Consider the following 72089-nt stretch of genomic DNA (forward strand, 5'->3'; position numbering starts at 1 on the left):
TAAATATCATTGTATGTACACTGTTATGAGTAGGACCTAGGTAATAGATGTGATACGGTATACTGCCTGGTTTTTATGTCCTGTTCCTTTGTTAGTGCTTTACATCCGGTCTAGAAAGAGGACCCCGCTTCAGTAGCTAGTGCTTTTACGACGAGAAGTCGCCTTAAAAACACAGCATTACACCGTGATTAGAAATCTGGACAGAATAAGGTTGAGACTGAATGGCTTTGTTATGCTGGGTGTTTTTAGATCGACTTCCCGTCCTAAGAACACCAGCGACTGAGCGGGGTCCTCTTTCTGGACCGGAAGTAAAGCACCCACAAAGGAACAGGACATAAAAACCAGGCAGTATACCTTAACACATCTATTGCCTTAATTTCTACACCGTTACAGTATAACACAGAGTGGTATTGAATATACAGTAGACAGGGACACAGAGTTAGCCTTTAACACCAAGATTCACAGTTACATTTGAGACACAGTATTATACATGTACACTTATGTTATTAGTTATAATATTGCGATACCCGTGTTTCGTCTTTAGGCAGAATATATATTTAGTTAGATGCACTGGGAATGAACAACGCCAAGAGTCAGTGGGGTGAATACTGTACTACTATAAGTAGACAGGGTGCGGATCGTGACACTTGATGTAGTCACTTAGTCGCGACGGCACTTATACACAGACTTTTGATTTTTCCGCGCACCCTAGTCTCTGCTCACAGTTACTGTAAGTTCTCTTATTTAGGACTCAGGCTATTTTCTATTCTGGCAGGTATCAGGCTCTTATAGATTAATGGTAACTTTCACTGGTATTACACTGGCCCTCACTTTGTCACTGATCACTGTTATCTTCCCCCTGGGTTGTTCTCGGCGTCACTATTTACCAGTGTGTCCAGGGTATGAATCACTCTGGAGTACGGGCGTGAGGGGAAGGCCCTAGGGGAAGCCTTCCTGTAGAGGGCAATACACTGCCTGCAGGGGAGTCACTGCCCGGGTCCTGGTCGTCGGTGGAGTACAGGGAGGCCTTCCTGTCTGGGAGCCTCGACCTGAGAGGAGGCCCTGGTACTGGAGCCTCGTTGGTGGGGTGCAGGGAGGCCCTCCGGTCTGGGGGCCTCGACCTGAGAGGTGGCCCTCGGGACTGGGGCCAAACAGCTGTAGGAGGTGGGCCTGTCGCCTCTGGCTCCGTGGGGAGAGTGAGCCTGGGTTGCCCTCGCCTGGAGGCTGCTGGTCGGGCCTGGGGGTTCTAGGACTGCAGTCGCCTGTAGGGGAAGGCGCCGACAGGGGTGAGCTGCGGCATCATCTACTTCGGGTGTCCGGCAGGAGCAGGGATCTCCCAGGGGTAGGAGGTAGGGCCTGGATCAGGCCTTGCCACCACTCTGGCAACACCTCCGGGGCAACACTCCCGGATGGTGACAAAGGGCGTCCCACGCAGCCGAGAGGGAAGGGGTCGGCCGCACAAAGGACTTCCTACGTTGGGAGTGCTCTCAGAGCCACGAATGAAGGGCGTACAGTGGCCCCTCCTTCCCCGTCACGTACAGTGGCCGTGAACGCAGTTCCGTGACTCCTGGGGCACACAGCTGAAGGGCGTACAGTGGCCGCTCCTTCCCCTGCACGTACAGTGGCTGTGCTGGCGGTGCTGCTCCCACAGGAGGAAAAGGCAGGAGAAGGGCACACGGAGTCCGTGTCCTCTCCGGTACGTACTGAGGCCGTAGCCTTGGGTCTGCTTACCCTGGTATGTACTTTGGCCGTAGCCGGTAGCTTATCTACCCTTAGAGAAGCAACTAAAGGGTGTACAGTGGCCGCTCCTTCCCCATCATGTACAGTGGCCGTCAACGCGGTGTTGCTCTCGTAGGAGAGAAAAGCAGGAGAGGGGTGCACAGAAGCCGCGCCCTCTCCAGTACACACTGAGGCCGTAGCCAAGGGTCTGCTCACCTTGGTGTGTACTTCGGCCGTACCCGTGAACCTGCCTGCCCTTTGGGAAGCAACTGAAGGGCGTACAATGGCCGTCAACGCGGTGTTGCTCCCATAGGAGAGAACAGCAGGAGAGGGGTGCACAGAGGCAGCACCCTCTCCGGTACACACCGAGGCCGTAGCCGAGGGGTCCCCCTACCCTGGTGTGTACTTCTGGCCTCCTGTCCTTGGGCCTCCTGCCCTTGGGGTGGTAACTGAAGGGCGTACAGTGGCCGCTCCTTCCCCGTCACGTACAGTGGCCGTCGACGCGGTGTTACCTGGGACTGAATCTTGTTCAGTCCCACTCCGATTCTGGTGACGGCTGTCCTGCTCGCAGGGTCGTTGTCTCTTCCCGCTTACCTGGTGCTGGGATAGTTGCGGGGAAGAGGGACTCAGGACAGTAGTGTCCCGGTGACCCTCTTGTTGCGGGTCACTAGCCCCACCGTGGTGTCCTCCTGGGGTGGTGGTGTGGTAGTGGCTCGGTGGTGGGGTGGGGGGTGCCGGGGTGGGCGGTCCGGCGGCGGCGGGTATTTTAGGCTTGTTCTTTGTTAAAACGATAAATATAAACAAACAAGTTTGTTTAAATAACTGACGACCTACCAAACAGTCTATCATTCTATCAGTATATATATATATATATATATATATATATATATATAGAGAGAGAGAGAGAGAGAGAGAGAGAGATAGATGGATAGATAGATAGTATATATATAGATAGATGGATAGATAGATAGTATATATATAGATAGTTGGATAGATAGAGAGCATATATATATATATATTTATATATATATATATATATATATATATATATATATATATACAACTTAGAACTATAAAACTTATTTGTAAACTTCAGGAAACTGGCAAATGCCCCCGCCCCCTTAGAAAATTCCTGGGTGCGCCCCTGTAAGTATTAAGTACTCTGTACACCGTTACAAACTAATCTGACTACTACTCGTACACACAGTGATATTGTCAATAGATGTCAGCTCATTCAAGATACCTGTTTATATTACTGACGCCTTTACGTTCCTAAACAGTGATGCCAGAGTACACCATAAGCTTATGTCCTATCCAGCCTGGCGTTGCATTGATAGATTTCTTGTAAATGATAATTTAACGAGGATCAATTGAACTGCAATAGTAGGCCATGTTGAATCCGAAAGAGGATCTACAGACATGTGCAATTACATATATTGTCGAACTACTTTTGCATGTGGCTGCAGTGGCAGTGGTTTGTTGACGTGTGTGTGTAGTTGGCAGTACCTGTGACACCTGCTGCTGGGGCTGACAAGTGGACCTTTACTGGTACAGACGTCTTTCAGAGCCGGCGAAAACAACACTGGTGGGTTTAGCAGTAAAACTGTAGTCTAACGTCTCGCTATTTTTCGTATTGTTACGTCCCCAGCCCACGCTGCCATGGCTCCAACGGCAGAAATTCAGTACAGGAAGGGGTTGCCCAGGGAGTTGTTCTTATGGTCAGCCTTTCGGTGTACAGCACACAAGATCAGCTGAGGCGAAAATAAACACTGGCTTCTTAAAGTTCACTGTCTTTATTTTCCAAATCATTCCATTTAATGCTTTCCAACTTCACTGTTCTCAGAAGCACTGGAGCAATACAAATATTACCAACTGCTATTACACTTAATGCTTGACAACACTTCACTTATTACAAGTACCAAATATATAGGCTACAAACTGACACAGCACTACACTCAAACTGAACTGAATGGGGAACTTTCAGCTCATCGTCTCCTACCTAATTCGGTCCTACGGCAGCTCTTTCTCAGTTACCATGAATGTAATATGGAATATTTTTACTCCCTTGTCGAACTGTGAGATATAGTAATGGCATATATCATTGAGAATAATAAAATACCTTTTAGAAAACTCATAACCAATATGGTTGATCATTTTAATTTGTGAAATGAGTTACGATGGCAGACTCGCTTGTTAAATGTTAGTACTTCACCAATTCTCTTTGCATAAATGCTGTTTTGATTGTTGGATATTGTAGCTGATCCCATACATATAGGAGGTCCCGATCATAATTCATTCTTACTGATTTTCGACATGACAGTCATTGTCTTACCTGTAATTTATTAGTTTGTAAATTTTACCTCTCAACATTTCTCCAATACACTCGTGCATGCGCACCAGGGGGACAGTCCCGGATTTGAGAGAAGGCCACCAAGAGTGTTTACATAAACAGACGAAGGCTTAACATGGTTGGAGAAGAAGAATGTGGTTGGCAAAGGGTCAGGTTCTTAATGTTCTGCTACCTAAGGTGTACAGGAAACCATTTGGCTTTTCACTCGGCGTAAAGTCGCCCATAGACAGAAGGAAGAGGAAAGAATGAAGGAAAGATAGATAGAAGAGGGAGTGTAGTCACCCATAGACAAAAGGACGAGGAAGAAATGAAGTAAAGAATGACAGAAGAGGAGGGAAAGAAAGAAGGAAGGAGGAAAGGAAAAGACAGACACCCGAGAGCAGCACTACATGCTGTTACCTAATGTATGTTGAATGTTGTTTTCTGTGATAAAAGTGTATTCTTATCCATTTCTTTTTTCATAAACTCTTACCATTGTAATTATTTTGCAGTTTCTACATTTCTTATTCCTAGCTACCTGTTACCCTGTAAGAGCATACTCCCAAGAAAATACACATTCAGACCAGAACAAATTGCCTTCCCGTGGCATGTGTAAGCAGAAGTCGTACCAAGCCCCCAGTGCCATTTAGAATCATGTATGTTCCTACAATTGTTGGAAGGGATGGTAAAATAAATCATAAAACATGTACCGAATGATGATCATGCAAGCCTCTGAGCCTCCGAAAGATTGATGTCAGAAGCCTAACTTTTTCAGTCCGATGATATACAGTTTTATTCTTGCTGCCAAACGATTTTACCATTTAGAATACTCATACTGAAAGGGGTTAATGAAGCTGTATCATCCAGTTCAGTCTCTCCTGAGCTGAACAAAGTTGCCGGAATAAAGAATAAAATGATTTACGTCCTCATAGTGAAGGAAGTAATCACGCTCTTGTAGCAGCACTACGCTAACTTGTAATTGTCTTTTTTGTATCCTCATTGTATATGAGGGAGGGGGGGGTAAGTTGGGGGGAGGGTAGTCAAATGGTGGGTGACAGAGCGACTTGGAGGCGTTTTGTCTGCGGCCACCCTTTGCGGGATTAGGGCGTTGGGCTATAGATAGATAGATCATTGTATAAATCAAGGTACATCATACAAATCATGCAAATATTGGACTTCGAAACCTTGGTTAATCGCCATAATGGTCTAGTAAATGAACCGTATACACATCCGCCTTCACTGAGAGCTAGCGAAAAGTGAGCTATGTTTTATCCCGCCATGGGTACGGTCGCCTATGGCATATGGAAACAGATGTCAAGTGGCGGTATTTGGCAAATATTAAATTTCAGGAAACTGAGGCAATGCCAAGCTTCAAGAAAGCACTATTCTTACTCAAAAAGATTATACGAATGTTGATGTGAAAGCCAATTGCACTGAACTCGTCAGTAACACAACGAAATGACTGTGTGTAAGGGATTGCTGGATGAAAGCCCAATATAAGCATATGCATAATAGCCAGTCAAAGGTATTCATTCATGGGCATGATATTTTTTATCAACGAGTATTTTAGTGACTTTAATGGTCTATAATGTTGCTAACTCTTGTAAGTTTATCCAGACATATAGAATAGTCACAATAGTTATGTTACTTCTCTAGGTCTGGACCGAAATAGGGCTCACCAACTAGGTAGCAGACGATAGTCACAATAGTTATGTTCTTCTCTAGGTCTGGACCGAAATAGGGCTCACCAACTAGGTAGCAGACGACTCCTGAAAGTCCCTCATTGAAAACCGACTGAACTTGAAATAGTCCTTTCCTCATCTTTATATAAGCTTGCATTGTTTGAGAAACTTCTACTTCTCCACAGTTGTGGTGTAATCCAAAGAGAGAGCACAGTAACCAACTCAGAGACAACCAAAACATGCCAGTTTTCTTGCTGTACATAACACTATAAATTATTTGCCATACAAACTTAAATTGAATTGCACAAGTTATCAAACAATCATATAAATAAAACATCATAGAGAAAAACGAGCACAAAAATTAATGCATAACTTACGAAACAATTACGCTTACAAACAGCAGGCAAACTGTCAACTCTGACACATTCCAAAACCAGCTACCGTAAACATCGAGAAATGTCAAGAAGCTATGAGACTACCTGAAAATCAAATCTTGCTTCTTAACAGTATTGTGTGTTTTTAACTTCTGACAGTTGGCTACTGGTGTGGAAGTAGTTTGGAAATTTTTCCTTCTTTTTTTTTTTTTTTTTTTTTTTTGACATTGTAATTTTTGTCACAAATAAGCCCCACACCTTCATGGGGAAGAAATCAGATACCAGTATGATTTAATTAAATTGTTGAAATTAAAAACCTACCAGAATTGAACCTAACTAAACTAAATGTGGCCTAACGTGGGGGAGGGTAAAATAAGACTTTATACTTAACCCGCTAACTGCTCTATACAGCCTGGGCTGTTCCGAGTGCGACTGCTCAATACAGCCCTGGCTCCGCAGGTGAATTTCGAATATAGTGCCATGGTGACCAAGGCCAACCCATGCAAGCATGTTTGAGCCTTGAAAACCGAAACTGAAACTGAAAAAGAATATGAAAATCATACATTCCAATAGGGAATCAGACACTTCGATGTTTATCCATGGCTTTACAAATATTGAGCTAATACTTCGTTATTATATACTTTGGTATATGTTCTCTCAATTCCTAAGACAAAATTTGGCCTTTGGGAAATTTCATTTTTACCCCTATGTCTGCGCACTATGGACACCTCCAAAAAACCGTCATGCGCAGTTAACGGGTTAACCTGCCCTAACCAAACTAAACCTAACCTGGCCTTAATGGGGGAATGGTACAACAAGACAACAGTTATACAGTGATTCTAGCTGTTTTCTTATAAACCCACTTTCTGATAGAAAATTATCTGGTAAATGTTTACAAATCCGTAACACCAGATTCCAACGGAATAACATGAATCAATATGTTGTACAGTTCTAACTCAACTTTCTTCTAAGATGTTTCTTTTGCAGAATACAAACAGGCAAGGTACTGGTGGGTCTATAATGTGGTGTTAAGACTGTAAACATGCTAACCCTAAGCTAGCTTTTTTTTTTTTTTTTTTTTTTTTTTTAATGGTAAAAAAAAAGTGAATGAATTTCAAACAGTTTTAGTTATTAACCTACCTAAATGCCACTTAACCTAACCTAGGTCTGTTTCATTTGACCCTAATCAAGCCCAATTTCTGTTCGTAACTGAAGTCATCAGCATACTGTAGTCCATCATGGCTGATTTCAAATATGAAAACACACGACTGGACCACTTCCAGCCCTCTGAGTGGCTGTATCAGAACCATACTGCACCAACAAAAACAAAAGCATATCACATATGACCATAATGCACCACCAAGAAACAGAAGAAATTTTGTCATTTATTACTTTTTTTTTTTTTTTTTTCCCCCCCACCAGAAATGATCCTTAACCTTTGCATGGGTTGAAGTCAAATACGAAATCAAATCCTCAAAGTCGAACTTTTTTTTTTTTTTCACTAGGGGATGGATTTGCCCATATTTCGAATGATTTTGAGACTACTGTAATTCCCACCACAAATGATCCCTAACCTAACATAACCTCTGTAAGAGGTTGAAGTCAAATAAGATATAAAAACAAATCAAACGAAAAATTTTTTCATTTTTATTAACAGTAGGTGGGGGCACTCATCATCCATCCACTTAGTGTAGTGATACTCTGTTTTTAAGGTAGCACTACATTGACTGGCAAGCCAAATGATTTCCTGTAAACCAGGAAAGCATTTACAGTGCTGGGTGGTAACCTTAGAACCAACCAATACGAGTTCCCTACGTGACAGCAAGGAGGTTGACGGAGGGTTAGTGCCCATCCCTGGAAAACAACTAACTAGAAAATGAACAAGAAGGACTCGTACCAGGACTGACCAAAAGGTGACAACTAGTGACCGAACTGAGGACTTGGTATGGATAGCTATGTTCTTACCTTACCTAATTGTATCTTTACAGGAATGAGTCAAGCTCGTATTGTCCCGTGTCTTAGACCATATTTATCGTACATATCCTTAAATTTGTGAATTGTTTTGGCACACACTATTTCATTCGGTAGTGCATTCCATTGATCAACTGCTTTGTTTGGGAAACTGAATTTCCTTACGTCTTTATCACCTCTCTTCTTATACAGTTTTTTGCAGTGTCCTCCTGCTGATGCTTCTCCATATGTTAAGTAATCATTTATGTCTATTTTCTTCTTTCCTGATATGCACTTATATAGCATTATCATGTCACCTCTTTTCCTTCTCTCCTGTAGTGTTGGTAGATTCAGTTTATTTAGTCTTTCTTCGTAGCGTAGGTCCCTTAAGCTTGGTATCCATCTTGTAGCGGCCCTTTGAACTTTTTCAATCTTGTCTATATGCTTTTTGAGATGAGGACTCCAGACTACTGATGCATATTCCAGGGTTGGTCTAATGAATGATGTTATTATCCTTCTTAGTATGTCTTCATTTATGTATGTGAATGCTATTCTCATATTTGCAAGCAGTGTATACATGTTCCGTACCTTCTCGCTGATGTGGTCAGCCGGAGATAGTCTGTTATTGATAATCACACCTAGGTCTTTCTCTCTTTCTGATGTGTATAGGGTTTTATTTCCTAACTTATAATCCCAATCAGGTCTTTTTCCACTTTTACCAAACTTGATTACATGACACTTGTCCACATTGAATTCCATTTGCCATGTACTACTCCATTCATGAAGTTTATTTAATTCATCTTGTAGCTCCCTACAAGAGTCTTTGCTAGTAATTCTCCTTTGTATTTTTGCATCATCTGCAAACATATTCAGATAGCTCTCATTTCCAGTGTTACTGTTTATATCATTTATGTACACTAGAAACATGATTGGTGCCAGCACCAAACCCTGTGGTACTCCACTAGTCACTTCTTTCCATGATGAGTAGTTTCCTCTTAGTACTGTCCTCAGTTCTCTTTTTATGAGAAAGTCTTGCATCCAACAAAACAGTTTGCCTACAATTCCTCCTTGATGGTACAGCTTCCATAAAAGTCTTTGGTGTGGTACTGTGTCAAAAGCTTTCTTGAAATCTAAATAGATACTGTCCACCCATCCTTCCCTTTCCTGTATTGTGTTTGTTACTCTGTCATAGTAGCTCAACAGATTAGTAACACATGATTTTCCTTTTCTGAAACCAAACTGTCTTTCTGTTATCATACTGTGTTCTTCTAGATGATTTACCCAAGCTTTTCTTATAAGTTTTTCTAATACCTTGCTGACAACACTGGTCAGTGATACTGGTCGGTAGTTGAGAGGATTTTGTCTATTTCCTTTCTTGAATAAGGGGACTATATTTGCTTTTTTCCAAATAGCAGGTAGTTTCCCTTGACTCAAGGATTTCTTGAAAATTAAAAATAATGGTTTACTTAACTCCTTTGCACATTCTCGTAACACCCAACATGAAATTTCATCAGGACCACTTGCTTTTCCTCTGTCTAATCTACTTAACTCCTCTTGTATTACTTTTTCTGCTATTTGTATATCTGGTAGTATGTGTGGACATGTGTGTTCCACATATTCCCTCACAAAATTTTTTTCTTCTGTAAAAACTAATTGGAAATTCTTATTTAGTGCTTCACAAATATCTTTATCTTGTGTATAAGTGATTCCCTCGTCCGTGATGGATTGTATTATATCTTTTACTTTGGTTTTGCTTCTGATATAACTGTAAAACAGCTTTGGTTGATCACTACTTTTATTTATTATATCCTCCTCAAACTGTTTTTGGGCTTCCCTCCTTATTCTTGTATAGTCGTTTCTTGCCTGTTTGTAATTATTATACACCCTTTCACTATTGCGTCTTCTGTATCTATTCCACAACAAATCTCTTCTTTCTTTTGATTTTTTACGTTCTGTATTGAACCATTTCTGTATTTTCTTATCTGCTTCTTTGTGCTGTGGGATGTACTTCTGGACTCCTATTTCATAAAATTCACAAAATTTTTTATATACAGCATTTAAATCTTGTCCTCTAAGCTCATTTTCCCAATCAACTTCTAAGAAATACTTCTTTAGGTCTTGATAATTTCCCTTTTTATAGTTAAGTCTCTTTTTGTAACTGTCATTGCTGTTTACTATGTCATATGCTATCCTGAAGTTATAATTTAGTACTGCATGATCGCTTTTGCCGAGTGGAGGGTGATATATTAAACAATGTCATTTTCTTGCCTAGTAAATATTAGATCTAGCACTGAAGGTACATCAAGTCCTCTTTTTCTAGTGGTTTCCCTCACATGTTGCGTTAAGAAAAACTCTTGTACGAGATCCAGGAGCTTTTGGTCCCAACAGCTTTCTTGGCTATTTATATCTAGAGTATTCCAATTTATATTTGTATTGAAATCCCCAGTTAGTATAATTCTTTCTGATTTCTCTTCCATTTTATGTAGCAAGGATCTTATACTCTGAATTGTACTCTCTGCCAGGTCCTCATATTCGTCTCTTTCCCATGTGTTTGATCTGGGTGGCATATACAAATTGGCTACAATTACTTTACCTTCAGATGTGTCGATCCCTACTGCAATCAGTTCTACTTGTGATGGTATATCTAGGTTTATTTCCTTGACTTTTAGATTTTTCTTAGTTAATATTATAATTCCTCCTCCTTTTTTTAAATTTCTGTCTCTTCTCCATATATTGCATTCCTCTAAGTTTAGTATGTCATTGGATATCCTTGGTGTTAATTTTGTCTCAGTTAGGCATATTATTTGTGGTTCATTTTCTCTGACATAATCATTCATCTCTAGTAATTTAGATACCATTCCATCCACATTTGAGTACATCAACTTTATCATCTTGTTTATATACTTGTCATGACATGGTTCTACCAACTTCCTCCTTTTTCTTCCATCCTGTTTGTGTACCACTTTCGTACCTGCAATCCTATTACTTTGTAAAAAATTTCTTCTTGTCCTCTTCTGATCTTCCCTCATTTTTTGTTTTTGCTTCCTCCCTTTTCTCTTTCAGTAATTCCAGTTCCTCTTGTGTTAGACATCTTTTTATCCATACATTTTTGAACTCCTCTTTTTCCATAAGATTCTTTGCATTTTTTAGTATCTCTTCCACAGTGTTTACACTCTGGAAAGTCACCTTTAGAGGTCTTGTCTTGCTTTTCTTGTATTTCCCTAACCTTTTGTGTTCCTCTATGTCTTTACTACAGATTTCCTCTGATACTTCTTTCAGTAAGCTCATTACATTTGCCATCTCCTTTTTGTCTCTAGTGATTTTGTTTTTAATTTCTTCCTCTTCTATACCAGTGATTACTATTGATTTATTTATTTCTACTGAATCTCTGACTAACTTTGGATTGTTTTGGATTATTCTTTTCACTTCCTTTTTAATGTTTTTTTCCTCCACCCTTGTTTCTAAGTCTTTCTTTACTTTCACCATTTCAGCATACGTGATTTCTACATCATTTTTGTAGCCTTGCACAGCTTCATTCACCTGTGTTATCCTCTCCTCAATATCACTGCTCTGGTCCATAAGACTGCTTGCTTGTCTAATTGTCTCTGTCATTTTTTAACTCTTCCATAACACTCTCGTGATTAACTACTGTACTTCCCATTTCACTCACTTTCTTCCTAAGGGTATTCACTTCCACTGTTAGTTCACTGATGGTTGTGTCGTTCTTATTGGCCTCCCTTCCCAGTTTTTCTATCTCTTCCTTTTGCAAGTGCATTTGCTTCTTTATTTCATCAATTTCATTTTTGAAAGCCATTTCTAGTTTGTGTACACGTTCAACCAGTCTACTGTATTGTGAGTCTCCACTTCAACCAGTTCTTGGTAGAAATCATCATTTTGCTTTTTACTTTTATCCCTTTTCTTTTCCAAATTTGTTTTACTGAAGTATGTATCCATTTTGTAAAACTAAATGAACAGCGTGTGTACTTACAAATAATGCACGCTTTCCCCGTCTTGCTGTAGTATAAACAAACCCAGCTGACTCAACGCATCGTGGTTCTATGTTCTGTTTGATCCAGTCTTATTTAAACTTATTATTTCTTTTCCTTTTAATAATGAAAAATCATTTAGTCTAACCTGGTACAGAGCTTGACTCATTCAAAGATACTTATTTAGGTAATGCCTCTGGCCGTGTTGAGCTGATATGGAGCGCCGGTACAGACGTCCACCTCCGACGATGCCGGGTGTGTGTGGAGTGTAAGGGGTGCAATTGATGAGGTGAAAGAAAGAGAGATTATCCAGGTGCTTGAGGGTGCAAAAGTGGATGTATGTGGGTTAACTGAACCTAAATGGAGAGGTGAGAGTGTGAGAGGATGGGACTCTGGATGGGGTATATGTGCGGGAGTAGGTGAGAATGAGAGAGGAAAAGAAGGAGTGTGTATTGTTATGAGTAACAGATGGAAGGAGAATATAAGAGAGTATGGATCAGTTGGGTCAAGGATTTGTGTGGGTAAGATTGAAAGTTGAACTACAAATGTGGGTGATTGTGTGCGTGTATGCGCCAACACCAGATCGTGCAAGCATGGTGAGAGAAGAGTTTTGGACAAATGTGGAAGCGTGCATGGAAAAGTTTGAAAGAAATGAGTGTTTTTGAGATGGAGATATGAATGGGAATGATTTTTCATTATTAAAAGGGAATGGGAAGGTGGATGGAGTAGTTGGTGAGTGGGGTGTGCCTGCAGAGATGGATGAGAATGGCTGTGCTTTAGTGAACGTTTGTGCTGGGAGGGGGTTGGTGATAGCTAATACCCTCTTCAGGCACAAAATAATCCACAGGTATACATGGCGAGTGATGAGAAGAATGGGTGGTGAACTGAATGAATGGAAGGTAATGATTCATTATGTGTTTGTTGATGAAAGGATGAGAAGATGTGTAATGGATGCAAGAGTATGTAGAGGTTGGGGAGTGGACTTTCTGACCACAGGTCCAAATAAAATGGAGAAATAGAAGAAGGGAAGGACTGGAGGATGTAGTATTGTACATACAAGGAGGGTGGAAAAGTTACAAGAGAATGGAAAAAAGTCAGAATATAAGAGGGAATGTGGAGGAGCGATTGAGTAAATATCAATTGGAGCAGATGGGGGACATGGAAGGTGTGTGCAAGATATTCACAGAAGAAATCTGTGCAACGTGTGAGGTGATGTGTGGGGTGAAGACAAGACGGAAGGGGGTGCAAGGAACAGCATGGTGGACTGATGAGGTGAGAAAGGCTGTGACACAAAACAAGAAAGCATATAATGAGTGGATGAGAAACAGGGACGTGGAAGAAGTTGAGAGATGTAAGAGTTATGTGAAGAGAGGAAGAGAGAGGTGAAAAGATTAGTAAGAGAGAGTAAGAAGAGAGTGGATGAGGAATTTGGAAGGAACATGAGTGTAAAATGGAGGGAATGTAAGAAAATGTTCTAGAAAGAGGTACCTGTAAAGAAAGTTAGACAGAGTGCCAAAGATGTTAGCTGGGGAGTGAACGATAAAAATGGTAGATTACTAGTGGAGAAGGGAGGAAAAGTGAACAGATGGAGAAAACACTTTAAGGAAGTGCTGAACATAGACAATGAAAGTAATGTAAGTATAAGTGGCTGGGGAATGGCTGGGAGAAGGAGGGATTTGAGAAGAAAGGAAGAAATCAGTAGAATGGAAGCAATGAAGAAAATTAAAATGGGGAAAGCCCCAGGAATTGATGGAGTGTGTGGTGAAATGCTGAAGCATGGGGGGAGAGATAGTAGTAGAATGGATGTGGAAGATGTGCAAATTGGCCTAGGAAAGTAGAGTCCTGGAGGATTGGAAGTCAGGTATAATTATTCCCCTGTACAAAGGAAATGGAAGTGTGTGGTAATCATGGGGACATTTGTCTTCTTAGTGTAATAGGAACAGTATATGGTAGGATACTTATTGACAGAGTTAGGGAAATAACAGAGGCATTAGTCAGAGAAGAACAGAGAGGTTTTAGGAAGGGAAGAGGTTGTATAGATCAGATATTCATTCTTAGATCTTTAGTGGAAGAGTTTCTAGAGAAGGGAAAGAAGTTGTATGAGGCCTTCATAAATTTGGAGAAAGCAAATGACAGGGTGGACTGACTAGGATTTTGGAAAGTATTAAGAATATATGGAGTAGATGGGAAGGTGTTGAAGGCCTTGAAGAGTATGTATGAGGGTGCTAAGGCTGCAGTGTGAGTGGATAGTGAACTGAGTGAATTTTTCTATTTGAAGGTTGGATTGAAACAAGGATGTGTCATGTCTGCATGGTTGTTCAGTCTGTATATGGATGGGGTTATAAAAGAGATATAAGGTAGGGCAGTGGATGTTGGAGCACCCCTAGTGAGAGAGGGAGGTGTTTGAAAACTACCTGTACTGTTGTTTGCACATGATACCGGTACTGTGTTGTTAAGTGAAGATGAAGGGAGCTGCAAGGCTTGGTGGATGAGTTTGGGAGTGTGTGTAAGAAACGGAATCTAAAGGTGAATGTAGGGAAGAGTAAAGTTATGATCTTCAAGAGAAGTGAAGTCAGTGAATGTACCGTGAGGATGATTGAGTAAGGATGGAAGTTTAGAGGGTGAAGTACTTGAAAGGGTGCGGCAGGGAAGAAAGGTTGCTGGTTCCTTGAAAGCAGTGATAAGAAACAGGGAAATGAGCATGGAAGTGAAAGAGGTATTACATAACAGTATTGTGATACCAAACTCTAACGTATGGAAATGAAGCTTGGACCCTGTTGGAGGGACAGAAGTCAAGAGTGAGAGCAGTGGAAATGAGTTATTTGAGAGGAGCATGTGGAGTCACATGGAGAGACAGACTAACAAATGAGAAAGTGAAGGAGCATTGTGGTGTGGATGTGGATGTGATAGGAAGCGGTAGGAGAAACACAGTGAGGTGGTTTGGTCATGTGGAGAGGATGGAGAGTGAGAAACTGATGAGGAGAGTGTATGAGTGAGGTGGAGGGAGGGGGGAGGCCAAGGCTTAGATGGAGGGATGAAGTGGAGAGGTATATGAGAGAGGGGGGGTGTGAGCTGGGAGCAGGGCAATGAAATGGCGGGAGTCAGGGCGACATGAAGGCGATTAGTTTGAAGCCACCCTTTATGGGATTATGGCGTCTGGCAGTAGATAGATAGATAGAACATAACGACATGATATAACATAGCATAAAATGACCTAACCTAATCAAACTTAACCCCTAAATTAACTGTGAAAGCCACTTATCGTAGTGTCAAAGTGTCGCATGTTTTTTTTTTTTCTTCCTTTTTAATAATTTAACCAAAGATGACCTAACCAAACTTGACCTCTTTAAGTTTCTGTGATATGAATAGAGGAAATGCCGCGAGGGCAGCCAGGACTCACTCACAAAGGAAAACATTCCCATGGATTTTATTTGTCCCAGAAATTGGTTATATTGATATAAAATTTATACCATCATTTTAGCTTATATTTATACTAAACGATAAGCTAATTAAAACGCACAAAACTGACGAGTGAAAGTACCGAAATTTCCACCCATCCATCATTCAATCCTAAACTGCCCCATGAGGAGCATAGGAACCCGGGGCTAGGCAGGTTGGTCCTGACATTTAAGATGAGAGTGAAAGTACTGAAATGCAGTGAGAATAATGTGTTTCCACAGTGAAAATAACTTCCCAAAACCCTTCCACAATATCTCTCCCACACCATGCAAGAGCTAAGCATATGACCACAGTGTTCACGAGCTTTTGCCTGGTGCCCTCAAAATTTTGATACGACTAATAGTTATTGAGTAAATCACCAAAAACTGCGTGCAAGCACCCCCCCCTCCCCTGCCAAAAGCTGAGAGAAAGCTGACTATTTGAGAGTGTTGGCCTTGAAATAGACACCCTCCCCTATGATACAGCAAAGATTGATGCACTTCATGCTAAAACTTAATTTTTAGTGAATATTTTTGTCCAAAACTGTCTTATCGACATCCCTTCAGAGCAGCACTGACAAATGCATCATAATGTGTCATCCCTCATCAGCCTGACACCAGTTTGACTCATTTTGCTTCATCATGTGCGAGGGAGTTAACTTAAATTACCTGTGAATGCCACTTACAATAGAGTAGAAGTGTCGTTTCGGCCTCAAGCAGGCTCGGCACAACTGGAGGTGGGGGACCGCTATCCCGCATTGACCACGTGCACTTCACAGGAAATAAAGTTTTGCAGCCTGGAGAAGGAAGGAGTGGAATTCTTTTTCCTGGTGTTGCTTGATGAACGGATACCTTGCCAAGTACTGTTTAACCCTTCAGCACACAAAGACACAATTCGCGTTCTTTGGGTATGTCCTGGTCAAAACACAAAGATGCGAATTGCATTCTAAAGCAGAAAAAACATTCGGCAAAAAATAAGTTTTCGGCCGAGTCACGTCAAATTTTAGTGCATCCTAGCAGGCCAGTCTAGCGTCCAAAGTAAGCACTTAGCAACCCTGGTGGCCTTGTCATGGGGCAGAACGAATTGGTATTCCATGGTCTCTCGCCACCAGCCAGGTGGAAGGGTAGCGCTCTGTCCCTTGTCCCTTTAAACTTCGTCCATTTTCCCTGTCCCGCCCGAAACAGAAGCCATGATTAAAATATTGTTATAATGTAGTGTTGTATATTGAGAAGTGATCATGCCTATAAAACATATATATATTGTTCGTAAAGCATTGGGGCCCGACATCAGCCATTAGGCCTTGGTGGGAGTCGTGTTTGCTGTAGCGGGATTTGCTACTCTGCAACAACATGCCCTAAATGATGAGAGTATTTTACCTATGTAGTGAGGGAAATGTTTATATTGTGTGATAGATAGGCCTATAGTGCCTGGAATCACTGTGATAGTGATATATAGCGTAAGGTTTAGTGTGAAATATACGTTCGTAGAGAAATATATTCTGTGCATTGCCTGATATACCGTAAACATAGCAGAAGAATGAGAGGCGTCAAATATGCCACACAGCCACATACTAGAGTGAAATGTATTGCACCATTCTCAGACAGTGATAGATTATGTATGGTGGTGTGTGAAGTATACGTATGTAATGCGGCGAGTGTTCGTAGAGAAATATATTGTATGCATTGCCTGAGTTACCTCAAACATAGCGGAAGGATGAGTGGCATCAAATATGCCACACAGACACATACCTTGAATGAAATGTATTGCACCGTTCTCAGAGTGATAGATTACATATGGTTTTGTGTGAAATATACGTTTTTATTACAGTGAATGTTTGTAGAGAAATATACTGAAACATTTGCGTAGTGTTAGGCTCGATAAAAGGTGGTACGTGATAGTGAATGAAATGTAGTTTAATGCGAATTACTTGGAAACTATGAGGCACATGAAAAATCTGAAAACACTGTGAGAAAGCCCATGAAATTCTACAAAAGCTGATGAAATTAAAACATAACATCTGCAAGAAAACTTCTTCACTAGAGGGCCGTTAACAAAAAATCACGTCCATGTAGGTAAGTACTTTTAGTTTTTGGCTGTTTTCTCAAAAACTAAAAATTGTATAAAAAAGCCACTAACACTTTTAGAAAGCCGATGAAATCCTCTTTTCTAAACATGTAATAACAATTAGAGGAATGAGGAAAAACATTCGAGCTATGATGTTGGGAAGTGAGATTGACGTTCCAGAATGTTTATTCACACCGGCCTAATGTACAGTAATCCCTTTAACCCCTTAACTGCGGGGCGTCACTTTCGTGACACTTGGGAGCAAGGGATCATACTGCGGGGCGACACTTTTGTGATTCTGTGTTATTTTGAATTCGCCTGGGCTTTGAAGTGGTGGCTTGTATCATCTATCAATACTGCCAATGTCCAACACTAGTCAGCACTCCTAATCTCATCTGTACTCCCATCCATTGTTGACAATTTAGCCATTTCTCCCCGTTCTTGACTCCCCTCCCTACCTCCCCTCCATTACCCTATCCTCTCCCCTGCCCGGCGGTGCTACGCTAAGTAAATCTTCCCTGGAATTTTTCACTGATTTCATCCATTGAAATAAGCCCTATGCCCTATTCTTATACCAAATAATATATACAAGAAAGAAATAAGGTAAGTGAGAGTGCCATACACCTAGAATTGGCTAATTATCACCTGACAACACCTCACGTGCACTCGTTCGCTAATTTTCGCTGTTTATTTCCCCTTGAAATATGCCGTATAATCTATTTTCGTAATAAAAATATATATAAGAAAGGAAGGGAGAAGCGTAAGTGATATTTACATTCACCTGCAACTACCTAATTATTGCAGGCCACCACACTGTATTCTAAGCTAAGTAAATCTTCCCTGGAATTTTCCACTGATTTCATCCATTGAAATAAGCCCTATGCCCTATTCTTTTACCAAATAATATATACAAAAAAGAAATAAGGTAAGTGATAGTACCATACACCTGGAATTGGCTAATTATCACCTGACAACACCTCACGTGCACTCGTTTGCTAATTTTCACTGTTTATTTCCCCTTGAAATATGCCGTATAATCTATTTTCGTAATAAATATACACACAAGGAGGGAAGGGAGAAGCCTAAGTGATATTTACATTCACCTGGAACTACCTAATTTATTATGTATTATCTTGGTTTCCTGCCAATCATTTCATTGCTATTTATTAGCAGGTCTCATAGGGCTGAAGTTGGTAGTATTGAACCTACCCTAGCCAGGCGGCAGGAGGCCACCACTATCAGTTCACTGTCTTCTTTGAAAGTGGGAGTATGTCTGATTTGCTCCTGCTAACTTCCGTCGCTTTATAGCCCCATGCAAAGGGCCCTGTGACCTTTACCCCCTACTAAACCTCGTGTGGAAAGAGGTAAAGGGCTGACAATTGATAGAGAATGACTATAATCTTTTTATTGAGGAAAACAGTGCAAGTGGAATTGTAAATAAAGTGTAAATAATGTGTAAACAGCAAGAAAGCAATGAATGTAAATATAAGTGAACAGTGGAAAATAGTTTTATAAGTTACTTCAAGTGACAGTGCATAACACAGTGTAAATAAAATAGAAATGTAAATAATGTAAATAAAGTAGAGAACGTAAATAGAAATGTAAATGAGTGGTATTATAAGAATACGAGTATATATACTAGGAATAATGAAAGTGAAAGTTTCACTCTAGCATGTCTGAATACTATGAGTTATGAGAGTGAAGGTGAAAGTGACATTCACTCTCAGTGCTAGTACAGTAATCACTCTAATATCCGGACGCCCAATAACCGAACATCCCCACTAACCGAACCTTATCGTCCTGGGATCAAACATTCCCAAAATGGTCCGAAAACCCAAAAAAAAATTTTAAAAAATCGATTTTTTTGCCGTCTGTAATTTGAACTTGCCGCGCGCGCCGCGTGAGAGCATTGTTTTGGTTCGTCATTCCTCCAACATCCGATAGAGCGCCGCTGCATCCTCCCCACTTCCCGCCTGTCTCTCACCGCGACTGGACCTACGCTCTTCGCATTGGCTGCCCACGTGCTCGCTTTTGTGGTGGTGCCCTACTTGCTGCAAGGCCTCCTGCTGCTCTCTGCCCTCCTCTTAGTGTGTGTGATGATGGCCCCGCCACCTGAGAAAAGGAAGAGAGTGGTGTTGACTCTGGAAAAGAAGAGGGAGATATTGGAGAAAGTTGATGCGGGTTGGTCTTCTTCACGCATTCTCCGCTAGTTTAACCTGGCCCGGTCGACTTTGTTCGATATCAAACGTTCCCGAGACAAACTCATGCAGTACATGGCTGACTTCTCGTCGAGAAGCAAACGCAACGTGGAAAGGAAGGTTATGTTTACCCCCAAGTTTGCAGAAATCGACCGATCCACGTTGATTTGGTACCGACAGCAACGTGCAGCTGGTGTGATGGTACGTGGAACGGAGCTGAAGGCTGCTGCTGAGAAGTTTGCAAGGCTTCACGACGCCCTAGACTTCAAGGCATCCGAGGGTTGGCTCTTCGCGTTCAAGTTGCGACATGGCCATACTAACCGTAAAGCACATGGCGAAGCATTGGATGCTAACGAGGATGGAGTTGACGAGTTTCAGCACAAGGTGAAAGGCTTGATCGACAGGGAGGGCCTCACTCTCGGTCAAGTCTATAACACAGACGAAACTGGCCTATTCTATCACTCGGTGCCAACGAACACTCTAGCCGATGAGACGGAGAAGCGTGTACCTGGCCGCAAGCTTTCTAAGGAACGGATATCTGCTTTGTGTTGTGCCAGTGCTAACGGCATGCACCGGCTTAAGCCCGTTATTGTTGGCCGTGCAAAGCAGCCTCGGTGCCTTCGTGGGGTGATGGATGTCCTTCCTGTCGTATGGTACCATTCTTTGAAAGCATAGTTCACAGCTGTGATTTTCAAAGACTGGTTTCACCGTCACTTCGTCAAGGAGGTCATCCAGTACCAGACGAAGACACTGGGAATCCCTCGCGACCAGGTAAAGGCTGTCCTTCTCCTCGACAATGCACCTGCCCACCCGTGCGATAAGGACTTGGATGCTGAGAATGGCCGTATTAGGTGCATGTTTCTGCCACCTAATACGACTGCTCTCATTCAACCCATGGACCAAGGAGTGATCGTGGCAACAAAGCGCCTGTACCGTCGGAAGTTCCTGGACGAGGTGATGGTTGTTCTCGAGGACGAGGACGAGCGCAGGGAAGGACGTGACACTCGAGGCAAGCAGACTTTGGAAAACCTTCGCCGCTACAACATCAAGTCTGCGCTGTACAACTGGGCTAGTGCATGGAAGGAAGTCCCTGTGAAAACTCTTGAAAATGGTTGGTCTCGTCTGCTTCTCGGAACAGATGTGGAGTACGATTTTCTAGGGTTTGACGTGGATGACTTCCATGCATGGCTACATACGCACGGCGACGATGTTGATGTGGACGATGTTCGTGAGTGGTTGGACGACGACGAGGGCGATCTTGGGTATCAGACGTTGTCTGATATCGAGATCGCATCTTCGTTTGCTGGTGTCAGTCCCGAACTTGAAGATTCCGACGACGAAGGCGATGATGATGCGGACTCCTCTCAGCAGGACACTACTCCAGCCATCCCCAAGCTGAGCGCACTCCGGGAACATCTAGAGTTCGTCCTAGACTACCTGGAACACCCGGACTGCGACAGGGAGATGGGGCCCTTGGGACTCGTGGAGGAAGTGCGTGCTTTCCGGCAGCACATCATCAATCGCCAGAATCGTCGGTCCTTGCGTCAGTCAACAATTGACAGTTTTTTCAGGCCCGTGACCCCCGCTGTGCCAAGCCCTGGCTCTACTCCATTGCCTCCCCAAGACAGGCCCTCATGCTCCGAGCCACAGCCCAGCACATCAGCTACAGTGGAGTCACCGCTCGATGTGAGTTTGCAGCTTTCCTCAGAGTCTTCTGTAGTCGGTACGCCATCACCACGACCCACCGATGCACCCCTTGGTCGCCTGCCAGTGATACTCTCGGACTCTGACAATGAATAAACTGCAAGAACTTCTTCACTAGACCACACGGGAATTTTGAGTGTTGTGCAGTGAAAAAAACGGTGTGTTGTGTTAAGGTTTTCGAAATGAGAGAAAAGACTCAGTGGAAACAAAATTTAACGTAACTAACCTTCTTTGTTTTGGCTTTAGAAATTTTGAAAAGATTGGGAAAAGTTAATGTGCAACACTAAATTTTACTGGAACATTATTTGGACTAAAGTGAACACTGTGAAGAGAACGGACTTCTGTGTGTTATTGACTAAGTTCAGTGCAAGACTTCAGGAAGAGTGTACTGCAAGTGCTTCAGGAAATCGTTCTTACTGTCAGAGTCCGAGAGGAGGCGGTTATTCATCGAGGTGGCCAGGGACTTGCTGTAAGTAGCCAGAATGTTTCATATTGTACTTTTTTCCATACTATAACTACCAGAATGTTTCATACTGTACTTTTTTCCATACTATACAGTAATCCCTCTAATATCCGAACGCCCAATATCCGAACATCCCCACTAACCAGACATAATCCTCCTGGGATCCAATATTCCCAAAATGGGCCAAAAACCGCAAAAAATTCGAAAAAAAATCTGACTTTTTTCCCTCCCATAATTTGAAATTCCCGCCTGGCGCCAAACAGCTGTTACACCATGGTCCCTTCACCCCTTCCTTCCTCCCCCTCCCCCCTCCCCTGTCAGGTTGCCATTTGGTATTTTTCATTACCAAGTGTGGGCCAATTTGGTAATGAAAAATTTGTTTGGTAATGAATTAGAATAATGCATTACCAAATGGATTTTTCACATGTATGAGGATACACAGGATGGAGATGGTGGATTGTTTGCTCTCTCTGATTAATCTGCTACCCTACATAGTGTGAAAATAATCAAAATGGTGTTAGTTATAAGGAGAGTGATTACATGTATTTCCACTTGTATATATAATTAGTGAAGAATAAATGCTAGCTTTACGAATTTGGTAATGAAAAGTTATATTTGACAATGAAAGTTGAGGAGATTGGTAATGTGGCTGTTGCGATCTGGCAACTCTGTTACCCCACCAACATCAACAGTCACAGCTTAACTCCGATGGAGAGCAGATACTCATAACAGTGCAAGCCACAGGTGCTTGTTTTTTGTGAATAAACAGTGAATAAACTGCAATACCTTGCCACTAGAACACACAGGAATTTACAGTGTTGTGCAGTGTTAAGAAATTAGAATTTAGAGTGCAGAGGATTAACTGTGGACTGCAAACTGGCGGTTCAAACCAGTCCAAGAGCAAGGGACTTGTAAGTACCCAGAATGTTTAATATTGTATAAACTCACCTCTAAAACCTCATTTTATGGTTCTTTTGCATTTATTTCAGTCTTTTATGTCCCTTATTGGTGTGATTTGGGTCTTAAATAGGTGCAATGCATGTCCAGAGGGAGTTGTATAGGTGTTTTTCAGAGTTAGGGTCCATAAGTACAAGTCCATAAGCTGGGGCCCAATATCCGGACAGGACCACTATCCGGACCTGCCTATGGCTCTATTGATCCGGATATTGGAGGGGTTACTGTACTTACCTCATTCATGTGCAGTAGGAATGTGTTTTTCAGAGTTAGGCTAGGTTAGGGTCCATAAGTACTAGAATGTTTATTAATGTCTGAACATACTTCTAAACCCTCATTTTATGTTTCTTTTGCATTTATTTCAGTCATTTATGTGCCTTATTGGTGTGATTTGGGTGTTAAATAGGTGCTATGCATGTCCAGAGGGAGTTGTATAGGTGTTTCTCTGAGTTAGGGTCCATAAGTACAAGTCCATAAGCTGGGGCCCAATATCCGGATGAAACCAATAACCGAACCTACCGATGGCTCTATTGATCCGGATATTGGAGGGGTTACTGTATACAGGACGAGAAAGTGAATGCTACGTATTTTACTGAAAGAAATTGAATCCCTGCAGTGACAGTAAACTACTATTACTGAAGGAAACTTATGGATAAAGACTGTAGATATATATAAGTGTTATATAGTAACAGAAATATAAACTGTGAGTGTTTTTATGAATAATAGACAACACTAGCGGCGAACGATCGGAAGTGGGATGGTCTAACGCCCTCGTAATTTTCATTGCTTTCACAGTGTTTTTTGGGGGGAGTATGGATTCCAAACTATTTGAGAATCATAGATTAGTGTTTCTAGTGATAATATCAGGCTGTGGTAATCATATTACGAGTTGTCGGGAAGTGTAAAGTGGAGACTTCGTTACCCAACTTCAGAGGTCTCCACAAGTCCTACTGTACTCGACGAAGGCTCAACAAACACCCAAGGAGAAAACTGAAGGTATGTGCCATAAATATATGTGATTTTAATATTCTAGGACTAATAACTGATTTTTGGCAAATATTTTTAGAGAGTCTATCGGAGCGCGAATATGCCCACAGGAGCAGCAAGTCAAAGCAAAACAAGCCCGCGGTGTAAGGGTTAAGGCCCGGACGTCAAAGACCCGGGCACCCCGAATCCTGGACATTTTGGGACACCAAAAATGGCCAAAAAATGTCAAAATGAAAATATATATATATATATATATATATAGATAGATAGATAGTTAGATGGATATATATATTTATATATATGTGTGTGTGTTTATCCCTACTCTAAATTTGCCACATGATGACGAACAGCTATGTTTTGGTGCATAGTTCCTGTGACGTCCGCTAGAGCGCCCCTGCTTCCTACCCATTTCTTGTCTACCTGGTACCTACCGCCCCATGCAAAGGGCCCTGTGACCTTTACCCCCTACTAAACCTCGTGTGGAAAGAGGTAAAGGGCTGACAATTGATAGAGAATGACTATAATCTTTTTATTGAGGAAAACAGTGCAAGTGGAATTGTAAATAAAGTGTAAATAATGTGTAAACAGCAAGAAAGCAATGAATGTAAATATACGTGAACAGTGGAAAATAGTTTTATAAGTTACTTCAAGTGACAGTGCATTACACAGTGTAAATAAAATAGAAATGTAAATAATGTAAATAAAGTAGAGAACGTAAATAGAAATGTAAATGAGTGGTATTATAAGAATACGAGTATATATACTAGGAATAATGAAAGTGAAAGTTTCACTATAGCATGTCTGAATACTATGAGTTATGAGAGTGAAGGTGAAAGTGACATTCATTCTCAGTGCTAGTATACAGGACGAGAAAGTGAATGCTACGTATTTCACTGAAAGAAATTGAATCCCTACAGTGACAGTAAACTACTATTACTGAAGGAAACTTATGGATAAAGACTGTAGATATATATAAGTGTTATATAGTAACAGAAATATAAACTGTGAGTGTTTTTATGAATAATAGACAACACTAGCGGCGAACGATCGGAAGTGGGATGGTATAACGCCCTCGTAATTTTCATTGCTTTCACAGTGTTTTTTGGGGGGAGTATGGATTCCAAACTATTTGAGAATCATAGATTAGTGTTTCTAGTGATAATATCAGGCTGTGGTAATCATATTACGAGTTGTTGGGAAGTGTAAAGTGGAGACTTCGTTACCCAACTTCAGAGGTCTCCACAAGTCCTACGGTACTCGACGAAGGCTCAACAAACACCCAAGGAGAAAACTGAAGGTATGTGCCATAAATATATGTGATTTTAATATTCTAGGACTAATAACTGATTTTTGGCAAATATTTTTAGAGAGTCTATCGGAGCGCGAATATGCCCACATATATATATCTATCTAAGTATCTATCTATTTATATAGATAGATAGTTAGATGGATATATATATTTATATATATGTGTGTGTGTTTATCCCTACTTTAAATTTGCCACATGATGACGAACAGCTATGTTTTGGTGCATAGTTCCTGTGACATCCGCTAGAGCGCCCCTGCTTCCTACCCATTTCTTGCCTACCTGGTACCTACCATCGTGACTGCACGCTCGTTACCATGGCTGCCCACGTGCTCGCTTTTGTGACTAAACGGTGAATAAACTGTAATACCTCGCCACTAGACCACATGGGAATTTGCAGTGTTGTGCAGTGTTAAGAAATTAGAATTCAAAGTGCAACGGATTAAGTGCAGAGTGCAACACCATTTTGTTTCAACTGGCATGGCGCAAGTAAGTACAGAATGTGCAGTGTTAGACAGTTATAATTCACAGTGCAAAGGATTAAGTGCAGTGCAACACTGGCTTACTGTATGTGCTTCAAGTGCACCTTCGCCACTGTCAGAGTCATAGAGGAGGCAGGTTAATCTTTGCGATGGCCACGGACGTGTCGTAAGTACCCTGTACACTGCAAAATATTTTCCTTACTCCTGATTTCTCATTCTCTGGTTCCTTTTCATTTATTTTATGGTTTCTGTCCCATATTTTTGTGAATAGGGTCTTAAATAGGTGCTGTGCATATCTGGTAGGGAGTTAATTAGTGGCTTTCAAAGTTAGGTTGGGTTGGAGTTTATAAGTACCTGTCCAGGAGCATTTTTCCCAAGTCCTGGACGAGACCAAGTCCCGAATGTTGCTTGGGCTCTGTTACTTCAGGTCTTGGAGGGATTACTGTACTTCTGTTCGTATTTTTCTGTATTCTTTTTTTGCTTATCAGCTAAAACAAACATTGGCAAATAAGATGATGTAGCTTTTATGGCAATATATATATGTTTGGGTGGCGAAAATAAGGCAAGAATACATGTTTTCACAGGTGCATGGGGGGCTGGCGGAGAGGGGGGGAGTGGAATAAAATCATGATCCAGAAAACTTACCAACTTATCATGTGCAGAAGGGTTAATTATGGTCTTCCCTGAATACCGGGGTGCTTGACCCACGTCAAGTCGCGCCACCACTGCTTGATTGTCTGTGTGTGCACATGGTTATCTTCTGGATCCACGAAGTTCTCCTGGTGATTTATCACCCTATGTTCTTATCCCTCTGCCTCCAAAGTTCTGTATGCAGCCCAACTATCACAAAAAACAATACTTCCTGGCTAAATATAATTCTTTATTTGGGGAATTATTGTCTTGCGGTTCTGTTGCTCTCCATTTGGTCCAAACAGAACGGCTGTCTAACACTCACTTTATTTCCCCAAATAACCAACTCCAAGTCACTTCCCAGCCTCAGTTGTATTTTCTTTTCACTATAAAAGTCTCGTCAATTTTGACCTTGACTCCTGGTCCATCTACTAGCTCTTGGTTGTGAAACCAGTGTTCACAAATCCTCAATGCAGAAACTGCTCCTGTCCACACTCTCATGTGATCCAATCTCTAAGTTTTTTTTTAACTGAAGAATGCCTCCAGGAGTTATCTAGCCAGTGATTGATGAGTAATAGAATCTATTAGGGCTTCAGTTGACTCTGCTTGAGAAAAGTACCCTTGAAGTCACTTGTATAGAAGCCCCTTTTTTTGTCATTGGTATAGGGTAAGTGTGATTACACTGCCACATGTGTGTTTCCTCCCTGTACCAGCACGGATTGCCACAATTTTCGCACTTTACCTCTGTGGATAAAACCCTGTGGCGATGTAACAATTCAAGGCTTGCTTCGTTGTTTTGATACGCTAGCTGAATAACATGGTAAAAATTGGGAGAAGAGTCTTGACACGAGGTCATCTTGAAAGTGGGCGTCTCTTGCTGACACAGTTGGCGGAAACAATGTTGTGTCGGGTCGAATAAAATACTGAGCCTTCATTGGTTATTTTAAAAAGTCCACCACTTGAGGGCCAGTCCCCGGTCACGTGGACGATGTCGTTTCGGGTCGAGTAAAATACTCACTTTGTTTATTTTAATTTTTTAAAATTAACACCTGCCACTTGAGGGCCAATCCCCGGTCACACGGACAATGTCATTTCAGGTCGAGTGAATTTTTTTTTTTTTTTTTTTTTTTTTTTTTTTCCCCCCCCCAGCCACTTGAGGGCCAATCATGGTCACCTCAGCTCGAGTAGTTCCAAGATGGCTGTCAGGTAGCAGCACCATCAGAACTTATAATTTTTTGTCCATCTCAGGGATATGGTTGTGGGGAATTATTAACCCCACGAAATTGAAACACCTTAACCCATCTTATCTGGATGACATGTATACATGACGACTCGGGGACGTCCGGGTGACATGTATACATGATCTAGTGTTTTGAGGCATTGTTTGAATGTTCCGCGGATTATTTTCACCACATGCAGCCACTGGCAACCCTCCTGCATGCATCCGAGTCATGCTTATAGTTACCTGTGTGTCTCTGTAGTGGATAGACCTATGCAGAAAGTTTTTCCTGTGTCCAGATCCTTGGCTGGGTGCCCGCAGCCATCGACTTCAACACCAATGAAGTCCAAAGGCCAGAAAAGAAAAGGCCTTAGTGATAGTGCGATAGGGAGAGAACTCAAGGTGACATTATCACCAGTTGTGAGAGGAGAAAGTGACTTCCTTTGAGGAAAGTGACAGCCATAACAAGTGTCGATATTTATGCATCGCATGAGGAGGGTGGAGGACTTGAGTCCACCACTTTGTGCCCATCTTTTCATCCTGTACATTCATCTGGTATTTCCGATGATGGGAATGTTTCAGAGGGTATTGACGATCCTGGAGAGGGGGATATTAGCATGGATGAGGAGATGGTTGAGGAGGTAGGCAGTGGAGAAAGGAAGAGGAAACACGGTGCATCAAGCCTCTTGCCACCAGTGTCTGTTTACATGAATAAAGGAAGCAGAAAGTTTGTTTCGTGATAAAATCAGTGCTTTATTTTTTATTGAAAGTTTTCGTGTGTTTATGTTTATGATGAAAAAAATACAAATCGCAGGAAAAAAATTTTGTTATAGTGGAGTGGAGAAAGGGAGGAAGGAGGAAATGTGGTGCCTCATGCCACCGCTGGGTCTATTTATGTGAATAAGGGAAGCAGAAAGTTTGTGTCATGCTGAAATCAGTGCCGTATTATTGAAAGTTTTTGTGTGTGTCTGTTTATTATGATGAAAAAGTCAAAATCACAGGAAAAAAAAATTGTTGTAGTGGAAATTATCTTCAGTTATGGACAGGACGTGAATAACTATTTTGTTCACAATATTTTTTTTTATTTTTTTTTTAGGTTTTTATTATGAGGATCCTGTGGAGTGACAGGGTGAGACAGACTGATGAATGAGGATGTGAAGGAGCATTGTGGATGTGATAGGAAGCATTAGGAGAAACACATTGAGGTGGTTTGGCCATGTGGAGAGGATGGAGAGTGAGAGACTGACAAGGAGAGTGTATGTGAGTGAGGTTGAGGGGGGGGGAGGGAGGGGAAGGCCAAGGATGAGATAAAGGGATGGAGTGGAGAGGTATATGAGAGAGGGAGGTGTGAGCTGGGAGTAGGGCAGTGAAATGCCCGGGGCCAGGGTGACATGGAGGCTATTTGTTTGTGACCACCCCTTACAAGATTAAGGCTTCTGGCAATAGATAGATAGATAGATAGATAGTTTTTATGTAGTAGTAGTTGTAATAGTAGTGGTTGTAGTTGTATTAGTAGTGGTGGTAGTAGTAGTTGTATTAGTAGTGGTGGTAGTAGTAGGTGTAGTAGTGGTAGTTGTAGTAGTTGTAGTAGGGGTAGTTTTAGTAGTAGTTGTAGCAGTAATAGTAGTAATAGTATTTGTAGTAGTTGTTATAATACCTAGAATTCTAGTGGCACAGCAGTGCTAGAATCGAGTGACAATGCAAGCCACATATCTCTGTGAGTGCGTGTGTGTGTGTGTGTGTGTGTCACATTTTTGAAAAACATACATGGAAATGGTGTTTGTGGTGGATTGTGGTCTTCTGGAAGTGTTATTATTGTGGAGGGCAAGTACGGTATAAGCCTCAGTTGTGTCACCGCACATCTGCCACACCTACGGACACAGGCAAAAAAACAATGGAAGTTGCCCCCTTTCCCCACTCACTTTCCCTGACTATACGCCCTTCATGGACAATCTAGGGCCATCAGGTTGAAGTCGAAGGATTGGTGAGTATTATGACTGTTTTTTATTCTTGGTTAAGTGTTAGCTGAGATATGAAGGTTTAAAATTAGACGATTTTCTCAGGAATGCCAGGCTGGGAGAAGGGTTAACAGGAATATATGCCAGACACAATGATTAAAAACACATTTGCGAAGGAAATGTCATAGAGAAGACACCCCCCCCCTGTTTTGAGGAGTTTATGTCATAGAAAAGGCTGGAATACCCAACGGGCTTGACTGTAATAACTGACGATAGTACCAAAACAAAAATGCATAGCTTTTAACCCGCCGCGTCCTGGCAGATTTTTCACCAATTACCTCCCCCCCCCCCCAATCCAGGCAGATTTTCTATTTTTTTTTTTTTTCTGAAACCTCCGCGCTTTTTATGAGAAACATAAAAAATTCAGAGAGAAAGTGCTCAGTTGAGTTTAGAAATACGGTAGAAGTAAGAGTACCTTTACCTTGTTACCGTGTTCTCTCAGGCCAGGCTCGAGAGAAAACGTTTTCTATGGGAGGGGTAGCTATTTCAAATCATTCATAACTGGTTAGATATTAATTTATTTGGTACGAATTTATACGTAGTACAAGAGTATATTAGTTTTCAGGCAGTAATATAGGTGATATAAGTGTTGTTCACTCACCAAAAACATCAGCATATGGCACCTTCTTTTATGACATTACCACCTCATCACTTCTGCTTGTTTCTTCCTCTGGCTTATTTTTTCCCTTGTCCTTCACCTCAAGAATCACTTTCGCCTTGAATTTCGTCATTGGAGAGACCCTGGTGTGACATGTCTTTACTGGCCAGGTCACTGCTAACGGGTGAGTTGCCGAGAAAATGGCGTGTGGGGGGGAGGGGGGGTCAGGTGGGGCCAGGTTTTATCCCCACCTGGCATTGGGTAGAGGAAGGTCTCCCACATATGCCTACCAAAAATCACCCATGAAACTTGAAAAATGTGCAAATGACTGACCTCGCAATTGCAAAACGTATGGATGCGTCGTCGGGTGTCACCGTGACAAAACATGGTGCTGTATCCATACGTCATTGGGACGCCTCGGGTTAATGAACAAAATATAAGCAAACCACTAGCACAGGTACACTTTAGAGACCCCCCAGTATCTTGATTATTAGTAATATACAGTATATGCAGGTAGGTCCTGTTATACGACCACTCGATATACGAGAAACCGATGATATCCATCCATCCATCCATAGCCAGACGCCATATATCCCAAACGGGGTGGTCAAGGGCTTAGAGTTAATTGTTTTACAGGGAGGGGCACTAATCCTCCACCAACCCCACTTGACACGTAGGGATGCCAACAGCATCTGGTGTTCCCAGGCGGTCACCCATCCAAGTACTAACCAGACCCAACGTTGCTTTGACCTGGGTAAATTGGGGACTATTGTATTTTCATTATATGAGGCGTCTAGAACCAAAGGGGCATCGGCGCCAAAATGTACTTTTGAGTTATGACGCTTTAAAGTTGTGTTTATGGCAACGTCATAACCAGAAGGCAATAAACAGACCTTTTATATATCAAAATGATCATCAGCGCCTATGCTCTACATGTACAGCCAAAAAAACAAAACAGTAATAACCGTAACCACAAAATAGGCAGTAAACCAAACCCCCAATTTATAAATGGGCATAATAACATATTGTAGGGATTTAAAAACATGGCAAAAAAAACATCAACGAATGTATCAGAGAAATTACCAATATGCCGGGAATCGAACCAGGGACTCTCAGGTGAGAGCCAGGCAGCATACCACTACACCACGACCAGGTAAAAGTTAACTCACGTTGTCACAATCTTGTAACCAACGTCCCTCCGCCCCCCACTGTGGGCCCACAGTGGGGGGCGGAGGGACGTTGGTTACAAGATTGTGACAACGTGAGTTAACTTTTACCTGGTCGTGGTGTAGTGGTATGCTGCCTGGCTCTCACCTGAGAGTCCCTGGTTCGATTCCCGGCATATTGGTAATTTCTCTGATGATTTTTCCTGTGTAAAAAATACAGGTTCTCTCTTCATCAACGAATGTATTAATGTACAAAACTTTATTAACTGAAGATTCCAGTTCACTTAATATTAATAAACGAATAATTATTACTGTAATTTCACGTTTTTGACAACTAAATCTGAAATCAATGCAGTTATTATTTTTCCTCTACCATAATAAATTGAAATAATAACACTAAAAAAAAAAAAAAGTAGTGTAGTGCTTAAGTAAATTGAGAAGGGGTAGTGGGGGGTTAAATGGTGGGGTCGTCATCTAGGAGATCGACATCCAACTCTGCCTCCTCGGTGCCACGCCCCCTCCCGCTGTCTCCCCTCACCACTCTCTTTTCCTCTTCCTTTCTACCTTTTTCCACTTCTCCACACACTTCTGACACTTACGAGAGGTTATAGGCACCACCTCCTCACTGTAACTATTTGATGAACTCATCTTGTCACCCCCCCTTCAACCCCAATAACAACAGCTCATCTTGTCACCAATAATCCACGATAAATGGGGTAAAAATCCAATACGTAATAATTATACACCTCAGTTAATACGGGAGGGAAGTCTCACCAGCACACCGGGCGAGCCACACGCTTGCTGATTGGCTGCTCTGGGGGAGTGGCAGAGAGTGAGAATGCTGATTGGTTTGGCCTGTGTGGCTTAGATGCCTGCCTGCTCTGATTTGTTCGCCCGGCAGCATGGACAAACCCACGTGACTTTGAGCCCCTCTACCACTGTCCAGAAGGCCGAATCTTGTATGGCAACCAGTGCTGTCACTGAGAAGAGGGTTAAGCCTGTTGTCTCCCCTACCTAACTCAAAACCAGTATATTGGTGGGGATGCCCCTTTGGCTCTAGACGCCTCATATGATCTTGAAAATCCAATGATACGACCTTCAGTCTGAGGCGAGGTGGGAGGATTCTAACTCAGTCATGCCAACAAATGCAGTCACTGTCGTTTTCTCTCAACCTCGGAGAGAAATAGCGAGACTGCTCAGCTGCAGCGTTGCCAGACATGCGATACTTTATTATTATTATTTTTTTTTTTTTTACGTCTCCGACTCTGGACAAAGGCTTCAGGGCCTATTTCTCAGGGGCAGTGATCTATCCCAAGGCCCAGTAGTCTTCCTACACCTCCACATGCCACCACTTTGGCACTAACACCCACCATCCATATTGAGTACATGCTAGGGCTGTCTCATGCAGGATTAGTGTATTGGTATTAGCGGGGTTATTTTTATGACATGTCGGTGGGTCATCTGGTAGATCAGGAAAGTCTGCTTTTAGGAAATTCAGATCCTTAAACTGTTCCCTGCCCCAGCCGGGATTCGATCCTGGATCGATTAGGACTGCAGGCCGCTTCTCTACCGATTCAGCCACCGCCTCCCCCCAAAAAATGTGATATTTTGGTACACTTTGCGATATGTGATAGCATGCCTGCGATAATGTGATAACTTTCATAATTTCATAATCTGAAAAATAAACTGGGGATTGCAAAATTAACAAGTCTACTGTAAGACTGGTACAACTGTAGGATTTAGTAACTCTTACAGTAACCAGTATTAGCATCTGGTAGGTACTTAACAGTTAAACAAATTCAATAATGTTAATTAATCACTCCACATATAACTATATTAATTCCACAGCAATTACCAATTTCTGTGAAGAAATGCCTTTTTTTATGAGTGCGATAATCTTGATCAAAAACCGATAATTTTAACGTGCCGGGTACGATAATCTGGGTTTGGGAATCTGGCAGCACCGCTTAGCTGGCGACCACCAGCTTCCAACCTCCAACACAACATTATCACCTATAGATGAGTGTTGTGGATGTTTTATATGTTTAATTTGCAGTCATACTATTTGCTCTTTCAGGTTGGTTTCTCTACAGTTCAGTAATATAGATATGTTTGTTGTGTTTGGTATCGTATATTTTAGCTTGAAAACTTGCCTTTGATGGAGTCCTTGAACCCAACCATATTTTACCATTAGTTACGTGTTTTGTTATACGAAAATTCATTTTACGACTATGCCAAATGGAACCTAACTGCTCATATCTTCAGGACCTCCCTGTACATAATTTTTTTTCTTCGGAAGAAACACCACAGAAGAAACATGACTTACGACTGTGGAACAAATTGATTCAACATTATTTTTATGAATCTGGTGTTATGGTCTTGTGAACATCATCCAGTTATTTTAGTACTACAGTAGAAACATCTCAGGTGATATACATCTTGTTTTCAAACAAAAAATGTTGCATAGAACAGACAAAATATACTTACATATTAACCCTTACACCGCGGGCATGTTTCCCAATGTTTTGCGTCTCCCGCGGGGTTATTCGGGCTCCGACAGACTCTCAAAAAATATTTGCCAAAAATCAGTTATTAGTCCTAGAATATTAAAATTACATATGCATATGGCACATACCTTCAGCTTTCTCCTGGGATGTTTGTTGACCCTTCGTCGATTACCGTAGGACATGTGGAGACCTCTGAAGTTGGGTAACAAAGTCTCCACTTTACACTTCCCAACAACCCATAATATGATTACCACAGCCAGATATTAACACTATAAACACTACTCTATGATTATCAAGTAGTTTGGGATCCATACTCCAAATAAAAACCACTGTGAAAGCAATGAAAATTACGAGCGCGTATGACCTTCCCACTTGCGCTAGTTCACTGTTGGTATTCTGTCATTTATTATTCATAAAACCTCTCACACTTTATATTTCTATTACTATATAACACTTATGTATATCTACAGTCTTTATCCATAAGTTTCCTTCAGTAGTATTAGTTTATTGTCACTGCAGGGATTCAATTTCTTTCAGTAAAATACGTAGCATTCACTTTCTCATCCTGTATACTAGCATTGAGAGTGAATGTCACTTTCACCTTCACTCTCATAACTCATAGTATTCAGACATGCTAGAGTGAAACTTTCACTTTCATTACTCCTAGGGTATATACTCGTATTGTTATAATACTACTCATTTACATTTCTATTTACGTTCTCTATTTTATTAACGTTATTTACATTTCTATTTTATTTACACTGTGTTATGCACTGTCGCTTGAAGTAACTTATAAAACTATTTTCCACTGTTCACGTATATTTACATTCATTACTTTCACTTGCTGTTTACACATTATTTACAATTCCACTTGCACTGTTTTACTCAATAGAAAGATCGTAGTCACGCTTTTATCAATTGTCAGCCCTTTACCTCTTTCCACACAAGGTTTAGTAGGGGGTAAAGGTCACAGGGCCCTTTGCATGGGGGTGAAAAGTGCCTGAAGTTAGCAAGAGCAAACAGATGTACCTTCACATTGGAAGATGAGAGTGAACTGATAAGGGTGGGCCGGGGTGGTGGCCTACCTAGGGAAATGCATTACTGCCAACGTTAGCCTCTTGACAGCAGCTAATATATAGCAGTGAAATGATTGGCAGGAAATCTAGACAATACATTATAAATTAGGTAGTTCCAGGTGAATGTAAATAGCACTTAGGCGTCTCCCTTCCCTCCTTATATGTATAGTTATTACGAAAATAGATTTTACGGCATATTTCAAGGGGAAATAAACAGCAAAAATTAGCGAACGAGTGCACGTGAGGTGTTGTCAGGTGATAATTAGCCAATTCCAGGTGTATGGCACTCTCACTTACCTTATTTCTTTCTTGTATATATTATTTGGTATAAGAATAGGGGAAGATTTACTTAGCGTAGCACGGCCGGGCAGGCGAGAGGATAGGGTAATGGAGGGGGGGTAGGGAGGGGAGTCATGATCGGGGAGAAATGGTTAAATTGTCAACAATGGATGGGAGTACAGATGAGATTAGGAGTGCTGACTAGTGTTGGACATTGGCAGTACTGATATATGATACAAGCCACCACTTGAAAGCCCGGGTGAATTCAAAATAACAAAGAATCACAAAAGTGACGCCCCGCGGTATGATCCCTTGCTCCCAAGCGTCACGAAAGTGACGCCCCGCGGTTAAGGGGTTAAAGGAAACTGCCTGAATGCCCCTGACAGCGTGTTAACTGCTGATTCCGCTGCTTGGATACGTCGGTACACCAAATTATGTACACAAGTTAGATACCATAAATAGCAGTGGAAATCTAACTGGAGAGGCATTGCCCTGAAGACCCTCCAGTGATTATAAACTACCCCAGAGTATGTAAACTGAATTGTGCACTAGCTGCTGAAATAGTGCACTTGTGCTGAAATAGTATTATGTGTTAACCCCTAGAGTCCACAAATTTCCAGGCCAGACTGTCACTCAATCCGCAAAAAGGAATCAGTTTTTCAGCTTTTACCAAGGTAAAACTTTCTCTTACCGATTTGAAGTGATTGATTTTACGCACCTGAAAATTCCACTCTCAGTCCCATAGGCCTAATGGTTACCGCACAGTCGACCATCAAGTGTTATAATAGTCATCCATGGCGTCTGTGAAAACAGGGAAATTTTGGCATATACCTATTTTTCACCACATAATCTTACAAAAATCACCCAAATCAATATGAAACATGTGCCCAGGCATGAAACAAGGTATATGAGTGTGCATAAAAGGAAGGAAAAATATTGCCTTTGCATGCAAGATAAAAGTATATTGATTCACCTCATAAGTAAATCATTCAATTTATTTATGTATATACAGTACATGAACTAACTCATAGTACCCTAAATTGCCAAGTCCTTATTTATACGGACCCTGTTTTTCGCGCATTTTGCACAAAATTGTTTGAGTCTGCTCTTAGTGTGACAGAAAATGGCATGACAGACACCCCTCCTTCCCTCCTATGCCTTATACCAATATTTAAAAAAAAAAAAAAAATGTGCGTGTGAAAATACATAAAATTAGCACAGAACCACATCTTCCCATCATCATCATCCACCTACTCTACACCAATATGGACTATCTATCCACATCAGCTGCTGACAGTGTCGAAAGTAGCCATCTGATGTAAATCTGGGTCATGCCACGATGCCAAAGATATTGTGCTTACTCCCAACTTCTAGTCGAAGTTGGAGAACTTCCAAGTGATGAAGTAAATAATAGTGATGCATAAATAGTGTATAAAATATAAGTAAATAGAAGTAAATCATGAAATCAAGTAATGTAAGGAAAATAACATAAGAAATGTGTGATATACTGTTACTAATATCACTGTGTGTAATATGAATGTTTATAGTGTCTTATGGTAGTGTTTATAGTGCTTTATACCAATATAATATAAAAAAGTGAATGTGAAAATACATAAATTTAGCACGGAACCCGAACTCCCTATCATCATAGTTTCAACTGTGGCCACATTATGTAAACCAGGTTGCATTTCCATACTACAAATACTACATACATCCACCTACTCCACGCCAAATTGGACTATCTGTCCACATCAGCTGCTGGCGGTATCTGAAAGTAAGCATCTTATGCCAATCTGGGGCGCGTGGGCCGGTGAAGTCTACGGGATTGGCGAGACAAGTTTCGTTGGGGGCTGCTGGACAAAAAACACCTGTTTTGGGGTGGAAAATAGCCAAGGTGAGCAGTTTTGCTATCACTAGGCTTATTTTTACTGCTTTTCAGGGCTACTCATAAAGAAAAAGAAAAAGGCCGAAAATGTCCAGCAACTTAGGTAACTTTGCCACCCAGACTCTCGGCAGTCTAGGCACAAAAGCCGACAGAGGCTCCAACCCTGAACAGGATAAAGTATACCAATAATCAGTGTGTATCAGTATATAGAAATGAATACTGTTTTCATGAATTTAAAACCTCAGCTGACTCAATAAAGTCTGTTCTTTCATCCATTTAAGAAAATATCTATATCTATCTATCGTCGGACGCCCTAATCCTGTAAGGGATGGCCACAAACAAATTGCCTCCATGCCATCCTGTCCCCCGCCATTTCACTGCCCTGCTCCCAGCTCACACCCCCCTCTCTCATATTCCTCTCCACTCCATCTCTCCCTTCGCCTCCCCCTCCCTCTCCCCCCCTCCACCTCACTCACATACACTCTTCTCGTTAGTCTTTCACTCTCCATCCTCTCCATATGGCCAAACCACCTCAGTGTGTTTCTCCTAATGCTTCCTATCACATCCACATCCACACCACAATTCTTCTTCACATCCTTATTTGTCAGTCTCTCTCTCCATGTGACTCTGCATGCTCCTCTCAAATAACTCATTTCCACTGCTCTCACTCTTGCCTTCTGTCCCTCCAACATGGTCCAAGCTTCACTTCCATATGTTAGCGTTGGTATCACAATACTGTCATACTCGTATAGTAACTTTTTCACTTCCATGCTCACTTCCCTGTTTCTTATTACTACACTCAGTGAACCAATAACCTTTCTTCCTTTTTCTACCCTTTCAAGCACTTCACCCTCTAAACATCCTTACTCATCACACTACCCAAGTACTTAAACACACTCAAATTTTCCATTTCCTCCTCATCCATCCTCACTGTACATTCACTGACTCCACTTCTTTCAAAGACCATAACTTTACTCATCCCTACATTCACCTTTAGATTCTGTTTCTTATACACACTCCCAAATTCATTCACCAAGCCTTGCAGTTCCCCTTCATCTTCACTTAACAACATAGTATCATTTGCAGACAACAGTACAGGGAGTTTCCAAACACTGCCCTCTCTTGTTAGGGCAGCTCCAACATTCACTGCTCTACCTTGTATCTCTTTTATAACCCCATCCATATACAGATTGAGCAACCATGGAGACAAGACACATCCCTGTTTCAATCCAAAACTCAAGTAGAAATATTCACTCAGTTCACCATCCACATGCACTGCAGCCTTAGCAGCCTCATACATACTCTTTACAGCAATCAACAACTTCCCCATCTACTCCATATGTTCTTAATACTTTCCACAATCCTAGTCTATCCACCCTGTCATATGCTTTCTCCAAATCCATGAGGACCTCATACAACTTCTTTCCCTTCTCTGGAAACCTTTCCAGTAAAGATCAAAGAATGAATATCTGATCAACACAACTTCTTCCCTTCCTAAAACCTTCCTGTTATTCTCCAGCTAATCCCTCTGTTATTTCTCTAACTCTGTCAGTAAGTATCCTACTATATACTTTTCCTATTACACTAAGAAGACAAGTGTCCTTATGACTACCACACACTTCTTCTTCCCCATTTCCTTTGTACAAGGGAATAATTATACCTGACTTCCAATCCTCCAGGACTCTGCCTTTCTTAATCTGCACATCTTCCATGTCCATTCTACTACTATATCTCCCTCATGCTACAGCATTTCACCCCACGCTCTATCAATTCTTGAGGCTTTTCCCCATTTTGACTGTCTGCATTGCATCCATAACTTACATCCTACTGGTTTCTTCCTCTAATCTCACATCCCTACTAGTATTCCCCAGCCACTTATACATGCATTACATTCATTCTCTATGTTCAGCAATTCCTTAAAGTGTTCTCTCCATCTGCTCACTTAATCTTCCTTCCTCACTGTTGGAGTAGACTGTAGCACCAGTCGAACAGGGCAGTACTCCCGAGGTTGATGGCAAGCTGGTGATAGGGAGAGCTGGAGCTCCCGTTTCACCAGCCCTCAGGACTTGATCCTGACCATCTCCCTTTGCTGAACATTTTCAGTGCATTCATTTACACAGAGAGTAGGCCAGCATGCTCTCATAATACCTCTACCTTCAACTGTCTACATCACACTACATGCACATAACATATCACACCTTCTATTCACATCGTTAGTAATGGCTGCTGCAATCTTACTATCAAATGAGGTGGTACCTCGGATTGCCACCACCGGCAGGGTAGGGCTGGCGGCGCAGGGTCCTCCCGGTCGCCATCAAGCGACTGTGCTGGCAGCGACTGTTGCTATTTCCGGGAATGCTCGTCTGCGAAGAAGTGACGGTGCAGCCTTATTCTTTACCAACATCCACGGTCTTACCACAAATTTAAACTCAGTTCATTTTTTCCTTCAGTCCATATCCCCTTTGGCCCTTTTCCTCACAGAACCACAAATCTCACCCTCTACCGATATATCTCCATTTTGTTTTCCCGGTTACCATCTCCTTACAACCTTCCGTAACAAGGGCGGCGCCTGTTGTTATATCAAATCCCATTATGCAATTGACACTATTTTAAACTTCACTTCATCCAGTTTTGATTACTCATTATATAAATTAAATTGTCAAAACTTTACCAAATATATTTCTGTAGGTTATCGTTCACCCAATGCTTCTTCGGAACCTAGTGTATTTGATTCCATATCCACTCAGTTGAGTAACCTTGACCTTGCCCTTGGCACCGAAATTACTATTTTGGGTGATTTTAACATACACAATGTTGAATTGTTATTGCATTCTGCCCGGACTGACGGTGCTGGTCTAGAGTGCGAACTGTTTGTGGAATCGTTTAATCTCACCCAGTTGGTAAAGCAGCCAACCAGAATACCTGATAATCCTGACCATAATTCCCATCTCTTGGATTTATTCTTGACAAATAATCCAGATCAATACAGGATAGAGGTACTGTCACCACTTGGATCCTCTGACTACAATCTCATCAAAGCCTCATTAGTTAACCCTCCCACACCTCCCTGTTCAGAACCTGTCAGGGTGACCCGATGGCACTTTGATAGGGCAGACTGGGATGGATTTAGAAATTACCAACAAAGCTCCAGGCCCAGATGGAATTCCGCCAATTGTTTTGAAAAAGTGTTCCCCTGAACTTGCCTGTGTCCTAGCTAAATTATTCAGACTATGCATACGTACTTCTTTATTCCCAAATTCATGGAAAGAAGCCAATATCCACCCAGTTCCGAAGAAAGGAAGTTCGTCTGACCCCTCCAATTACAGACCAATAGCTATCACATCTTCTTTTGGTAAGGTATTTGAAACTTTAATTAATAAGCACATTGTTAAACATCTTGAATCCAACAACTTAATTAGTGATAGACAATATGGTTTTTGCCACGAAAGATCCACCATTGACATACTCAATCTCTTAACTCATACCATTCATCAATCAATTGATCTTTTTGGAGAAACTCATGCAGTAGCTCTTGATATCTCTAAAGCTTTCGACAGAGTATGGCACCATTCCCTGCTGTCCAAACTCCCTTGCTATGGGCTAACGTCTTTTGTTCCTTTGATTTCTTCATATCTTAGTGACAGGAAAATAAGAGTAAAAGTAGATGATGTATATTCCAATTTCCACTCAATTAACGCCGGCGTGCCGCAGGGCTCAGTTCTGGCGCCAACCCTATTTCTGGTTCATATTAATGATCTCTTATCTGTCACCCACAATCCCATTCACTCATATGCAGATGACTCAACACTACCTAGTTCATTCACACTCAGACATCCATTTACAAAGTCTAATATCTCCACCTCTCAACTCAGTACAGCCATCTCCATAAATCAAGATCTATCTACAATCAGTGAATGGGGACAAAACAACCTTGTCTCTTTTAATGCTAGTACAACTAAGTATATACAGTTTACTAATAGACAGATATTGCCAGATTCGTACATTACCTTTAGTGCTACTAATATTCCCATCTCCAAAAGTATTGAAATTCTTGGCGTCTCACTTAACAGTGCCCTCAGCTGGACATTTCATGTCAGATCACTTGCTAAAACCGCCTCAAAGAAACTTGGATTATTGTACAGAGTCCGTAACTTCTTCGCCGGTGAACAGTTAGCTATAATTTATAAGAGTCGTACGCTTTCAGCTTGAATATTGCTCACCCCCGTGGAATGGTTGTGGAGGGGTTGCATTAAGACAACTAGACAAAATTCAGAACAAAGCTGTTAGAATTATTAACAACCCTGCCATTACATATAAACTACCTCCCTTGCAAGTAAGAAGGAATGTTGCCTCCCTTGCATTATTTTACAGATAATTTTTTGGCAAATACTCAGACGAAGTTGCGTCCATGGTGCCACCTCTCCATGCCCTCCCTCGTGCTACTCGGGCATCTGGTAGCGCTCATGATTGGAGTGTCACTCAGCCATATTGCAGAACTTCTGCCTATGAGAATTCTTTCATTCCCCAAACTGCATCTCTCTGGAACTCGCTTCTCCAGAGTTGTTTTCCTCCAAATTTCAACCCACAACTGTTCAAGTCTAACTGTTACAGATATTTTATGAACGGAGGACACCAGTAATCTGGTGTATGGAGTTTTTTTTTTTTTTTTTTACTCATTTGTTTCTCCTTCCTCTGTTCTGTTATTTATTTTAAAAAAATATATATATAAAAAATGAATAAATGTACCATTTGTATCTTTCACTGTCTGTCTAACTTCATTGCCACCCTGTCTAACTCGCTTTACCTCTGTCCAGAACATTATCTGACATTCCCTCTTACTTTACACTCAGATTCCTTCCAAATTCCTCCCAAATTCCTCATCCAGTCTCTTACTCTCTCTTACCAATCTTTTCACCTCTCTTTTCCGTTCTGCATATAACTATGTTTTCCGTCTTTCAACTACTTCCATGTCCCTGTTTCTCATCCACTCACCATATGCTTTCTTCTTTTGTGCCACAGCCTGTCTCACCTCTTCATTCCACCATGCTGTTCCCTGCACCCCCTTTTGTCTTCTCATCACCCTATACACTACCTCACATGCTGCACAGATTTCTTCTGTGAATATCTTGCATACACCTTTCACATCCCCCATCTGCTGCAATCTATATTTACCCAGTCACTCCACTACTTCCCTCTTATATTCTGCCTTTTTCTCATCCTCTTGTAACTTTTTGACTCCTTGCATATACTACTTCCTCCCGTCCTTCCCTTCTTCTGTTTCTCCATTTCATTTGGACCTTGATGCTCACCACCACCAAGTGGTGGTCAGAAAGTCGTATCCCCCAGCCTCTAAATGCTCTCGCATCCATTACACACCTTCGCATCCTTTCATCCACACGCACATAATCATTACCTTCCATTCATTCAGTTCACCACCCACCCTTCGGAACACTCGCCATGTATACCTGTGGATTATTTTGTGCCTGAAGAGGGTATTAGCTATCACCAATCCCCTCCTGACACAAATGTCCACTAAAGCACTGCCATTCTCATCCATTTCTGCAGGCACACCCCACTCACCAACTACTCCATCCACCTTCACATTCCCTACTTTACCATTCATATTGTCATTCAAAAATACAAAAGGACATTAAAAGTAGAAATACACTTTATTTATCGCTATATCAATTGCTTGTAGCCTGTGTATATTAAAACCACAGAGAATACAAACGAAAAAATCAAATACAGTGAATATTTACACATTTTATTTACCTTAAAAGTACCCCATTTTTGTCAGATTCATACTCCACACCTATGTTATGGTATTTTTCCCACATTCAGTCTTGATTCAGTGTATTATGAAACTGCTGTAACTTGCTTCTGATGTCGTATTACCCACAGACAACACATTCACTTCCATAACTGAAAAAATATGCTTTAACAAACAAATCAAATGAAATATGACACAAGTCTTCTCTGCTTAGCCAACTGGTAATCAACAAACATGCCCCTGTATAAAGCACACTACATCATTGCCATCACTTGTTATGGACTCGCACTAACCTCTAAATACCTCCACATTAATATAAAAATGTAGCACTATTGTATACATAATAAGCAAAAAGCAAAGTACTGTACAATGTTTTACAACTGACTTTCATTATAGCAAGGGTGTTTAGGAACATGGGAGACTGTTGTCAACCCGCTTCTCTCAATATCGCTCCTTAACTGTCAGCTATATGTTTGCCTTGGACCATCAACAATTAACAAAACATATTTAACTGATCAGAATTTACTAAAAGTTTTTTTTTTCTTTCACAAGCCATTTTATGTCCAGTTTAAAATACAGTAATGGGCAATGAGTAAAGACATCGGCATTAGGTCAGATGCATCACCACATTATTACTGTTACATCCCCGTCCCACACTGCCACAGGCCCCAGCAGTAGTAGTTCAGGATAGGAAGGACGTTGCCCAGTGAGTTGTTCCTCTTATGGCCAGTCTTTCAGTGTGTATCAACAAGATCAGCTCAGGTGTTGTAAATAAACACTGGGTTCAAGTTTGCAGTCTTTATTTTCCAAATAATTACAGTTATGCTTGCCAACTACACTTCAGTGTTTTCATACGTACGGGGAGCTATACAGTCGTCACTAGCTGCACTAACACTGAACTGAACTCAAACTGAACTGAAAACCCTCAAGTCCCTTTGCCATCCTTATATAAGTTTCCTGTTTACTAGAATGATGTACTGCATTCATGGAGAATCAATGGTTCCCAATTCGGAGACATCCAAAGTATCCAGAGTTTACTTACACTGTGTAACACTTTAAAGTACTGTACTGTATTTAGCATACAAACTGAGATAAAATTACATAATTTAACAAGCAATCATAAAAAATAGAAAAAACATTACAGAGGAAAAGAGCACTGACATTAATGTACAAATTTACAAAATAACTCACACAAAATGGCAGGCTAATTGGCAACTCTGACATGTAACAGAAAAATATGAGAAACACTGAGAACGCTCCAATACATCATATCTAGCAAATCCCGCTTCTCAACACTACCCCTTCCCTAGTCCTTTGTCTTCCCAACAAAACTACACAATATCTACAAACATAACCCTTAATCCAAACTAAACATTTAATTACTGTACACAAAAAATTGTCCTTCCACTTATCATGTCTTTTCCCATGTGTCCTCTGACAATGTCCCTGCTCCTCCACACAGCTCACTCCTCCTGGAATGTCTTGCTCCTCTTCCTGATGCACTTCTTCCCTTGGGAAACTGTCACCACCCTCTTGTACTTCAGCCTCTTGGTCCTCTTAGACATCCTCAGCTGCGGGTGAACACGATTCCTTGGAGACGTCCCAGCTGTACTGTCCTGGCCCATGGTGCTGCCACAGACGATTCATGTGTACCACCTTTGGGTGAGATTTCCTGCCTCACTGAGTCTGGTACATTACGTCCGGTACATTATGGCAGTTCATCACAGTGTAAGGCACACCCCACGGGCTTTGTACCTACAGTGACTGTCCCTTCTCCCGCTGCAGATTGTATAATCAAACTTTGTCACCATCCTTGAAGCTCACCTCACTTGCCTTGGCATTATACTTGCACTTCATCACTTCGCCTGAAACCTTTAGAGCTTCTTGTACTTAACCCCTAGGTGCCAGTCCATGTCATATGGCGTTTTGTAATGGCCTATGGTCCACGTCATGTGATGTTTTAATTTTTTACCGGCACGTTTGAACTTAGTAGCGTGCCATATGGACTCAGAGTTTTGTCCCGGCATGGCTGGTGCGCAGGGTAATGCTGGCTGGCCAGGGGAGGGGGCGGGGGTGTGGGTGGGGGAGTGGGAGGGCAGCCCAGGAGTGAGGAGGGCTGTGGTGGAGGGTGGTGGGAGGCTGGCATAGGGGGAGTTTGGCTTTGGAACCAGCTGATACTGGTTCAGGGTAGGCGTAGGGGTTGGGAGGGGTGGGGTGGGGTGGGGTGGTGGGGAGAGCTACTAGGGGGCCCTGAGGGGTGTGGGGGAGAGTGTATGGGTGCTTGAGTACACTTGTACTGACCACAGCCAGACTTTAGGGAGTATCATACTGTCAAGAATTACTAAAAACAGTAAAATAATGTGTAAATAGTGTGTAAGTAATAGTGAATAAATAAATAGACATAAATTTGTTAGAAAATAAGTATCATGGAAAACATAAAATAAGCCAACCTTTATTAGTTATTTTCTTGTGTTTTTTTTGCTATTTTAGCTGTAATATTGTGTTCATACAGCACTGTGAATTAGTGAGAGAAACAATACACACTCAACATTTATTTTGGCACCAGGTAATTCTCTCTCTGCCCTCCACCAATACCGCCAACACACCACCACGACCTTGAACATGTTCAGCCCAGCCACCACACACTGGCTCCCTCACACCACACCACCACCTCCAAATCACCAACAGAGAATAAGTACATGCTTTTTGTGTATTTTTGTCATTTGTGATTGTAATGGAAAAAAAAATACTGGGGGGAAAATTGAATTGATTTTCCTGAAAATAACCTGGTTCTGGGACATGGATAGGTCTACCCATGCCCGGTGCCTGGGGGTTAATAATGTACCTCAGCCAGCCTTTCTTGAAGATGCTTCGGATAGCTGGAGGTGTCTGTAGGCAGCTCTTCACCAGGTGGTCTTCACATTAACAAGTCAACAGGTAAACGTAACTCGTGGCCCAGCATCAGTTTTCCAGGGGTGTAGCCAGTAGACTCATGGGATGCAGACCGATATGCCATCAGCAGTGCAGGTAATATCTGGTCCCATTCCGTCTGTCCCTCAATGCAGTACTTGGCCAGTTCTTGTCCCAGGGTCCAGTTGAATTTCTCCACCATCCCACCTGACTGTGGCCTTAATCAGGTCGTCCTAGTCTTCTTGATCCCCAGTAACTTTCAGCATTCACGGAACACAGCAGACGTGAAGTTTCTACCCTGGTCTGAATGTTGCTCCTGTGACATCCCAGAATGACAGAAAACCTGGTCAACCAACATCTAAGCAACAGTCGCGCTTCTTGATCGGGGATGGCATAGGCATCAGGCCATTTTGTGAAGTAGTCCATGGCAACACATATGTACCAGTTTCCTCATTCAGTGAGTGGCAGAGGTCCAGCAATGTCCACCATGAATCTTTCCATCGGTGCACCCACTTGGTACAGCTGGAGAGAGGCACAACCACGTTTCATGGGTCCCTTCTTGGCACAGCACACATCGCAGGCACGATACCACTCTTCATCCTGACACATGCCAGTCCAGTAGAACTACTGTCATAGCTGACTTAGCATTTTCTTCACCCCCAGGTGCCCACTAGTGATCTGGTTACGGACTTCTAAGATCCTAGACCTCATTTTCTTTGGAACCACCATTTGCCAATACTTGCTTCACCACATTGTTACTGTTACATTCCCATCCTACACTGCCACAGGCTCCAGCAGTATTAGGAAGGACGTTGCCCAGTGGGTTGTTCTTCCTATGGTCAGCCTTTCAATATGCATCAATGAGATCAGCTCAGGCGTTGTAAATAAACACTGCCTTCTCAAGTTCACTGTCTTCATACGTACAGGAAGCTATACAATCGTCACTAGCTGCACTAACACTGAACTGAACTCAAACTGAACTGAAAACCCTTTAGTCCCTTTGCCATCCTTATATAAGTTTCCTGTTTACTAGAATGATGTATTACTTTCATGGAGAATCAGCGGTTACCAACTCGGAGACATCCAAAGTATCCAGAGTTTACTTACACTGTGTAACACTTTAAAGTACAGTATGTAGTATACAAACTGAGATAACATTACATAATTTAACAAACAGTCACGTAAATAATTATAGAAAAAAAGAGCACAAACATTAATTTACAACTTTACAAAATAACTCGCTCAAAATGGTGGACTAATTGGCAACTCTAACACGTAATGGAAAAATATGAGAAGCACTGAGAACCCTCCAGTACATCCTATCTAGGAAATCCCGCATTTCAACATAATATTTTGCCTTTCAGAGCAACATGACCAAACTGCTAGAGTGGGTGACAGGTGCAATCCTCTTCTTGGGCCCCTGGTCAGCTGTAGTCACTAACATGGTAAGTCAGGTAGTGCTTGCAAGAGTGCTGAACCCTACACTGTTAGTGTTCTTTTACAATAGTGCTTCTTAAAGTGATGAATCGTTCACCCAAGGGTGAATAAAATTATTTGGGGGATGAATGAAATTAGAGGGTTGAAAGATAGGTGACAGAAATATGAAAGGTCAGTGACAGTTTAGTCATGTTAAGATTTTTTCTATACTCAATAAAAAAAGGGCATTAACATTAAAGTGGATAGTAAGTTCCTATTGCATTTTAATGGCTGTAGAGCTGAGAATTTCAGTTTGTTGATTCGGTAATGCAGGGTGCTTCGGAGAAGGAAATGAACCATGGTTTGAGAAGTTTATCATGGTAGTGCAGATACAACCTAGTCACTGATGATCAGAAAACATGCATGCAGCTAAGCATAAAAGTGTTCTGATTGTCATTTTTGTTTTGATGGTGTCGTAGTTGTTGCTCAACACCGGTCTTTAGCAGACCTGTTGACCATAGGTAACCAACCCCCCCTATGGGGTTGCCCCATAGGTTCTCTACATCATTGATATTGTGTTTGCGTCTTAGGGTGCGGTCACACTTGCCCGAAACATGTGATCGACGTGATGAACCACCAAGTAAGAGCCGTTTCAATATCTGAGGCTGAATGTTGGACAGACCCCTGAGCCTTGCTTCTTCTTGACGATCACATGTTTGGAGCAAGTGTGGCCGTACCCTGAGTGTGGCAGGTGTTTTATATTGTGTGGACCTATTCTTCATGCATGACACATAATCATCTGTGCATCCACCCTACCCAAATCCAAGCTGGTAGCTGAGAAGGGCTGGGTGATGCCCCACTCTAAGCCTAACTAAATGAACCTGATTGTATCTGTTCAAGGACTCATATGATGTGTGGATGTCAGGACAGAGGCTTGTAATGCAGAGTTATGATCAGGGTGTTTTATTGTTCTGTGTGTGAAGTGAATATGTAAATGTTTCTTCATTTGCTGGTGTTGAAATGTTTGGAGGTGGGATATTGTTGTAAAGGGTTTGATAATGTTTGTGTGGTGATTGTTTTATGTGCCTGGTGTGTTGTGTCTCTGTGTCATTTAATGATGGGGGAGTTGACTGGCACAGGCTGCTGCATAGGATTGTATCTCTCATATCACAGTAGTCTCTGACAGGGAGGACTTTAGTTTCAGATTATAAATGAGCTATGGGAGTGGTTTTTGGTGTAGCCAGTGGTGATGCTTAAGGAATTGTTCTGCATTGTTTGCAAGGTTTTGTAGTGAGTGTTTGATAGGATGGGAGCCCATGTCAAGGAGTCATAAGACATCACTGGTCTAATGTATGTTTGCAGGGTAAAGAATGTTTCTTTTTGTTGCCCCAAATCTGGCCTTGTAGTTGCCCTGAGTGCACTGAATCTGGGAGTACTCTGATATCATTTACATGGTCTTTGACGGTGAGTCTGGTGTTATATGTCATTCCAAGGATCGTAGTGGAAGGTGTGTGTATGTGGCACACATAGGCATACATTGTTAAATGTGATGGGAGGGGAGGACCTGTGTTCATGTTTACTGCTGGTGATGAATATGATGGTGGATTTCACTGGAGCAATTGTCAGCCTGTTGTCCACAACCCTAGTTTGCTGTGTGTTAGGTGCAGACAGTGTCTGCAGTATGGTGTATGGTTGTTATGGTGATGTAATCCACATATTAAGCAATATCTGTGGGTGTCAGGGGTGTGGGAAGATCATACATGTGTAGATTGAAGAGTTTGAAAGAACAAAGCCTGATGGAGCTCCATTTGAGATATTTTGTTTGTGATGTTTTGCCCTTAAATATAACATGTGCATGTCTGCCAGGCAAATAGTTGGCAAGATGGAATTTGGTGTTGTTCTCCATGTTTGTGTTGTATATTTTGTGGATTAGTTTTTGTCAGGAGATGGCATCTAAGGCTTTACTAACACTATTCGTTGAGAGAAGTGTGCATTGTTTTGGTAAACATACACATTAATAAAAAGTTGTTTCAAAGAATCTGGCGTAATAACCGAACTGAAACTTAAATTAATCACACTGACCTGGCCTAGATTCAATCCCAGGCCCCCGCACATCATAGGTGCACACATTACCACTGAGCCAAAGAGAGGATCCCTGCTTTGCCTCAACGCAACATGGGCTTTTAGACACCCCATTACATCACTCTTTTCTCCCCTTGGTGATTAATTTGGTCAGTTTCGAACACACACATGGTAGCGTATCACATTGGAGGCCACCATTGGAGGCGCTGCAGACCACACTGGACAGCTCACCCCAGGGATGTAAGGTCTAAGACACTGTCAGCAACATCATTGCCCTCTAAGCTTCGCCTCACATCCCACACTACTGCCAACTAGTGTAATAACCGAACTGAAACTTAATAAATAAATCACACTGTCCTGGCTGAGATTCTGTCTCAGGCCCTCGTGCTTCATAGGTGCGCATGTTACCACTGAGCCAAAGAGAGGATCCCCCCGCTATGCCCCTAGGCAACGTGGGCTTTTATACACCACATTACACAAGGTACTAACACTGTTGTTCATGTAAACTAGAAAAAATAAATAGTTATTTTGTTTTAAAAAATTATGTGACTCCTTGTTTTCTTTGCATATTTTTAGGAGGATCAAAAACTTGATTAAAACAAACACTTAAAGAATGAGTTAATTATTTTTCCTGTGCAACAAGATTAATTATACACAAGGGTGGAAAGACCATAATGACCAAAAAGGTAAGGAAATTTAGTCATGGGTGGATGAATTTCTTTTCATAACAACTCCAGGGTGACTGACACTGAAATGACTTAAGAAGCACTGTTATACAGTCAAGATAATTCGATGATAGCAATGCACAAAACAGAGGCATACTGAAAGTGTTAATGGAGATCGTTTCTAACCCCTTCACTAAAAGAGGTTGTTCTTATTCCTATAAAGTTTGTCTAGTTGTAGCAAATATTAAACAACTTGTGAAGGAGGGTGTTATTGTTGTTACTTAACCGCAGTCTGTCTGGCCATGCAGACCTGTTGATTACAGGTAAGAAACTACTATGGGACTCTCAACAGGAACAGTACAATACATACAGGTACTGATACACAGAACCAGCACTGCCTTGTGATAGCGCCTCACTAGGGTCAGACCAGGGTTTTTGCAGCTGTTCCACTGAAGGTGCACAGTGCCACCATATGTTGACCTCTCATCAGATAAGGACAGTAATTAAGAAAAGGTAATAACCTTTAATTATAGCATAGTTCTCAGTCCTTGCCTTTCACCTCCATGTTAATTTTGGTAGATTCCCTGGTAACTTATGATGGGCAGTAAGTTTTGACTACACATTCATGGCCTCATCACACTGAGGTTGGAATTGTATATTGTGAAAACTTTTCTGATCATGTAAGTCATAGTAGAAGTTGGACTGGGAACAGAGAATTTCATACGGCTACATTTGGATTTATTTATTTATTTTTTTGCCAATGTTATTGATGGTGAGAAACAGAATGCTAAGAACATGGCCCTATAAAGATGGTGTCCTCCCCTCCTCCACCGCCAGCGTACATGCATCAAAGTACAGTAATCCCTGTACTATCCGGACGCCCACTTTCCGGACATCCCACTTACCAGACATTGTGGGCCTGGACCTTCGGAACCCAAAAATGGCCAAAAAATGAAAAAAAATCCCCCCAAAATCCTTTTTTTTTTTGGGAGTGACTATTATCACCGCACAGTGATATTAAAGGTGACATTATGATCACAGCTCGGTGATATTACAGGTGACGTTATTATCACAGCGCGGTGATATTGCTGGTAACGTTATTATCACGGTGTACGGACATTGGCTAAGTGTTCTGAGGGTAGTGAAGGGGGATTGGGAGGGAGGGATATCAGGAGCTTTGTTTATCACTGGTAGTAGTTAGAGGCCAGTGAAGGGGGAGTAAGGAGGGAGATGGTGAGAGGGTAAGGAGGGGAAGTATTGAGGGAGGGATTTCAGGAGCTTTGTTTATCACTCAGACAAGTAGTTACAACATTAGGGTAGTGAAGGGTAAGGAGGGGAAGTATTGAGGGAGGGATTTCAGGAGCTTTGTTTATCACTCAGACAAGTAGTTACAACATTAGGGTAGTGAAGGGGGATTAGGAAGGGAGGTGCGGGGACGTGTTTTGTAAACAGTCGCCTCCACTCCCGCCACCGCAGTATAGTCTGGCATTCGACTCAATAGTATCAGTGACCTGCTGACCTCAGCCAAGGCAACATGGAGGAAGACAATTATGCAGAATATCCAGATTATCCTTCTCCTACCAGGCAAGACAACATGGAGGAAGACATGCAGAAGTTCCAGATTATCCTTCTCCTACCAACCATGAGCCAAACGACATGGAGTTACACACGTCAGCAGAACCACAGGAATATCCAGCTAGTTCATCTGCTGACTACGGGCAAGACGACATACAGGCAGACACATGTACCGGTACAGACACAACATCTGTCTTCAGGGATATTTTCTCCACTGACACGTTTAACTCTTTTGTAGAATTTGAGTACTTTTTCAAGAAATATCAGAATCACACAGGGTCCGTGTTTTGAGTGAAGTCTTCTAGCTCCGTTATCAGTGAAAATAAGCGTCGTCAGCAGCAAATCCCTGTCGAACTGAAGTACGGCTCTGTTTCATTCGTGTGTGTACACTACGGCAGTCCGAAACGGAAAGGACTGGGTATAAGACAAAAACAGCAATATCTTCCATGTGGCTGTAATGTGTTGGTGGCACTAACAGCAAGAAAAAACAAGCTGGTTATCACAAAGACGTATCTGCAGCATAATCATGAGGTCAGTGTAGCTAGCCAGAAACGCAGACTGACAAGTTCGGAGATGGGAGACGCAGAGGATGTAGTGAAACTTAACCCAGACAACAAGCAATTAAAATCCTTCCTCCAGGGTAAATACCATAAAGCAGTAACCATGCAAGATGTACGAAATTTGAAGCGGAAAGTGCAAAGTGAGGATGGAATGTCAGACATCGGTAAGTTGACAGAAATAGTGGATGAAATTGTGGATGCAGGAAAAGGAAAGGTAGATATATCAGCGGATGAAAGTAGGGCCATCCAAATGATTGCATTTGCTACTAATGAGATGATAAGCATGTACTGTAAATATCCAGAAATAATTTTCATGGATGGAACTTACAAAATTAACAGATATAATTAACCGCTCTACATGATTCTTGTCCAAGACAACCTAGGTCGTGGCAGGGCTGTCTTTTACGCATTTGTAAGGAGTGAAACAGCAGACATAATGCGGGAGGTAATGTCATCATTTTGTAGGATGATGGAGAATGTAAACCAGACCAAGACAGTTATGACTGACAAGGACCAGAACGAAATTCAAGCAGTCCGTGCCTTACTTCCGAAAGCAGACTTGTTACTTTGCAAATTTCATGTCCTGAAATATTTCAAGAAAAAGGTGTCTGAACTTGTGCTTCCTGTCACTAAAAAGAACGAAATTTTTGGTACTCTGAAACAACTTGTCTATGCCCATAATGAAAATTCCTTTCGGTCTACCTTGTCTGTGTTACAACAGCAAGATTCCAGTATGTTTCAATATATATGTACAAACTGGATAAACTGTAAAGATATGTGGGCCACATACCTACGGTCTGCTAAGTTAACATTTGGAAATGACACTAACAACCACATTGAAGCAGAAAACGGTAAACTAAAGCACTTCCTAACATCAACTACATCGATGTCTGAGTGCATACGTAAAATTATGCTTCATAATTCCATCTTAAATGATAAGCGAGCCTACAAGCAGTTTTTGCAGACATGTACATCCGTTGAATATGGAGTTCATGATGTTCTATTGAACAAATTATACAGTCAGTTCACGGAACATGCAGTTAAATTCATGATGAAACACCATAAGTTATCCAAGCCCTCAGATTCTTTATCGATCACATTAGATTCGCCTGGCCTCTTTGTTGTGAAAATAGGGTCTACTGACCAAAAAGTAATGAGAAAGGGTGAATCTGGTGCTGAACTCAGCTGCTCATGCACTTTTTATAGTATGTCAACATTTCTTGCCATGTAATCACATTATTGCCGTTGTAAGACAAGAGAATATTGATGTTTCAACTATCAGCATGCAGTCCCGATGGCGGAAGGGGAATACACTGATTCCTGCAGTGGCTTTAGAACCCAAGACCTCCATCATGCACATTACACGACCCCAGTGTCCAATGACCCCTGCCCAAAAATTCCGAGAGAGTCAAGAGACAGTGCAGCGCCTCACAGCAGTGCTAACTAATAGTGGAACTGAAGTGTACAAAGCACGACTTGATATGCTGAAGCGTATTCATACTTGCTGGGAACAGGGTAATGATTACCAGTATGCTGCTAGTCCACAGATGTCAAGCACATCAGCTTCACCGACGTTACACACATCAGCTTCACCGACGTCACACACACCAGCTTCATCGTCGTCACACACACCAGCTTCACCGACGTCACACACACCAGCTTCATCATTGTCACACACACCAGCTTCACTGACATCACACACACCAGCTTCACCGACGTCACACACACCAGCTTCACCGACGTCACACACACCAGCTTCACCGACGTCACACACACCAGCTTCGTCGTTGTCACACACACCAGCTTCACCAACGTCACACACACCAGCTTCATCGACGTCACACACACCAGCTTCGCCAATCACAACAGCAGATTCACAGCGACTACAGCGAATGAATGCTCATCTTCCTACGGTAAAAATGAGGGGTCGTCCTAAAGAGTCAAAGGTATTAGGACGATTTAATCATTCTAAAGTTGCTAAAGCTGGAGTCAAACGGAAAACAAGTAAGCAGTCCACAAAAGGAAGCAAGAAAGCGATAATTAGTAGTGATTCAAATGATGCGTAATGTTCTGTATACCACTGCCACTAAGACTGTTTAAAACTAGTACTGTTTAAATCTTACTGTGGCCTAATATTCAGTATGGAATATGGAATAAATGTATTTTCATAAAATACTTTTTGATTTTAATATGTAATAAATGTATTTTTATTAAATACCTTTTGATTTTAGTATGGAATAACTGTATTTTTAGTAAATACCTTTTAACATCCTATGATGGCAATTGATAAGTAACCATAAATTATTTCAGATTCTCGGTTAAAATACCGAAAAACATATGATCACCGACTGGTGATAATAAAGCCATTGTTCTTTTCACTGTGCGGTGACTATAATGGGATCAGTAATATCACTGTACGGTGATAATACACACAGCCTTTTTTTTTTCCCCACCCATAATTTGAAATTGCCGCGCAGCGCCAAACAGCTGTTTACACCACGGCCCCTTCACCCCTTCCTTCCTCCCCTCTCCCCTGTCAGGGTTGCCATTTGGTATTTTTCATTACCATATGTGGGCCAATTTGGTAATGAAAAATTTGTGTGGTAATGAATCAGAATAATGCATTACCAAATGGATTTTTCACATGTATGAGGATACACAGGATGGAGATGGTGGATTGTCTGCTCTATCTGATTAATCTGCTAGCCAACACAGCGTGAAAATAATCAACATGCTGTTAATTATAAGGAGAGTGATTACTTTAATTTCCACTTGTATATATAATTAGTGAAGAATAAATGCTAGCTTTACGAATTTGGTAATGAAAAGTTAAATTTGGTAATGAAAATTGAGGAGTTTGGTAATGTGGCCGAGCTCAGATTTGGCAACCCTGTCCCCAGTTACTGCCTAACCATTGCCGAGGGTGGATGTTTATGGCAATGGATGCCGCACGAGCTCCTTTTTGTGAATAAAGAGTGAATAAACTGCAATACCTCACCATTGGACCGTATGGGAATTTACAGTGTTGTGCAGTGTTAAGAAATTAGAATTTAGAGTGCAAAGGATTAAGTGTGGAGTGCAAAGTGGCGGTTGAAACTGGCGTTGTGCAATTAAGAACTGAATATGCAGTGTTAAACAATTATAACTCACAGTGCAAAGAATTAAGTGTAGCACAACACTGGATTACTGTATGTGCTTCAAGAGCATTTTCACAACTACCAGAGCCTTAGAGGAGGTGGCCACAGTCGTGCTGTAAGTAGCCTGTACACTGCTAAGTATTTTCCATACTTCTAATTCCTCATTCTCTGGTTCCTTTTCATTTACTTCATGCTTTATGGCCATTATTGGTGTGAATAGGGTCTTAAATAGGTTTAAATAAGTGCTATGCATCCGGTCGGGAGTTATTTAGGTGGCTTTCAAAGTTAGGTTGGGTTAGGGTCATAAGTACCAGTCCAGCAGGCAGGGGCCCACTATCCGGACGGGACCACTTTCCGAACATGCCTTTGGCTCTATTACATCGGATAGTAGAGGGATTACTGTACACAGTACCAAATGCCCAATTCCCTATTCTCTCTCTCTCTCTCTCTCTCTCTCTCTCTCTCGTTTTTGTCTGTTTGTCCATCTGTCTGTCAAGGTCCACAGTGTCATTGAAAAATGCCAGTTAGTGTCTTGACTACCCTTAAAGCTGTATAAATGTACAGTACATTAATGGTGATATTTTGGAACATGACTTACAACAAGGACCACTAGTACAGTTTGGCATAGTGCTGTATGTGTTTTGTGGTTCTAGTAGTAGAGTAGCTATTGCACTTGATGCACTTTTCATATGCTCTGTATTGTTCATATTTCATCTCATTGTGCTTCATGTGAGGTGGCATGAACTTCAGAATAAAGATATTTATAATGGTTAAAGAAAAGGTAATCATTTTAGTAACCATACCAAGACAGCACTTCCTCTTTGACCATATGGTAGTTACTGTGTGGGTGAAAATTATGTTTTATCAAATTGAAATAATTTCTGTATTTAAAGAACCCTCAGTTACCTTAGGGCTGTGTCTGAAAGTCATCTTGCTACCAACAGTATTCCAAATATATGGAGGAAAAATCACTTTTTTAGTTGCAGGCATTCTTGTTGATAATGATTTGTAAACTTATTTGCAACTCCTGTATGTCTAGATTAACACTTTTAAGCCATTTTGCAAGATTCTGATATGATTCAAAATATCAATGAGAAGGTGGAAATCCAAGCCAGAGGGTAATAGGAACAGTTCCCTTTTTGTGAGGGAGGTGTTAGTGTAATTAAAAATGACGTGGAGGGTCACCTATTGTAAGTGTTGGGCATCAATCCTGTGCAGTTACTAGTCATTTCTATTGCAAACATTTTACTGTGTCAAGCTTGTGACACACAAATCGGACCAAACAGTAAATAATCAAGCCTTGACTGAGGACTTAAGGTTAATACAGATATCTTTTGGACAAACTTCATGTGTAAATTCTCTTGGCTTGATTTTGACTGTTTGGTCCAGTTTGTGTGCTGCAAGCTTGACATACTAAGAAGAAATTACAGTACACAGGATTGGTGCCTAACACTTACTTAAATCAAGTGACCCCCCAAATGTCATTTTTATTATTTTGACACCTCCCTATCAAAAAGGGAACAGTTCTTATTATCCTCTGGCTTGGATTTTTGTATCCCAGTGTTTAAGCTCTCTATTTAAAAATATATTTAGATTACTTTCTGAGTCCTGTAAAATTATGGTTTCCAGTAATACAGGGATTTTCACAGGACAAGCCAGTGGTGCTTAGTGTATGCCTTGCTAATGATGTCTCTCCTCATCCCAGGTCCAGAATGAGTTCACAAGCCACTATTACCACGAGATCTTGCTTCTTCCCTTCTTCTTACTGGGGATGTTTGGAGTGGTATCCATTGCTATCATTGCTTACCGTGTCTACTCATTCAATGACTGTGAGGATGCAGCAAAAGAACTCCAGCAGCAGATTAAAGAAGCCAAGGCAGACCTGGCCAAGAAAGGACTTAAACTAGACTGAATACAGCTCCACATATACTAGTTCTGAGGCTAATACAAAAGAACACTGAACATTTGACAGTGGAGATTCCAAACTTATATACAAAATCTGACTTTGTATGACTTCCTTGACTGCATATTTTGTAAATGTGTTAAGAGTATGTTATACAGTGGACAGCTTCATTCATAAACTGTACAGCCCACATGTACAGTACAGTAAATCCTCTGCATACATGGGTAAAGTTTTAACTTGGGGGTACTGCACACCCAGAGATGTATATCCCATTATTAGAGTCTAATGTATTAAGTAGTACCTGCCAGATCATACCAGATCACAAAATGACAAGCTTGTTAAAGACATCTAAGCCTGTGATTGAAAATTGTTCATACATTTGTGGTATCATGCCTGCATAGTGGGCTACAGTATATGTAAGTTCCTTTGAATAACCATCTCTTCATATCGCATTTTAAATTCCTTTGTGGTTCAGTTCATGCAACACTCCAAGGCAAAGTTGGACCACACACTTGGGCAGACATGGACCCAAGCTTTAATTTGTTAATTACCATCTTACATTACTTGATGCATATCAGGATTCATGCCGATGACATTTAGCACATTTTGCTGACTTACTGAGACCACTTGAAGTTATTTTAAATATAAAATAAAACATGTATTTAATGACAAAACACAAAAGGAACATATAGACTGTAGATTCATCTCAACATTCTGAAGTTACTTCACTTATTCTTTTTCTAGGTGGCCTTCTGTGTTATGAATATTTACAAGGTTATAAACTCACACAACGCATCAGCGTGTTCAAGCTCACACTTGCATGCGTACATACACACAGTTTTACAATTTACAGGTAAAAAGGGAACAAATAGGAAATATTGTGTTGTGCCCACTCTGCCTCAGTGAGGTGTCACCTCACTGGGGCCAATGTGGACCAACGGTGGTTGTTCACTGTGACAGCCACGATTGTTCATATCATTTTTTTATGTTCCACATAAATTACTGTACAGACATTCAGATATCATCATCATCCGAACCTCCTTTCCTACCCTAGGGTAGGGTGAGGAGTAGCAACATCCAGACAGCCCAAGTTTGCCCAGTTCAGTGGGCCACACATCCATTCACTCATTCAAGCCTCCAGAATTCTGGCTCTGTCTAATAGGCCAAAAACTTTCACCACGTTCTATAGCTTCACATAAACGTATCAGTCCAAACGCTGTCACATCAAAAAGGGGTGCCAAATCCCTGATGTTGCACTCCTTTACACAACATGCATCCAGCCATCTCAATCTCTTGTTAGCTCCCTAACCTCGCCAACTTCTCTACCTCTTTTCCTCACACACTCATTCACCATATCCCTCCACCTTCTCCTTGGCCAACCTTGCCTCCCTCCTCCTGCAAATTCGCTCAGATATACCTTTTTTGCCACTCAGTTGTTATCCATTCTCTCCACATACGGTAACCATACCATCTCAGACTCAGTACACTGTCTTCAATTCTGGTGTCCACAGTCTTCCTCACTCCGGATCTTTCACGAATCACATTATTTCATATCCTATCCACTCCCTGCACTCCACAGTCCCATCTCCACTGCTCTTACTCATGACTTTTCATTTTCATACCACACCATAGTCTCACACCCATATGTTAAAGTTAGTACTAAACACTCCTTTGTGTAGGCCTCGCACAGCTGGAACACTCAAGCCCCTGTCTCTTATCAAGGCCTTCATAGCACCAGCTACTTTCCTTCCTTGTGTCTTTTCACTTCATTTGCACGTTTTCTTTCCTTTTGTATAACTGCACCCAGGTATTTGAACTCTCTCATCAATTCCAGTCTTTCTCCATTCACTGTAACATCACACTGGGAGTTACCTTCTCTTTTGATAATCATCACCTTACTTTTTTCTGCATTTACTCTCAAGGCACGACGCTCACAGACATCAGCAAAACTCTGCACTAGTCTATCAAGTTCTTGTCTGGTATTTGCAAGTAGCACTGTATCATCAGCATTCAACAAATTTGAGATATTCCAGCCATCACCAATCATTACCGGTGCCATCTCTCTGTCCATTACATGTCACCCCATTCACATATATATTGAACAATCTTGTTGAATGCCCACACTGATCGTGAATCATTCACTTAGATGCCCATTTACCCTTACACATGCCTCACTACCATCATAAAAACTCTTGACGGCACCTAGCAGCTTACCATCAACACTGTACATGCGCAAAACCTTCCACAATTCTTCTCTGTCCACTTTATTGTATGCTTTTTTCAGATTCATGAATGCCATAAACACCTTATAGTCCTTGTCACAAGGCTTCTCCACTATCTGTTCCACTGCAAATATTTGACCCACACATCTTTTCTGACTCTTAAAGCCACCCTGTGCATCACTCACTAGGACCTCTGATGTCTCTCTTACTTTCTCTATAATAATTCTTCCATATACCTTCCCTACAACACTCAATAAACTTATGCCACGATAATTCTTGCACTCACTTCACTCACCATGTGATATTCACACAAATATTCAGATATCTGTGACCAATATTAACTTCACATGAAGAAACTTTGCCAAAAAGTTAGTTTCTCGGAAAACAGAACACAGTTCGCCACCATGTTTACTCTTCCCGAATTTTGCACAATTTACTTAAAATTCTCTCATTTGGGTAAAACCAGCTGGATCAACATCATACTCGCATACAGTACACATTAGTGGTTGCTGTCGATGACAGATACCCAAAATAATGAAAAAAAAATTAAGTTTTCCACGATTAAAGTGACCCGGTCCGATCCTCCGTGGTTGTCTGTGTCATCCAGCCAGTGCAAACACTCAAGCCTGACCTCAGCGTGTCTACAAAAGACCTTCTGTGACCCGATTGTAAGTGCATAGCTTACTGTATAGAGGTGAAGCTCACATAAGATAGTGACATTAAAGAAGTCTAAATGAATAAAAATGTGGGACATGCTGCTGGTGAAACAGCATGCTGTGTAGTTGGCATGGTTTTTCTGCTCATACATTGTTCCTGGGACTGCCTTTGTTTTTGTCTGTGCATTTGAATCTGTGCATGTGGGGTTCATACATACAGAGGGTCTACTGTAGTGTCCTCTGGTGGTTGGATGTGAAACTTTTACTTCCTTGCTAGTACATTATTAATGCACCAGGCACTATGTAAAACAGTTCTGTATATATCCCACCAGCATTGATGCTGCATTAAACAATGTATGTAGATGTGTATCCCTGTTTATGAACAAGGTTGTACATGTATATTTGTTATTATTACAGGTGCATCAAATTTCATAATATGAAGATAAATATTACCATTTTTGTATACAATATGTATAGTGTTTTTATTTTTATGTTGGAGATAAGGAGTAATTAAAGATCATTGTATTAATCTCCTCACACCAGAGTAATTTTCTTCAGGGTATCAGTAATTCTTGCTACTTATGAATAATTCTGTAAATTTTAGGATCCCTCATACTGAAAGGGTTAATGTAGGTCATATCAAACCCTTCCATTTCAAAATGTCTGTCCCAGAATGAAGAAATTGTCTGACTATAGCAAGTATTTTGTATAATGTACATCATTGGATTTAAGGTGTTCATGCTTCATACAGTTCAATGACACATAGTTGAAATGTTTGTGAGACTGAGATACTTTAACCAAGCAGTAAAGCTATGGTCTATCAGTTGAACCAGGGAAGTACATAACATTAGGTAGCAAAATATCTTTCTGTACTTTATCATTGTTGTTACACTGGTATTTTCAGTGGCCTGTTGTTGTCAGCCTAACTGGACCATGTTGCCAAGGTTCACTGACATTGTTGACCTTATCTTTGTAGGAGTTCTTGTTAGGCATACTAGAGTGTATTGCATTTCCTACCTGCACTACTCTGATAAATTATTGAATCTATTACAGTTGACTCAAGGGTCTTCTGTTCACTGGAAATGTAGGGTGTTGGGAAACTGTCCAATAGGTGGGAGATGTGATAGTATTTTGTCTACATTGGCTCTCCTAATATCCCCCCTCCCTCTTTTTTTGTGTGTGTAATGTTGCATTACATGTGTGACACCTCAACCTCATTATGTAAAATGAAGATACAGCATCAGAAGATGCATTGCAACTTAATGGTAAGCCACTTATAACTTTGCACTTGTTACAACATACAGTATCTAATACTTTGTTGAACAGGTTATACCAGAGTCTGTGATATGAATCTCACGTTACAGGTGAGGATTGAACAGCAGATGTTCACGAGTTATTTGTTGTGCTGCATGTTGTTTTGTAATATTTTATACACCCATTAAATTATTGAAACTCCAGCTACCTTTATATTCTTCCCTGTGGGTGCTTGATAGATACCAAGGAAATATATTACTGGGTAGCCATTTAATTTCAGGGTGTACACATTAAAATTTAGATCATATTTATTATGGCTCCCGTATGCTTGCATGTGTCATCCTTGGTCACCTAACAGTGAAATTTTGTGATGGAAATGTGATTTTTTTTTTTTTTAAATACTGTATGCCAATGTATAATAAGTTGTATCATCTAGTAGAAATATTCAGTAAATTTGTCAATACCCATATTTTCCATGTAAATAACATCTTAGTAGTAGTAATAGTTGTTCCCTAGGCAGTCTGGCCGAACAGCCCCGACTCCCTAAGGAAGGCCATGGCCGAGACCAGGCTTTCCCACAGAGCTCTCAAGGAGTGTATGTTGTGTTGTTGGCATAGTGATTGTGTGCAGTGCAGTCTTCCATAATGTGCTTAACCCTTTGGATACGCAATTCGATCAACTGATCTTCCCTGAAAACCTGTACAGTACATGGAGCTGATTTTTCAGCTCTTACAGAAGTAAAAAGTTTTATGCCCAAGATTTAGAGCTTGAATTTACACACCTTATGCAGCAAACCAGAGCATTCTAGACCAACTGGTTACTGAGCTATAGCCTGTCAAAGATCATTAAAAACCAACACTGGCAACCCTTGCATATACTGAGAAAAGAAAAAAGTTGCACCAATTTTGGTATTATAGAATGAAAGATTTTGATTTTATACACCAGAAAATGTATGTATCATTCTCATATATGTTTACCAAGTAGCCACAGCAATAAAGTAGCTGGAGGTGGAGGAAGTATGAAGGGGTGGAGGGGGGAGTATGAAGGGATGGAGAGGGAAGAATGAGGGAGGATGGTGGGGGGAGTGTGGCATGGAAAAATCAGCTTTATAGAGTTGGTAAGGAGGAGCTGAGAGTCCAGTCACAAGCGAGGGAGGGGAAGAGAGAATGAAAGGTTTGGGGTAGAGGTAGGTGGCGAGAGGGCGGTGGGGGAATCATCCCCCCCCCCACCATGGGTAAAGGCCCGGATCCTCCCCCCCCTACTCAGGACTTAATTCTCGTTGGTTTGCATTGATATACGTCACAATCGGGCCGAACCCTAGTGTCCGAAGATTTTTGCAAAGGCTCCTCTATCGATTCTATTCGGCATCAAGCCAAATTCTGGAAAAGGATCGATCGATCCTATTAGTACTTTTTGGGTTAATAATATGGGGTGCTGTGTTACATCCTGGACAGGCATCAGCATCCAAGTCATCCAGCCTCTTTTGATAACCTAAGTGGGCTGGATGATGCCCACATCTCAGCCTGGCCAGGTGGACCCCGTCCTCACGAGGAAGATAGGATTCAGAAGGGTGATATCAGGAGGCCGTGCATGCAGCTGTGTGTTGTCTTTAAGTGACTGAATGGAGCGGCGAGTGAGTTGAGTATGGATATGCTTCTGGAAACTGGTCTGAGGGGGAAGAAATTACAATATTTGTGTATGATATCGTGTGCTAGGTGTTGTTTTGATGTTCCTTGGTGTGTGTGGATGTGCTGCGATGTAGTGTAGTGGATGTTGTGGGTTTGTGGAGGCTGCAGTGAGAATTTGGGTGCCTCTCATGTCCAGATGATCCTTGATTTTGAGGACTTTGGTATCTTGATGTAAGTGGTCTGTAGATGTAGTAGCTGTGCAGCCTGTGATTATTTTGGGGGCCTTGTTCTGTATGGTCTGTAGTGTGTTGTACTTTGTTTTAGTGAGGTTAGGAGCCCAAGCAAGGCTTGCATAATTCATCACTAAACGTATATATTGTTTGTATACTGCGGTGGTGGATCTTTGTTGTGTCCAATTGTTGTATGGCCAAGTGACCTCATGGCCTTAGGTCTTCGTGTTAATTTATTTTTAATGCTTGTGATGTATTGTTTAAATGACACTGATGTATGTTACACCAAGTATTTTGGGTGTGTTTGTGTGTGTGGTAGGGGAGTGTTGTTTCGGGTGAGGTGTGGAATGTGGCTGTGTTCTGCTGTCCAGTTTGTGAGAAGGGTCACTGTAGATTTGACTGGTGCTATTATGAGCCTGTTTGTGGTGAACCATTCGTGTAGTGTGTTTAGGTAAGGTTGGAGGATGTGTGCAGCTGTGTTTGCGTTTTGGTGTGTACATGTCAGTATTATGCCGTCTGCATAAGAAGCTGTATGTATCTGTGGTGTGTGGGGTGTGGGTAAGTCGTGCATGTATAGGTTAAAGAGTATAGGGGACAAAACAGATCCGTGGGGGAAGGCATTTGTGATGTTTCTGATGTTCGAAGACTGACCGGCAAATGTTACACGTGCACATCTGCCTGATAAGTAGTTTGCCAGCCATCTTTTTGTGTTATTGTGCATATTTGTGTTGAATATTTTGTTTGTGAGGTTGTGGCGGGGAATGGCATCAAAAGCTTTGCTAATGTCTAGTGTGACTTGGAGTGTTCTATGTGGTGGTCTAGCTGAATTCATGCCATCAAAAACTCTCTGTGTAAGGTCTGTAAAAAGAGTGTTTGTGGAGTGTAGTGGCCTAAAACCATGTTGTTCTGGGGCTAGGGGGGTGTGAGGTGTAACTAGTTGTAGGACCAGTCGTTCAGTGACTTTGGAGGGGGTGCAGACGAGTGTGATGGGGCAGTGTGAGGAAGGTAATGTGGGGTCTTTGTTGGGTTTGGGGATAGTGATGATAATGCTATGCTTCCAGATGTTGGGTATTATGCTGTGTGAGTAGCTGTAGTTTGACATGTTGGTGAGTGCTTGTATGCCTTGTGGTCCAAGGTGTTTAAGGTGTATATTGCTTATGTTGTCTGGTCCACAGGCAGTTGAGTGCTTAAAGTTGCTAATGATGTGCTTCGTCTGGTTGTAAGTGAAAGATGCGAAGTCTGGGTCTGTGGGGAACTGTCTCTTACATCAGATGATATGTCGGTCGTTGCGATGGGGGTTTAGATGGCTGATGTGTGAAAAGTGATTGTTTAGAGTGTTTGCTTGTTGTTTGTTTGAAGGTATGGTGTCTTGTTGTTGTGATGGCAGCATGTGATTGTGTAGTGTTGCTTGGAGAGTGTGATGCTGTTTAGTGTTTTGTAGAGTTTGCTGGTGTTTGTTTTGTGGTCAAGTGTTTGGAGATAATTATTCCAGTTTAGTGTTTGCAGTTCTGATATTTTATTATTTATTTGAGTGTTGATTTCTTGTATGTGTTGTATGGTGTCTAGTGTATGGGGTGTTGGGGAGTGTCATAGTGTGTCCCGTTAACTGATGAGCCCTTGAATTTCTGGTGTGAAGTTGGGGTTGTCTCTCTTGCTGTTGCCTGTAGGGATGTCTCTTTTGTCTGCATTTTGTATAATTGTATTGAAAGTGTGCATAGTGGTGTTGATGTTTGTGATGGCTATACTGTTTAATGTTTCAAAATGTTGTTCTGTTTCAGTTGTGAAGGCCTCCCAGTTCGCACTCTTATAATTAGTACAGTAATCTCTGTACAATCCGGATGCCCACTTTCTGGACACCCCACTTACCGGACATTGTGGGCCAGGACCTTCGGAACCCAAAAATGGCCAAAAAAAAAAAAAAGAAAAAAGTCCCCCAAAAATCCTAATTTTTTCCCACCCGTAATTTGATATTCCCGCGCGGCACCAAACAGTTTACACCATGGCCCATTCACCCCTTCTTTTCTCCCCCCTCCCCCCTCCCCTGTCAGGCTTGCCATTTGGTATTATTCATTACCAAATGTGGGTCAATTTGGCAATGAAAAATTCGTGTGGTAATGAATCAGAATACAGTAATGCATTACCAAATGGATTTTTCACATGTATGAGGATACAAAGGATGGAGATGGTGGATTGTATGCTCTACCTGATTAATCTGCTAGCCTACATAGTGTGAAAATAATCAACATGCTGTTAATTATAAGAGAGTGATTACATGTATTTCCACTTATATATATTGTAATGCTAGGTGAAAATAGGCTCGACTTCTCGTTCCTAAAACACCTAACGTGAAGCGGGGTCCTCTTTCGAGACCGGAGCTTAGTACAATAAAGAGAGGCAGGACACAAAAACTCTAGGCAATAACCTTTACACGTATATTACCACAATCAGACACAGGACAAATCAGCAGATATTACAACACAATACATAGCAATATAAAACCCTTATTTAGGACATGTGTATCTCGCAGGATACTTGCTTATCTGATATTAATGCCAACCAATCAAACCTAGTGTATTCAGGGTACAGTGAATATAGGCGCACGCGTGAGGCGCGGGGAGTGAGTCTCACAAAGGGGTGGAGAAAAGGGGGGGGTGCAGGGAGTGACTTGTGACGGCTAGGAGGGAGTTATAGTAATACTGGAGAGAGGCAAGGATTAACAATGAGGATTACACGTTTTCCAATAGCAAAGGGACTTTAGTAATTGATTCTATTCTTGGTTTACACTTACACTAGATACTGGGACGAGAGAATGTCGTACAGGATTTACAGGTAGCGGGAGTGGGGGAATATCACTAACACTTTCTCGTATTACTGCTTTAGAGTTCACAGCAGTAGGGGTGTATTACAACGGAGGAATTTCCAGGTGGCACAGTCTTACTAATTGTATATAAGGGACGTCACTCATAAATATAGTTCATCAGATCTTGGTTCGCACACACGTCCTTTATTCTCTCGCTGTGATCTAACTTGCCCCGATATTCACTATATTAAGTCACTGCACGATACTACACTAGGCAAAGTCACACTTAACCTAAATCACTTGCACTGTTTCTGGGCAGCATCACACGTATTCATCGTGGGGCAGGGTCGGGAACACGCCGTCGGCAATCCTGCCGGGCTAGGGGCACTGCCAAGGGGAGGCGTGCCAAGAGGGCACGGGACAACTCGTAGGGGCGTCCTCTCGCGTCCTGGGCTACCCGTGGCTTCCGGGCTGGGCTCAGGGGTATGGCCCTTGGGACTGGGGCCGTATAGCTCCAGGAACCTCTGGTGTAAGTCTCAGCCAGAGGTCTGAGCCTTACGTCGTCGTGGGGGCGTATGGAGATCGCGCCAGGGTGTTCTGGGGAGGATCGGGAGAGACTGCGGGCTGTGGTCTCCAGCGTCTAGGGGCGCCGACAGGGAAGGGCTGCGGCATCGGCTTACGCTGGGGCCCGTCAGGTGCGTTTGTTCCAGAGCCAGGCGTAGGGAGCGGAGGCCAGGGGAGGCTGTGAGGCCTGTCTGGGCCACTCTGGTACGGGAGGCCTGGGCTCTTGCCTCCTGTCGGGGTGACATCTCGCTCCTTGCCTCCTTCCGTGCACCTTCGGAGCGACAGTGGGCTGTCTCACGAGGAGGGGAGCAACAATAGGCCGTCTCACGAGCGCGGGAGCGACAATAGGCCGTCTCTACCGTGGCACCTTCGGAGCGACAATAGGCCATCTCTACCGAGGCACCTTCGGAGTGACAATAGGCCATCTCACGAGGAGGGGAGCGACAATAGGCCATCTCACGAGGAGGGGAGCGACAATAGGCCGTCTCACGAGGAGGGGAGCGACAATAGGCCATCTCACGAGGAGGGGAGCGACAATAGGCCGTCTCACGAGGGTGGGAGCGACAATAGGCCGTCTCTACCAGGACACTTTCAGAGCAACAATAGGCTGTCTCATGAGGAGGGGCACCGTCTGGAGTGTCTAGAACAACTCCACCCCTAGCTGGTTCAACAATCCCACTCCGTGAAGGTAATGTCCTTCTCCTACGACGGCGACGGCGTGGTGGCTGCGTGACATAGGGGCGCACGGCCTGGGCTGACATATGCTGTTGTTGCCGGGGGTTGTTCCGACTGGTGGCGGCTACCCCGTGGGGTCCGTGTGGGGGTGTCGGCATGTTCCCGGGCATACTGGGCTGTATCTTGCTTGCCCCATTGTCGGGCCACTATGGTATTCTGTTTCCATTTTGGGGGCACTGCTTTGTAAGTAACGCATTTTACCACTCTCCCCCTGTAAAAAGTCACGTCCTCGTGGCTGGAGGTGGAATGCTTGCGTGTTGTAGGTGGTGTACACGGGCTGGAGGTGTTGCAGCACGGTTTGCCAGGCGACGGTGTAGGGGTTTTCTTCCTGCTTCGGGTCGCAGGTGAGGAAGAGTGTGGAGGCGGTGGTGGTAAACTGGAGGAGGGTTAGCAGGTGGTGTGGCCCAAGGAGTCTGTGGTTCCTGCCAAGGGTAGGCACCCATGCGGCCCGCTTCACTCTCATCTTGCTTGGTGTGGCTGTCGGTGTGGTTGGAAACTGAATGCTGGATACCGAGGGTAAGGGCCGGGTTTTGTGCCGTGGTAATGCGGCGTTGAGTCTCTGGGAAGTACAGGTAGAGGGGATTTGGGCCTGATGTAGCTTGATGGTGTGAAGTCGTGGGGAGGTGGGTGGTGTAGGAGTGTGTGTGTATAGGGCGGGCGGGCGTGAGAGGCGGCCCAAGAGGGTGGTGGTGGTCTTGAGGGTCGTGGTGGGAGGGGAAGTGGGCGTATGGGGTGGGCGGGTTGTTTCGCATGTTGTGGGCACGGTGGGGCGTGGTGTTGGTGGAGTGGGTGTACGCATGGTGGGTGGGGGAGGGGTGGTGGTAGTGGGTTGTGGTGAGGGTGTGGTGGCGTGGGCAGAAGAGGTGGGAGTGGGCGTTGAGGGGGGGGCAACGGAGGGAAGGGGTGAGGGTGAGCGAGGGGTGGCGGGGGAGGCGTCAGGTGAGGTGCTGGGGGTGGTGGCAGCCGGGGAGGCGGAGGTGGTAGGGGGGGTGGAGTGGGAGGGTGAGGAGGAAACGTAGCACTCATATGTGAATGTAGAGGGTGGTGCGGGGGCTGGAGGGGGCTGGGGGTGTGGGGCCGGGGCGGGGGAGGTGGGCGTGCGGAAAGGCCGCACGTGGCGGTTGCGGAGGGTACGGGGAGTGCCGTGGTAGTCTATGACCACCTGGTATGGGTTGGGGACGTGGATGATTGTGTGGGGCCCTGTGAAGCGGGGGGCGAGCCTGTGGGGAGTGGGGAGTTGGGCGATGACGACTGTGTCACCCGGGTTGAAGGGGTTGGAGGCTGTGTCGGGTCCAAGGTCCAAATTCTTTTGTAGGTGGTGTATCCGCCCTTTTAGCAGGTGTAGTGGGTCTGTAGTGGGAGCAGAAGCTGGTGGCTGCAGGTGCTGGTGTAGGGGTAGTAGGAGGGGAGTTTCCCCAAAGATGCTCTCATGGGGGGAAACCCCGTCTTCTCGGGGGCATGAATTCATGCCCCACTGGACAATTTTCACATGCGCTAGCCAGTCGTCGTTCTTTGTAGCCTCAATTCGGGTGCGTAGCTGATTGATAAGGGTACGATGGCTACGTTCACATACAGTGTTCCCTTGAGGCCAGTATGGTGAGGAGTGGGAGATCTTATATCCGAAAATTCTGGCTAGCTCCTCCCAGACTTTTCCGGAGAACTCGGGGGCATTATTGGAATGGATGGCTTGTGGGATGCCAAAGTAAGGGAACACGTGTCGGAGAAGGGCATCGGCGACAGCGACGGCATGATGTTCCTTAGCTGGGCAGGCTACTACAAATTTTGAATACGTGTCTACAAAAGTGATCACGTATTTATATCCAGATTTGGGGGGAAGTGGGCCTATTACGTCGATCGCCAGGAGTTGCCAGGGCTTGTGGGCGGTGATATGGCCCGATGGTCCGGCTGTCCAGGTGATACCTTTCCCAAGCACGCAGGCGCGGCAAGTCTGGATAATTTCCTTGGCGAGGGTGGAGGTATTTGGGGCCCAGTAAATGTCGTTGAACACCTGTAATAATTTTTTGGTGCCCAAGTGGATGCCGTTGTGGGCATGGAGGTGGCGCAGGGTGTCACGTGCCGCATCGGGGGTCAAGAGGATATGCCCGGACGGGGTTAGGAGGTGGTCGCCCTGTCGGCATAGCTTAGGGAATAGGTGGGCAGGGATCCAGGGGGGCTGTTCCTTGTGGTGCCAGAGTTGTAGGAGGTCCGGGTCTGGCTGTACCGCATGGATGGGGAGGCGGGAGAGGGCATCTGCATTGGTGTGGAGCTTTCCGGGCCTGTATGAAATTTCGTACTGAAGCTCCTCTAGGGTGTCGCGCCACCTGACGAGTTGGGCATTATGGGAGTCCGACTGGCGTAACCACTGGAGTGATTGGTGGTCAGTGATTATCATGACCTGGGTCCCGGAAAGATAAGCCCTAAAATATTGGAGGGCCCAGATTATGCCGAGGCATTCTCGCTTGGTGGCGGCATAATTCTTTCAGCCGGATTCAGAGTGCGACTGGCGCACGCAATGATGTGTTCTCTGCCGGCCTGTACCTGGGCTAGGACGGCGCCTATCGCGGTAAGGGACACATCGGTGTAGAGGCGAAAAGGGAGGGCATAGTCGGGGAAGGCTACGATGGGGGCAGAGACGAGCTTGTCTTTTTTAGCTGTTGAAAAGCAGCTCGCCGGTCCTTGGTCCAGAGAAAAGGTTGCCCTTTCCGTGTCAAATCGTGAAGAAGCTTGGCAATCTGCGTGAATCCCTTCACGAAGTGATGGTAATAGGACGTGAGTCCTAGGAAGGCGTGGACGCCGTGGACATCCTGTGGCGGCGGTATGTCCGCTATGGCATGGAGCTTGTTGGGATCTGGGGAAATTCCTGCTTGGGAAATAGTATGTCCCAGGAACGAGACGGTTCTAGCGGCTAGGACACATTTAGAAGGATGTAGCTTGAGGCCTGCCTGGCGAATTCTGGTGAAAACTCGATGGAGGCGCTGCAAGTGGTCGGCCCAGGTCTGGCTAAAAACAATGACGTCGTCAAGATAAGCTAAACATATTTCCCAAGTAAGGCCGCTCAAGACAGATTCCATTAGTCTGGAGAAAGTGGCAGGGGCGTTGCAGAGGCCGAATGGCAGAACATTAAATTCGTAATGTTTGCCATTACTGGTGGAAAAGGCCGTCTTGCCTCGATGGTCCGGATGGACGGGGACCTGCCAGTATCCAGACTGGAGGTCGAGGGTAGAAAACCAAGACGAGGGAGTCTCGGGAATCGTCAATGCGGGGGAGGGGGGTGGCATCTGTAATGGTGACGTCATTCACGCGGCGGTAGTCGATGCAAAATCGCATCGTGCCGTCTTTCTTTTTTACTAGAACGACGGGGGAGGACCACGGGCTGGTGGAGGGGGAAATAACACCTGCCTCTACCATTTCACGCACCTGGCGGTCCTCCTCTTCTCTCTGTCGGGGGTTCTTACGTCGGGATGGTTGTCATATAGGTGGGCCTGTCATATGAATTTCATGCGACAGGTATGTGGTATGCCCTATATCTGCTGGTCCTGTCGCAAACAAATCCTGGAAATCCAGGAGGAGGCGGCGTAGGGTGTCTGACTGCTGGTCGGAGAGATGGTTGGGGATGGGGGGTAGAGGGGTGGGGAGGTGGGAGGAGGATGGGGCACAGGGCTCGGCTTCCTCCATCTCTCCGATGATAAGCCCCTTGGGGAGGGTGAGAGGGGACGTGGCGAGATTGGCAATGCGGATGGTGGCGTGGTGGGGAGGGAGGAAGGTGGGGGACACAAGGCAGGCAGAAAGGGCTCCAGAGGGGAGGAGGGGGGAGGACAAAATGGAGGGACCTGAGGGCCTGTTAAGGGGCACCCAAGCCTCATGGTGGGAGGGGATGGCAACAGCGGCGGAGATGGTGGCAGGGAAAGAAGTTGCAGGAGTGGGGTGAAAAGGCATGGGAGGGGGAAGGAGTGGGGGCGGGGGAAGGGGGCACTGGGGGGAGGAAGGGGGTGAATCCTGCGGCCGGGGCCGCGGCGTGCATGTGCAAACGGCCGGGGTGGAACGGGGTGGGGGGCGGAACTGAAGTTGTCGGTGGCGACAGTCAATCGTAGCTCTGAGTTTTTGGAGCAAGTCCAGTCCTAAATACGCGTCCTAACTCCGGCAGGAGGAATAAAAAATGATGAATGGATGTTGGGTGGACACCAGCTGGTGCCCACGGATGGGCAGGGGGCCATCCCCCGCATCCACAAGATGAGTGGTAGTAGAGCGGAGTGGGCCAAACCGCGATCTGTAGCGGGAGAAATAGTGGCCGTAAAGGCAGGACCTGGCCGCTCCCGTATCGACTAGCAGTCTGGCCTTCACGCCGTTTATTTTTATCTTGTGGTATACTGGGGGGCAATACTTAGGGGTAATGGCCCCCGCCACCGTGGGTTGGTGCGGGGGCGGGCCTAAAAATCCAGCTGGCTAGGGCTTTCATTCTCCTGTTCCTGCTCCAGTTCTCCTGAATGGGGCTCGTCCATGGGCATCAGCTCGTCCCCTGGGGCCTCGCCTTCTAAGGTGGACACTTTACGCGAACCCGGGGCTGTGATTCTGCGGCGAGCAGCTTTAAGCTGGTCCCGTATGTCATGAAGGGGGCTGCGGGAGTTGCAGGCTGTGAATTCCCACGGGTTGACAAGAATTAGGTTCGGGTTTTCTTGCGGGGCGGGGCGCCGACGGGAGGAGTGTGCCCTGGGCGGGCTAGGCGCCGGGGTCGGGCTGGTGTGAGGCAGAGGTGGACGTGGTGTGGGTGGGGGAGCAGGGGGTCGGGTGGGGAATTTCTTAACAACATTGATTTGCTGTGGAGAAGGGCAGGCGGTCAGGAGGCACCGTATCGGCTGTATATCTCTATCCGTGTCTCCTGTTGGGTCATGGATAGTGAAGTGTTGCTTAACAACACTCGGGAGCACTCTGAGCAGAGTGTTAAATGTATGCTGATCCCGGGTTTCCTCA

The 72089-nt window shown here is 43.0% G+C and overlaps 1 protein-coding gene across 1 annotated transcript; it reads left to right on the forward strand.

The window, feature by feature from the left end:
* The first annotated feature begins 3233 nt into the window (after window positions 1–3233).
* Window positions 3234–58822, forward strand: LOC145414219 (dolichol-phosphate mannosyltransferase subunit 3-like). Its single transcript, XM_080283800.1, has 3 exons — window positions 3234–3304; window positions 47059–47139; window positions 56835–58822. Exons 2-3 carry the CDS (start codon window positions 47065–47067, stop codon window positions 57039–57041), a joined length of 282 nt encoding a protein of 93 aa, XP_080139926.1. The 5' UTR covers window positions 3234–3304; window positions 47059–47064; the 3' UTR covers window positions 57042–58822.
* Window positions 58823–72089: the final 13267 nt, after the last annotated feature.

This window comes from Coenobita brevimanus, chromosome 13, assembly GCF_032717465.1.
Source record: "Coenobita brevimanus isolate Jiangsu-jjx chromosome 13, ASM3271746v2, whole genome shotgun sequence".
Lineage (NCBI taxonomy): Eukaryota > Metazoa > Arthropoda > Malacostraca > Decapoda > Coenobitidae > Coenobita > Coenobita brevimanus.

Coding starts and splice junctions, on each gene's coding strand:
- LOC145414219 (XM_080283800.1), top strand. CDS start 47,065: ATGACCAAACTGCTAGAGTGGGTGACAGGTGCAATCCTCTTCTTGGGC. Junction 47,140..56,834: donor CAGCTGTAGTCACTAACATG/GTAAGTCAGGTA, acceptor TCCTCATCCCAG/GTCCAGAATGAGTTCACAAG.